This window comes from Elephas maximus, chromosome 4 (genome assembly GCF_024166365.1).
Source record: "Elephas maximus indicus isolate mEleMax1 chromosome 4, mEleMax1 primary haplotype, whole genome shotgun sequence".
In the NCBI taxonomy this organism is placed as follows: Eukaryota; Metazoa; Chordata; class Mammalia; order Proboscidea; family Elephantidae; genus Elephas; species Elephas maximus.
In genome coordinates, this window is record NC_064822.1 from 16,918,361 (window position 1) to 16,990,449 (window position 72,089).

The window sequence follows — 72,089 nt, forward strand, 5'->3', positions numbered from 1 at the left end:
TCAAAAATTAAATAAAGCTAAAAGATTGAAAACAGGGAACTAGAAATGTCAGTCTGTAATTGATGATTACTTCAAAACATAAAAGGCATAGATTTAGAACTTCCACATGGAGAGGAAGCCAAGGCAATATCAAGAAATAAATTACTGCTTTAAACTTAGGAAAATAAAGGTAAATTTCAGGGTAACCACAAAGAAAGTCAACAAACCTACTCATCAAAATATAGAAGAAAATCAGAAAGATTCAGCACACACAAAACCAAAAATGATGAAGGAACTGAAAAGACAAGCCACAATAAAAAAAAGAAAGAAAACTCACCACAGAAAATTAAGTGGAATAAAGAGACAGTCAACACCACACACACACACACACACACACACTCACACACAAATCATAAGAATATAGCAGCAATAAATGCATACCTATTGATAATCACATTGAATGTAAATGTCTTAAATGCATTAGTAAAGAGAAGAAGAATGGCAGAATGGATAAAAAAAAATGACACATCAATATGTTGACTGCCGTAGACACACCTTAGACACAAAGCTGTAAATAAACTAAAATTTAAAGGATAGAAAAAGATATATCAATCAAACAATAACCAAAAAAAGCAGGAGTAGCAATATTAATCTCTGATAAAATGGATTTTGACATTATATAGTGATTAAAGGGTCATTCCACCAAGAAGACGTAAACATAATAAATATATAAGCACCCAACAACACAGCTCCAAAGTACATAAAATATATTCTAGCAGCACTGAAAAGAGAAATAGGCACTTCCACAATAATACTAGGAAACTTTAACACACCACTCTCAATGAAGGACAGAACTAAAAAGAAATTCATAAAAGACACACACAACAAAAACAACAACAACAAAAATATATCCATTGCCATTGAGTCAATTCCAACTTTTAGAGAACCTAGAGTAGAACTGCCCCATAGAGTTTCCAAGGAACACCTGGTGGATCTGAACTGCCAACCTTTTGGTTAGCAGAATAGCTGTTAACCACTACACCACCAGGGCTTCCAACAAAGACACAGAAGACCTAGATACCACAATCAACTTGCACTCATAGACATATGCAGAGCACATCACTCAACAGCAGCAAAGTACACTTTCTTCTCCAATGCTCATGTAGCATTCCCCAAGATAGTCCACATTTTAAGCTGCAAAGCAAGCCTCAACCAATTAAAAAAATCAAAATAATACAAAGCATCTTCTCTGACCAATGCTGTAAAAGTAGAAATAAAACAGGAAGAGCAAGAAAAATAAATAAATGGAAACTAAATAACACCCTGCTTAAAAATTAAAGGCTAATAGAAAAAATTAAAAATGAAATAAAAAATTCCTGAATTAAATGAGAGTAAAAACACAACATACCAAAACCTTAAGGACACACAGGAAAAGCAGCCCTCAGAGTTCAATTTGTAGCAACAAACACATGCATTTAAAAAGAAGAAAGGACAAAAATCAAAACATTAACCCTACAACTTGAACAATTAGAAAGAGAGCAGAGAAAGAAGCCCATGGTCGCCAGAAAAAAGAAAATCATGGTAAAAAATTAGAGCAGAAATAAATGAAACAGAACAGAAAAACAATAGAAAGAATCGACAAGATTAAACTTTTGAAAGGATCAATAAAATTGACTAACCGCTGGCCAAATTGACAGAAGAAAATCAGAAGATGCCGGTAACTCGAATAGGCAATAAGATGGATGGTATTACAATAGAACTAGCTGAAATAAAAAGAATCACAGAAGAATACTACAAAAAATCGTGCTCCAACAAATTTTAAAACCTAGAGAAAATGGACAAATTTCCAGAAACACACCACCTACCTAAACTAACACAAAATGAGTTAGAAAATTTGAACTGACCCATAACAAAAGTAGGTACTGAAGAAGTCATTAAAAAACAAACAAGCAAAACTCAAAACCAAAAAATGCCCTGGTCCAAACAGATCCACTGGAGAATTCTACCAAACATTCAGAGAGGAGTTGACACTAATTCTACTTAAAATATTCCAGAACATAGAAAAGGAAGGAATACTCCCAAACTCATTCTATGAAGCCAGCATAACCCTAGTACTAAAGCCAGGCAAGGATACTACTAAAAAAGAAAACTAGAGACAAATAGCCTTCACGAATATAGTCGCAAATATTCTCAGCAAAATACCAGCCAATAGAACACAATAGCGTATCAAAAAAATAATACATCACAACTAAGTGGGAGTCATAAAGTTTGGTTCAACATTAGAAAATCAAGCAATGTAAACATTAGAAAATCAATCAACATAATCCACCACTTAAATAAAACAAAGGAAAAGAATCACATGATCACATCAATCCATGCAGAAAAGGCATTTGATAAAAGTCCAACACCTACTCCTGATAAAAACGCTCAGCAAAGAGGAATAGTAAGGGAATTCCTCAATATAATACAGGAAATTTATACAAAGTGAACAGCCAGCATTCTCTTCAGTGGAAAGAATTCCCCCTGAGAATGGGAACCAGACAAGGATCTCCTTTATCACCACTCTTTTTCAGCATTGTTTTGTAAGACCTAGTGAGAGCAATAAGCCAAGAAAAGGAAATAAACGTTATCCACATTGGTAAGGAAGAAGTAAAACTAACCCTATTTGCAGATGATATGATTCTGTACATAGAAAATCCTAAGGACTCCATGAGAAAGCTATCAGAACTAATCGAGTATTCAACAAAGTAGCAGGATAAAAGATTAATATACAAAAATCAGTTGAATTTCTCTACTTCAACAAGAACTGTGAAAATGAAATCAGAAAAGCAATATTATTTACAATAGCCACAGAAAGATACAGTAAAAAAAAAAAAAAAAAGGGAATAAATGGGATGTAAAAGACTTATACAAAGAAAATTACAAAGCAATATTGCAAGAAATCTCACGTGTCTGTCAGTTTGTCATACTGTGGGGGCTTGCATGTTGCTGTGATGGTGGAAGCTATGCCACCAGTATTCAGATACCAGCAGGGTCACACATGGAGGACAGGTTTCAGCTGAGCTTTCAGACTAAGACAGACTAGGAAGAAGGACCCAGCAGTCTACTTCTGAAAAGCATTAGCCAGTGAAAATCTTATGAATAGCAGCAGAGCATTGTCTGATATAGTGCTGGAAGATGAGCCCCCCAGGTTGGAAGGCACTCAAAGGATGACTGGGGAAGAGCTGCCTCCTCAAAGTAATGTCGACCTTAATGATGAGGATGGAGTAAAGCTTTCGCAACCTTCATTTGCAAATGTGGCACGACTCAAAATGAGAAGAGCTGCAAACATCCACGAATAATCAGAACCTGGAATGTACAAAGTATGAATCTAGGAAAATTGGAAATCATCAAAAATGAAATGGAACATCGATATCCTAGGCATTAGTGCACTGAAATGGACTGGTATTGGCCTTTTTTTAAAAAAAATTTTATCGTGCTTTAAGTGAAAGTTTACAAATCAAGTCGGTCTATTACACAACAACTTATATACACCTTGCTACATACCCCAATTTCTATCTTTTTTTTTTTTTTTAATGAAACAGCCCACTGCCTGCCTCTACTCTCTCTTTATGTGTCCATTTCAACAGCTTCTAACCCCCTCTACCCTCTCATCTCCCCTCCAGGCAGGCGATGCCAACATAGTCTCAAGTGTCCATCTGACCCAAGAAGCTCACTCCTCACCAGCATCCCTCTCCAACCTATTGTCTAGTCCAATCCCTGTCTGAAGAGTCAGCTTTGGGAATGGTTCCTGTTATGGGCCAACAGAAAGTCTGGGGGCCATGACCACCAGCGTCCTTCTAGTCTCAGTCAGACCATTAGTCTGATCTTTTTAAGAGAATTTGGGGTCTGGTTCCTCTGTTCTCCTGCTCTCTCAGGAGTTCTCTGTTGTGTTCCCTGTCAGGGAAGTCATCGGTTGTAGCGGTGTACCATCTAGTTCTTCTGAGCTCAGGCTGATGTAGTCTCTGGTTTATGTGGCCCTTTCTGTCTCTTGGGCTTCTAATTACTTTGTGTCCTTAGCGTTCTTCATTCTCCTTTGATCCAAGTGGGTTGAGATCAATTGATGCATATTAGATGGTGGCTTCCTAGAGTTTAAGACCCCTGATGCCACTCCTCAAAGTGGGGTGCAGAATGTTTTCTTAATGGATTTTATTATGCCAACTGACTTAGACATCCCCTGAAACCATGGTCCCCAAACACCCACCCCAGCTACTCTGGCCTTCGAAGCATTCAGTTCATTCAGGAAGCTTCTTTGCTTTTGGTTCAGTCCAGTTGTGCTGACCTCGCCCGTATTGTGTGTTGTCTTTCCCTTCACCTACAGTAGTTCTTATCTACTATCTAATTAGTGAATACGCCCTCCCACTTTTCCTCCCTCCCCCCTCTCATAACCATCAAAGAATATTTTCTTCTCTGTTTAAACTATTTCTCCAGTTCTTATAATAGTAGTCTTATACAATATTTGTAGTTTTGCAACTAATTTCAGTCAGCGTAATGCCTTCCAGATTCCTCCATGTTATGAAATATTTCACAGATTCATCACCATTCTTTACTGATGCAAATTTCCATTGTGTGAATGCACCATAATTTATTTATCCATTCATCCATTCATGGGCACATTGGTAGCTTCCATCTTTTTGCTATTGTCACCAGTGCTGCAATGAACATGGGTGTGCATATGTCTGTTCATGTAAAGGCTCTTATTTTTCTAGGATATATTCCAAGGAGTGGGATTGCTTAATAGTATGATAGTTCTTTTAGCTTTTTAAGAAAGCACTAAATCAATTTCCAAAGTGGTTGTAGCATTTTACATTCCCAAAAGCAGTGTATAATTGTTCCGATCCCTGCAGAGCCTCTCCAAAATTTATTATTTTGTGTTTTTTGGATTAATGCCAGCCTTGTTGGAGTGAGAAGAAATCTCATTTTATTTTTGATTTGCATTTCTCTAATGGCTAATGATTGTGAGCATTTCCATATGTATCTGTTAGCTACCTGAATGTCTTCTTTAGTGAAGTGTCTGTTCATATCTTTTGCCCATTTTTTAATTGGGTTATTTGCCTTTTTGTAGTTGAGTTTTTGCAGTATCATGTAGATTTTAGAGATCAGGCGCTGATCAGAAATGTCATAGCTAAAAACTTTTTCCCAGTCTGTAGGTAATCTTTTTACTCTTTTGGTGAAGTCTTTGGATGAGCATAGGTGTTTGATTTTTAGGAGCTCCCAGTTATCTAGTTTTTCTTCAGCATTGTTAGTAATGTTTTTTATAATGTTTATGCCATGTATTAGGGCTTCTAACATTGTCCCTATTTTTTCTTCCATGATTTTTATCGTTTTAGATTTTATATTTAGGTCTTTGATACATATTGAGTTCGTTTTTGTGCATGGTGTGAACTATGGGTCTTGTTTCTTTTTTTGCAGGTGGATATCCAGTTATGCCAGCACCATTTGTTAAAAAGAATATCTCTCCCCATTTTACTACTGTTTTGGGGCCTTTGCCAAATATGAACTGCTCATACGTGGATGGATTTAGGTCTAGATTATCAATTCTGTTCCATTGGTCTATGTAACTTTTGTTGTACCAGTACTAGGCTGTTTTGAACACTGTGGTGGTAAAATAGGTTCTAAAATCAGGTAGAATAAGACCTCCCACTTTCTTCTTCTCTTTTAGTAATGCTTTACTTATCTGGGGCCTCTTTCCCTTCCATATGAAGTAGGTGATTTGTTTCTCCATCTCTTTAAAAAATGTCTTCGGAATTTGGATCGGAATTGCATTAACTCTGTAGATCACTTTTGGTAGGCTAGACATGTTTATAATGTTAAGTCTTCCTATCCATGAGCAAGGTATGTTTTTCCACTTATGTAGGTCTCTTTTGGTTTCTTTTTCTTTGTATGTGTTTTATATCTCTGGTAAGATTTATTCCTAAGTATTTTATCTTCCTGGGGGCTACTGTAAATGGTATTGATTTTGTGATTTCCTCTTCAATGTACTTTTTGTTGGTGTAGAGGAATCCAACTGTTTTTTGCATATTTATCTTGTATCCTGATACTCTGCTGAACTCTTCTATTGGCTTCAGTAGTTTTCTTGAGGATTCCTTAGGGTTTTCTGTGGATAAGATCATATCACCTGCAAATAGAGATAATTTTACTTCTTCCTTGCCAATCTGGATGCGCTTTGTCTCTTTGTCTACCCTAATTGCTCTGGTTAGGACTCCAGCACAATGTTAAATAAGAGCGGTGATAAAGGGCATCCTTGTCTGGTTCTGGATCTCAAGGGAAATGATTTTAGGCTCTCTCCATTTAGGATGAGGTTGGCTATTGGGTTTGCATAAATTCCCTTTATTATGTTGAGGAATTTTCCTTCTATTCCTATATTGCTGAGAGTTTTTATCATGAATGAGTGTTGAACTTTGTCAAATGCCTTTTCGGTATCAGTTGATAAAATTATGTGATTCTTGTCTTCTGTTTTATTTATATGATTGATTACATTCATTGTTTTTCTAATGTTGAACCATCCCTGCGTACCTGGTATGAATCCCCCTTGGTCATGGCAAATTATTTTTTTGATATGTTGCTGAATTCTATTGGTTAAAATTTTGTAGAAGATTTTTACATCTGTATTTATGAGGGATATAGGTCAGTAATTTTCCCTTTTTTGTGGTGTCTTTTTTTTTTTTTTTTACCTGGTTTTGGTATCAGGGATATGCTGGCTTCATAGAATGAGTTTGGGAACATTCCGTCCTTTTCTATGCTCTGAAATACCTTTAGTAGTAGTGGTGTTAACTCTTCTCTGAAAGTTTAGGAGAACTCTGCAGTGAAGCCCTCCGGGCCACGGCTTTTTTGTTGTTGTTTTGGGGAGTTTTTTGATTACCTATTCAATCTCTTTTGTTATGGGTCTATTTAGTTGTTCTACGTCTGTTTGTGTTAGTTTTAGTAGGTAAAGTGTTTCTAGGAATTCATCTATTTCTTCTAGGTTTTCAAATTTGTTAGAGTACTATTTTTCGTAGTAATCTGATATGATTCTTTTAATTTCAGTTAGATCTGTTGTAATATCGCCCATCTCATTTCTTATTCCTGTTATCTGCTTCCTCTCCTGTTTGTCTTTTGTCAGTTTGGCCAATGGTGTATCAATTTTATTGATATTTTCAAAGAACCAGCTTTTGGTCTTGTTAATTCTTGCAATTGTTTTTTTTGTTGTTGTTGTTTTCTATTTCATTTAGTTCTGCTCTAATTTTTAGTATTTGTTTATTTCCGGTGCCTGAGGATTTCTTTTGTTGTCCTCTTTCTATTTGTTCAAGTTGTAGGGATAATTCTTTGATTTTGGCCCTTTCTTCTTTTTGGATGTGTGCATTTATTGATACAAATTAACCTCTGAGCACTCATTTGCTGTGTCTCCAAAGGTTCTGATACGAAGTGTTTTCATCCTCATTGGATTCTATGAGTTTCTTTATTCCATCCTTAATGTCTACTATAATCCAGTCTTTTTAGAGCAAAGTATTGGTCAGTTTCCAAGTGTTTGGTTTCTTTTCCCTGGTTTTTCTGTTATTGATTTCTACTTTTATGGCCTTATGGTCAGAGAAGATGCTTTGTAATATTTCAATGTTTTGGATTCTGCTAAGGCTTCCTTTATGACCTAATAGGTGGTCTATTTTAGTGAATGTTCCATGTGCACTAGAAGAGAAAATATACTTGGTTGCTGTTGAGTGGAGTGTTCTGTATATGTCTATGAGGTCAAGTTGGTTGATTGTGGCATTTAGATCTTTCGTGTCTTTATTGAGTTTCTTTCTGGATATCCTGTCCTTCACTGAAAGTGGTGCGTTGAAGTCTCCTACTATTATTGTGGAGCTATCTATCTCACTTTTCAATGCTGATAGAGTTTGTTTTATGTATTTTGCAGCCCTGTCATTGGGTGCATAAATATTTAATATGGTTATGTCTTCTTGGTATATTGCCCCTTTAATCATTATATAGTGTCCTTCTTTATCCTTTATGATGGATTTAACTTTAAAGTCTATTTTGTCAGAAGTTAATATTGCTACTCATGCTTTTTTTGATTGTCGTTTGCTTGATATATTTTTTTCCAGCCTTTGAATTTATTCTGTTTTTGTCTGTAAGTCTAAGTTGTGTCTTACAGGCAGCATATAGAGGGATCATGTTTTTTCATCCATTCTGCCACTCTCTGTCTCTTTATTGGTGCATTTAGTCCATTTACATTCAGGGTAATTATGGATAAGTATTAATCTAGTGCTATCATTTTGATGTCTTTTTTTGTGTGTTTTTGACAGTTTCTTTTTCCTCCTTAATTTTATGTGCTGAGTAGATTATATATTGTCCTTTCTTCATATTTGTTGTTGTTTTTTTTCTGGAGAGTCTCTATTTTTTTCTTATATTTTATTTTGATCTGTAGGATAGTTTGTCTCCTTTGTGGTTACCTTAATTTTTACCCCTTTTTTTCTTAATTTAAACCTAGCTTTTATTTCTTTGTATCACCTTATCTTCCTCTCTATATGGAAGATCTATGACTACATTTCTTACTCCCTCTTTATTGTTTTAATGTTGTCTTCTTTTACGTCATAACATCACTGTTACCCTGTTTTGAGTGTTTTTTTTTTTTAATCTTGATTTATTTTTTTTTGATTCCTGTGTCTGGGTTGACTTCTGATTGCTCTGCGCTGGGTTCCAGTTTTGGGTTGATACCTGATATTATTGGTCTTCTAACCAAAAAGTTTCCTTTAGCATTTCTTGTAGTTTTGGTTTGTTTTTAAGAATTCCCTAAACTTCTGTTTATCTGGCAATGTCCTAATTTCACCTACCTATGTGAGAGACAGTTCTGCTGGATATATGATTTTGGCAGGCAATTTTTTTCCTTCAATTTTTTATGTAAGTCATCCCATTGCCTTCCTGCCTGCATGGTTTCTACCGAGTAGTCAGAGCTTATTCTCATTGGCTCTCCTTTGTAGGTGACTTTTCATTTATCCCTAGCTGCTCTTAAAATTCTCTCTTTATCTTTGGTTTTGGAAAGTTTGATTATAATATGTCTTGGTGACTTTCTTTTAACACCTACCTTATATGGAGTTTGATGAACATCTTGGAAAGATATCTTCTCATCTTTCACGGTATCAGGGAAGTTTTCTGCCAACAAATCTTCAACAATTCTCTCTGTGTTTTCTGTTATCCCTCCCTGTTCTGGTACTCCAATCATTTGTAGGTTATTTCTCTTGATAGAGTCCTACATGATTCTTAAGTTTTCTTGATTTTTTAAAACTCTTTTATCTGATTTTTCTTCAAATATATTAGTGCCAAGTGCTTTATCTTCAAGTTCACAAATTTTGCCTTTCACTTGCTTAGTTCTCCTTCTTCTGTTGAGTTGTCTACTTCTGTAATTTGATTGTTAATCTTCTGAATTTCTGATTGCTGTCTGTCTGTGGGTTTTTCCAGCTTATTAATTTGTCGTTATGTTCCTGAATAATCTTTTTAATTTCTTCAACTGCTTTATCTGTGTGTTCCTTGGCTTTTTCTGCATGTTGTCTCATTTTCTTCCTGATATCTTGAAGGTTTCTGTATATTAAACTTTTGTATTCTGCCTCTGGTAGTTCCAAGAATGAACTTTCATCTAGAAGATCCCTGGATTCTTTGTTTTGAGGTCTTGTTGAGGTGATCATGGTCGTTTTTTTAATTTAACTTGATATTGACTGTTATCTCCAAGCCATCTATAAGTTATTGTACTAGTTTATTTTATATTTGTTTACTGTGTTGTAGCTTCTTGCTTTTTTTTTGTTTTTATATGCCCAAAAGGGTTGCTTGAGTGAGCTAGCTTGATTATTTTCACCTTTGGAGCTCTGACATTGTGTGCCCAGATGGCTAGAGCTGTTATCATGTATATCAGTCTTGAAGCCCATTCACTTTTCTTGTATGAATTAAGCTCAGGTGTCTAGGTAGCTGATCATCAAGTGTGTGGTACAGGCTCGGTCCTACGGTCTTAGAGAGGCAGGGGTGATTGGTGTAGGTACTGGTATCTGGTTGCAGCAGTGGGTCACACTCTTAACAAGGCAGGGGCTGAGAATCATCCCCAACTTGTCTCTGAGGAAAGCATGTCCCTGTTCCCAGATTGTACAGGTGGGTGGATTCTGCAGATGGATCATGTGCACCCAATGTTTTTGGTTGTAAGGACTGGGAGGTACCAGGTATCCTTGGACCCCTGTCATGGTGGCTGGGTGACCTGAATGAAGCTATCAGTCCTTAGGTCCCTGATGTGGGAAGGTGAGGACACTGTTTAATAGGCAAAGCAATGTAAAACATCAAACACCCACCATTTTGCTGCACAGCTGAAATGGTTGGAGTCTGCCAACAAGGGCCTATTCTCCCAAAATAGGCCCACAAGGGTCCATGCACTGAGGAAAGGTACTCAAAGTCCTTGGACCATTTATGCCTGTACAGGGGCTGCTTCTGTCCTGAGCTCCCCTGGTTAGTGGAGCTGGCAAATTATCTTTTCCCCCAATAGCAAATTTATTTGTTCTCCAAGGCTGGGAGGATGGCTTTAGGTGCTCAATAGGGCCTATCTCAGGCCCAGGGAAGTCAGCCACTGTAGCTGGCTTTGGAGCAGGGGGTGTGGTAAATATATGCAAGACTTTAGCTTTTGCTGAGAACACCGATCTTCTCTGGTTCCAGAGGAGTGAGTAGGGTGTGCGCCTGGCTGCTTTTCCCTGAGGAAACTGCAGTGCAACACTAGTACCTGCTGGCTGCCGCCACTCCTGGGAATGATCCTGAGAAAAAAGTCTCCCCACGATTTGGGTCTGGTAATTCCTCTCTGCTTCTGAAACATCTCTTCTTCCCCTGCCCCTCAGTTCATTTTCTTAGCATGCCTTTGATGTTCATGGTTCCTAGCTTGTCATAAATATACTCGTTTCACTTGTTTTTTCCAGTCTTTGCTGTAAAGAGGGCTCACCGGATGCATCTGTCTAGTCCACCCTCTTGGCTCTGCCTCAAAAGGATGTTAGCCATTTTGAATCAGACAATCATATAGTCTACTATGCTGGAAATGACAGCTTGAGGAGGAATGATGTTGCATTCATCATCAAAAAGAGCATTTCAAGGTCTATCCCAAAGTACAATGCTGTCACTGATAGGGTAATACCCATACGCCTACAAAGAACCAGTTAATACCACTATTATTCAAATATACGCACCAACCACTAGGGCCAAAGATGAAGAAATAGAAGACTTTTATCAGTTGCTGCAGTCTGAAATTGATCCAACATGCAATCAAGATGCATTGATAATTACTGGTGATTGGAATGTGAAAGTCGGAAACAAAGAAGAAGGATTGGTAGTTGGAAAATATGGCCTTGGTGATAGAAACAATGCCTGAGATGGAATGATAGAATTTTGCAAGGCTAACGACTTCTTCACTGCAAATACCTTCTTTCGCCAACATAAACGGTGACTATTTTTTTTTTTTTTTTTTATACACATGGGCCTCGCCAGATGAAAAACACAGAAATCAAAATGACTACATCTGTGGAAAAAGACAATGGAAAAGCTCGATATCATCAGTCAAAACAAGGCCAGGGGCCGGCTGTGGAACAGACCATCAATTGCTCATATGCAAGTTCAAGCTGAAACTGAAGAAAATCAGTGCAAGCCCAGAAGAGCCAAAATATAAACTTGAGTATATCCTACTTGAATTTAGAGACCCTCAGAAAAATAGGTTTGACATATTAAACACTGGTGACCAAACACCAGTCGAATTGTGGAACGACATTGAGGACATCATACATGAAGAAAGGTCATTGAAAAGGCAGGGAACAAAGAAAAGACCAAGATGGATGTCAGAAGAGACTCTGAAACTTGCTCTCGAACGTCGAGTAGCTAAAGTAAAAGGAAGAATTCATGAAGTAAAAGAACTGAAAAGAAGATTTCAAAGGGCCTCTCGAGAAGACAAAATAAAGTATTATAATGACATGTGCAAAGAGCTGGAGATGGAAAATCAAAAGGGAAGAACACACTCAGTGTTTCTCAAGAGATAGAACTGAAGAAAAAATTAAAGCCTCGAGTTGCAATAGTGGAGGATTCTATAGGGAAAATATTAAAGGATGTGGGACACATCAAAAGAAGATGGAAGGAATACACAGTCATTATACCAAAATGAATTAGTTGATGTTCAACCATTTCAAGAGGTAGCATATGATCAGGAACCCATGGTACTGAAGGAAGAAGTCCAAGCTGCTCTGAAGGCATTGGCGAAAAACAAGGCTTCAGGAATTGGAATATCAATGGAGATGTTTCAACAAACAGATGCAGCACTAGAGGTGCTCACTCATCTATGCCAAGAAATATGGAAGACAGCTTCCTGGCCAACCGACTGGAAGAGATCCATAATTATACCTTTTCCCAAGAAAGGTGATCCAACTGAATGTGGAAATTATAGAACAATATCATTAACAGAACAATATCCCAAGCAAAATTTTGCTGAATATCATTCAAAAACAGCTGCAGCAGTATATCGACAGGGAACTGCCAGAAATTCAGGCCGGTTTCCGAACAGGATGTGGAACCAAGGATATCATGGCTGATGTCAGATGGATCCTGGCTGAAAGCAGAGCATACCAGAAGGGTGTTTACCTGTGTTTTATTGAATATGCAAAGGAATTCAACTATGTAGATCATAACAAATTATGGATAATATTGGGAAGAATGGGAATTCCAGAACACTTAATTGTGCTCATGAGGAACATTTACATAGATCAAGAGGCAGCTGTTCAGACAGAACTAGGGGATACTGAGTGGTTTAAAGTCAGGAAAGGTGTGCATCAGGGTTGTATTCTTTCACCATAGCTATTCAATCTGTATGCTGAGCAAATAATCTGAGAAACTCGACCATATGAAGAAGAACAGGGCATCAGGATTGTAAGAAGACTCATTAACAACCTGCTTTACACAGATGACACAACCTTGCTTGCTGAAAGTGAAAAGGACTTAAAGCACTTACTAATGAAGATCAAAGACCACAGTCTTCAGTATGAATTACACCTCAACATAAAGAAAACAAAAATCCTCACAACTGGACCAATAAGCAACATCATGATAAATGGGGAAAAGATTGAAGTTGTCAAGGATTTCATTTTACTTGAGTCCACAATCAATAGCCATGGAAGCAGCAGTCAAAAAATCAGAAGACACCTTGCATTGGGTAAATCTGCTACAAAGGACCTCTTTAAAGTGTTGAAGAGCAGAGGGGTCACCTTGAAGACTAAGGTGCACCTGACCCAAGCCATGGTATTTTCAATCACATCATATGCATGTGAAAGCTGGACAATGAATAAGGAAGACCGAAGAAGAGTTGACGGCTTGGAATTGTGGTGTTGGCAAAGAATATTGAATACACTATGGACCGCCAAAGGAACGAACAAATCTGTCTTAGAAATACAACCAGAATGTTTCTCAGAAGCAAGGATGGAGAGGCTGTGTCTTATATACTTTGGATATGTAGTCAGGAGGGATCAGTCTGTGGAGGACATCATGCTTGGCAGAGTACAGGGTCAGTGAAAAAGAGGAAGACCCTCAACGAGGTGGCTTGACACAGTGGCTGCAGTAATGAGCTCAATCATAACAAGAATTGTAAAGATGGCACAGGACCGTTATGAAAAAAGAACAAAGTAGGAAACCTCACATTACCCGACCTCAGAAGGACAAATGATCCAATTTAAAAATTGGCAAAGGATATAACAGACATTTTTTTTTTTAGCAAAGAAGACATTCAGATTTCTAACAAACATATGAAGAAAGACATTTAGGCTGCTAATAAGCATATGAAGAAATACAATTGCAATTAGAGAAATGGAAATCAAAATTACAGTGAGATACCATCTTACCCCAACATAAATGTCATTAACCAAAAAAAAGAAAATGACAAATGTTGGCGAGGATGTGGGGAGATGGGAAGTCTTATACACAGCTGGTGGAATTGCAAAATGATACAAACCACTATGGAAAATGGTATGACACTTCCTCAAAAAACTAGAATAAAAATAGCATACGATACTGCAATCCCACTCCTAGTTATATACCCTAAATAAATAAGTGGTGACATGAATAGATATATGTGCACCCATGTTCATTGCAGCATTATTTACAATATCAAAAAGGTGGAAGCAACCTAAGCAACCATCAACAGATGAATGGATTATCACACTATGATATATGCGCGCAATGGAATACTACGCAACAATAAAGACTAATGACAATCCACGGCTAAACATCACCGATGAATATGGACGGTATTATGCTGAGTGAAATATGTCAATCACAGACAACTATTTTATAAAGTAACAACAAAAGTTTACCCACAGGAAAAAAAAAATAGACTCTGATGGTTACCAGAAATGGGAAGAAGAGGGAAGGAAAATAACCAAAGAAAAAGTAAACACTAGTTAATATTGGTGAAAGGAAATTCAATGCACAATATTAGAGAAGTTAGCACAATATAGCCTAGGCAAGAGATGACACTGAGAGGAAAATAGGAATAAAGGACAATTAATTTTTTATTTTTGATACCTGGTATACGGAGCCCTGATGGCTCAGCAGTTAAAGTGATTGACTGCTAACTGAAATGTTAGCAGTTCGAAACCACCAGTGGCTTCTTTGGAGAAAGATGTGGCAGTCTGCTTCTGTAGAGATTTACAGGCTCTGAAATCCTATGGGGTCACTATGTGTCAGAATCAACTCAATGGCAGTGGATTTGGGATATGATAACTGGGGTATGATAGCATAGACAATCCTGCAACAATAGAATCAACAAACAGTAATCAACAAATGGATACTTAGATAGATATGCCAAGAGGTGAGGCGGGGGGTAAGGGAACACACCCACTGGCAGATACAGGTTTGGATGTTCCTCATATATTAATGTAGACAATAGAGCACATAAGTGGCACAGTTGGGGAAACCTCTTAGACACATTCATATGGAATGAAGTTTCCAGGCATGAAGGCAAAGGACCATAGATTTGGGGGACCATTTATGTCATTTGACACAATATAGTTCTTAAAGACAATGTTCTACCTCCTACTTTGGTGAGTAGTGTCTGCGGTCTTAAAAGCTTGCGAGTGGTAACTGTCGGTCTCTTCTAGTTTGGAGCAAAGGAGAGGGAAAAAAACTAAAGACTCAAGGGAGCAATTAATCCAAAGGACTAATGATTCACATGAACCACAGTCTACATGACCCCGAAACTAGAAGAAATAGATGGTGCCAAGCTACCACTACCCACCAGTCTGACTGGGATTACAACAGAGTGGGAGAAAAATGTAGAACAAATGATCAAATTCACAAAAAAGACCAGGTTTGCTGGTCTGACAGAGACTATAGCCCCCGGTCACTCTTCTAATTCAGAACTGAAGCTACTCCCAAAGTTCACCTTTCAGCCAAATATTGGGCAGGCCTATAAAACAAACGGTAACGCTCCTGAGGAACGCACTTCTTAGATCAATCATGTATTCAAGATGAAATGAACAAAGACGAGAAGATGGGAGGGGACAGTAAAACTGGAGAAATGGACACAGGGAACGCGAGGGGGAAAGGGAAAGGGGAGAGCGCTGACATACTGTGGAATTGCAGCTAATGCCATGAAACAATTTGTGTATACATTTTTGAATGAGAAACTAATTTGCTCTGCAATCTTTCACCTAAATCACAAAATTGAAACAAACAAAGAATCTGGTGGGATGCTTTCTCAAGGAAGCTAATGCATTTGTTAATTATAACTGCATTCAGACACAATAACCGTCCTTCTCAAGAGCATTCCTATTTGCATGCAAGTTACATTACATAATGGCGATTTCCATTTTATTTGCAAGTCAAAATAATTGCTATTATTTGTTTGGATTAAAACATCACTATTTTAAAATCATAGGATCAAGATATATATTACTGGCATATATTTCTATGCTTTCGTCTGTTTAAACCCTACAATAACTTTCATTTTCCTTAGTTTTCATATGAACAAGTCTTTTTCAATCGATTTTTTAAAACTCAGAACAGAATAAAGTGCTAGATACCTGCTAATTTTCACTTTGACTCCAGATACCATTGCTTATTTAATTTTCGGGTTCTGCCCCTTTATCAACCACTACCTCCAACCCCTCAACAGTCAGTTCCAGTGGCCTGAAAAAAATCTAGTTTAGTACTCTCTAAATTCTCATGCCTGTAGTAGAATACATGTGTGACCTGTAGATTTCCCTTCCTGGTCTGAAATGGACTGAAATACCAGACCTGAAACATTTCCCAGCTTCTGAAAATGTTACCCGTACACAGCTTTCAGTTGGTTCCTCTCTGGAACTTCACCTCATCTGAAGAGAGCCATCTTGGCCAAACTGTGTCACCCTTCTCAAGGAAAGTCCATATCTAATGACTTATTCGTGTGGGTTAAAAAGCCCACGCCTTGTTGCCTCAAGGGAGCACGATTCAGAAAGTCCATGCTAGCTTCAGAATACCCTGTTGATTAGGGTGCAGCCTTTGTTGAGACTGCGCCTCAGTTCAGCTCCTCCCTTTGCCCAGTCCTGCTTCCTTCACTTCTCCACCAGTGTTGAAACTGAGGACATTTCCAGTAAACTTCCTAAATGTGAATCTCTGCCTCAGGATGTGCTTCCTAGGTAATTGATTTTGACAATGCCTGAAAATCCAGTGGGTGCTGGTGATAGAGTGGAAATTAATGCTGAAATAACAACTGTATGGGTCTCATTTTAAGATAAGGAAATAAAGATATTTAAAAAGCATTGCAGTCCCATTAGCATTTTTTATCTTTGAGAAAATTCTCACAAAAATAACAATTGATGAGAAATTACCATATAAGGCAGAAATAAAGACAATTCTCATAAAATAAAGGGCACACTGTTGGAAATAATTATATTAGGATTGAGATTCTTTAACAGATTGCTACATCATCATCTCGCCAAATGCCTGGTTAATTCTACTGTATATAAAAAACTGTGAATGGCAAGGTGTCATTAAATTTCTCAGAGCCAGGCCATTACAAATATTGCAGTTTCAGCCTTGTCCAGTATTGTCCTGTTTTGCAGAGATAGAATTTTCACTTTGTAACTAAGCTATCAAAAGCCCATTTGGATTTTTCTCTGTTCACATTGCTTCGAGGTTTATTTGTTCATTGTTTTGTTTTGTTTCTTCAAACTCTGTAGCTAGATTTTTGTTCTCCATTCTTCATTTCATTAAATAATGGTTCTTATTAAAAATGTCCACAGCATTTTTATCAAATTCTGTATTGATTGCTTTTGATTAAGAACAGGAAAAATATAATGTCATGCACTCTTGCATATGATTAAAACTCAAGGGAAAAGAGTTTTACTGAAAACAGTTAACCTGCTCGGCTACTAAACGAAATAATGATGGTTCAAGTCCAACTGGAGTGAGGTGTCTCTGAAGAAAGGCCTAACAATATACATCTGAAAAATTAGTCATTGAAAACCCTATGGAGTCTAGTTCTACCCTGACACACACAGAGTTGCCATGAGTCAAAATTGACTTGACAGAAACTGGTTTTTTTAATGTGAGTTATGGATCCAGAACCATGCTGGAGCCTCTTTCGAACCTTGAGTTTTTGGAAAATTACTGGACGATATGGTTGCACGATGAGTGAGAATGTAAAAGTGACTTACAGCTGTATTGATAAGAGTTTAAACTCTTGGGGCTCAGGCAGTTTTCTTGAGGTCCACTTTAGAGGCGACATGACACTATGCCCAAGGAGCCAATTGAACCTGAGTGATAAAGTAGGAGGTCTGCACTCTCAATGACAGTGTTATGAATTCCAAAAGGACACCCTTGGGTGGTGTAATATGTCTGTAATTTATGTCTTTTAACTTCCCATAATGTGCATGTTTTGGACACAACCTGTCCTCACCCAAACTGAAAAGAAAAAACTTCCAAAGACAAAATGTCTACAAATTTTTAATAAATGTAGGCCAAGTTAATATTTTATTCTATTGTCAAGATTTTTTATTTGCATTCTATATGTTTGTGTCTAGAAGTAAACTTCTTTATAAAAATTCATGCGTGTTTATACTGTTTTACAACTCTAATTAGAAATCCAATCACTGTCTAACTTTTTTAGCAAGTGAAAGGTGATGACTTATAGAGAATAGAACCCTGCTGATTCTCTGTAATCTTTATGTTTATCTTAAATTTGTGAAGTTAAAGTCCTTCAACAACACTTAATAATCTTTGAAATTTTTGAAAGTGTTATATAAATATAATTATATGTTATGACTTGTAACTATAGCAATGAATAGTTTAAAAATCTACTAATATATTCTCTTTATATTGGTAAACCTCTTTTTCCTGTTCTTAAAAGGTCTTGCAGTCCTGCATGAGAATAATGCTTGGTAAGCTAACTTGTAGAAATTTCTAATACCAAGCACTCTTCTTGGCAACATACAATATCCTAAAGTTTCTGATATGCCTTGCTATTCAGAAACATGTTTAAAATAACTATAGTGTATTCTGGACTGGTGGCACAATGGTTAAAGTCTCGATTGCTACCAGAAAGGTTGGTGGTTTGAACTCACCCAGCAGCTTCTTGGGAGAAAAACCTGGTAATCTGCTCCCTTAACAATTACAGCCTAGTAAACCCTATGGGGTAATTCTGTTCTGTTACATGGGTCACTATAAGTAAAAAACAGACTCAGTGGCACCTAACAAAAACATCCCAGATATATTTTATTGTTGTCATATGGTTAGGTGCCGTCAAGTCAGTTCTGGCTCGTAGTGACCCTATGTACAACAAAAGGAAACAATGCCAGGCCATGCACCATCCCTACAATTGTTGTTATGCAGCCTTTGTGCCAATCCATCTCATTGAGGGTCTTCTTCTTTTTCACTGACCCTCTACTAACCCAAGCATGATGACTTTCTCCAAAGACGGGTCCCTCATGAGATTGCGACTACAGGGTCCCTAATGAATCGGAAACCTCCTGATATCCAAAAATATATGAGAAGCTTTGCCATCCTCCCTTCTAAGGAGCATTCTAGCTATACTTCTTCAAAGAGAGATTTGTCTTTTCTTCTGGCAGTTCATGGTATATTCAATATTCTTTGCCAACAGCACAATTCAAGTGAATTAATTCTTCTTTCGTCTTCCTTATTCATTGCCCAGCTTTCACATGCATATGAGGTGATTGAAAATACCACAGCTTGGGTCAGTTGCACCTTAGTCCTCAAGGTGGCATCCTTGCTTCCTAACACTTTAAAGAGGTCTTTTGCAGCAGATTCACCTGATGCAGTGAGTCCTTCGATTTCTTGACTGCTGCTTCCATGGGCGTTGATTATGGATCCAAGTAAAATGAAAACCTTGACAACCTCAATCTTTTCTCCGTTTATTGTGATGTTGATCATTGGACCAGTTGTGACAATTTTTGTTTTCTTCATATTGAGGTATAATCCATACTGAAGGTTATAGCCTTTGGCCTTCATCAGTAAGTGCTTCAAGTCTTCTTCACATTCAGCAAGTAAGACTGTATCTTCTGCATATCATAGGTTGCTAGTCTTCCTCTAATCATGATGCCACATTCTTATTTTATTACATGACTATATGTTTAGTATTCTATAAACATATTTTGAGAGACGGTGGAAAAGGAGTAGCACAATTACTCCAGCATTTTATGAAATGCTCAAGTGGCTTGTTGTTGTGTGCCATCGAGTCAATTCTTACTTATAGTAACTTATTTGACAGAGGTGAACTTCTCCACTGGGTTTCCCAGGCTGTAATTTTTACTGGAGCAGGTCACCAGGTCTTTTCTCCAGCAGATCTGCTAGTGGGTTCTAACTGGTGACCTTTCAGTTAGCAGTAGAGCACTTTAAATATTGTGCCACCAGAGCTCTTTATGGCTTGATAAACCTCCCTTAGTCTATCTAGATCCATTAGTAAAAACTTGCCTGTCTCTTAGGACAAACTGACTCATGTTCCAACTGTTGTTAATGGTTAAATTTAACAAAAGAAACAAGATGGTATATGAGTGAAATATTGATCCACAGCTTCCAGAGAGGATGCTTAATGATGGTGTGTGGAGAGTGTCAGAAAAATCCACGTTTGTGCCCAATTAGGAAAAGTATTTAAGGTTTGACTCCAATGCGGAAGTACTATTACAATAACAGGAAACAAAATGTAATCTTTCACAATACCGTAGAATATGTAGAAGGCAAAGACTCAGAATGTTCATCATGGGGACAGGTAATAAGAAAATACAAATGGTTTAAGTCCAGGAGACACACAGCAATGCTGTAGAATTTTTATAAAGAAGTTTACTTCTTACTTGTAGAATGCCCACTTCAATTTGGAAGGAAGGTATCATACTGAAAAGACTTCATCACAAAGGAAATAAAGAATGGCTTTACATTGCAGCCCCAGACCCATCCAATATGCCAAACTTCAAATTTTGACTGAATTTTTTTTTATTATAGATAAACTCTAAAATTGAAATATGAGTGTAAAGATAAATGCTGTTCAAAAGCTATTGCCATTTTGGTGCCAATTACTGAGTCCTCAGAGCAGCTAAAATCTTAATCAAGGGACTAATAACAGGCACAAAGAATTTTAACAGAATTTGAATGAAGTGAACTAAGAGAAATCATTATTAACCTCTATGGCACTGATTTTCTCAAACTACCTTATTGTTATCGCATAAATGTCTGCAGTTCCCTTTTAACATTTGTTTCACCAAGAATATTAGTAAAACACAAAAGCAAATGCTATGAGTGGCCAGCATTTGCTTTACCCTGTAGCTGCTTCTCACTTCAGCTCTATTTAGAGTAAGCTTTTTTTAATGGAGTACATCAAGGTCTTACGCCTCTGTAGATGGTAAATAAAAAAAATAGTATATAAAGTTTTTCGGTTAAAGCTGAAATTAATTAAAGCTCTATATTAGTTTGGTTATTAGTTACTGCAATTATCAAAGCTCCAATAATGACTTTAAATTGCTCCTATCAGGTTGTTAGGAGCCCTGCTGGCCCAGTGGTAAAGTGCTTGCCAGCTAACTGAAAGGTCTGCAGCTGCTCCTCTGTAGAAAGATGTGGCAGTCTTAAAGATTACAGCGCTGGAAACGCTGTGGGGGCAGTTCTGCTCTGTCCTAAAAGGTCACTGTGAGTTGGAATCATCTTGATGACAATCAGCGTGGTTTTGGGATGCTCATAGTAAAAATTTCTATATCCAATACGTTCCAAACAATTTTCATGTGCTTAAAATTAAATTATTTATAGAACTATTTTTGCTTAGAGTGTTTACTTTAATTTTTAGAATTCTGTTTATGGGAAATTCTACATGTGCAAATGCCATCAGGAAAAAGAGCTACATTTTTAAAGTAAAATATATCTGATTTTTTTAATATATTTTAGAAATTTAGAATTTTAAATTATCTCTCTGTGTGTATGTGTATGTGCGTATGTATACATACATGTGATTGCTTATAACCCTGTTGAAATTGTACAGATAAAAATATTCTTTTGTTAAACTTTGTTTAAGTCAGTTACCTCTTTCTCTTGAATGCATGACTTAACTGATGATGAAATACAGTTGTTATTGTCATTGTTGTTGTTAGGTGCCATCGAGCTGGCTCCAACTCATAGCAACCCTATGCACAACAGAACAAAATACTGCCCTGGTCTGTGCCATGCTCACAATCATTGCTATGTTTGAGTCCATTTTGCAGCAACTGTGTTGATTCCATCTTGTTGAGGGTGTTACCCTTTTTGCTGGCATTCTACTTTACCAAGCATGATATCCTACTCCAGGGACTGATCCCTCCTGATTGTATGTCCAGATACATGAGGAGAGGTCTTGTCATCCTGGCATCTAAAGAAAATTCTGACTGTACTTCTTCAAAGGCAAACCTGCTCATTTTTTGGGCAGTTCATGGTATATCCAATATTCTTTGCCAACATCATAATCCAAAGGCATCAATTCTTCTTCAGTCTTCCTTATTCACATGCATACAAGGTGACTGAAAATACTATGGCTTGGGTCAGGTACACCTTAGTCCTTGAAGTGACATTTTGCTTTTCAACAGTTTAGGGAGGTCTTTTGCAGCAGATTTGCCAAATGTGTTAAGTCATTTGATTTTGTGACTGCTGCTTGTGGATCGAAGTAAAATGAAATCCTTAACAACTTGAATCTTTTCTCTCTTTATCTTGAGGTTATTTATTGGTCCATTTGTGAGGGTTTTTGTTTTTCTTTATTGAGGTGCAATCCATACGGAAAGCTGTAGGCTTAGATCATCAGAAAGTGCTTCAGGTTTCCTTCACTTTCAACAAGCAAGGTTGTGTCATCTGCATATCATAGGTTGTTAATGAGTCTCCCTCCAATCCTGATGCCCCATTCTTCTTAATTTAGCCCAGCTTCTCAGATTATTTGCTCAGCATACAGATTGAATAAATATGGAGAAAGGCTACAACCCTGACACACACCTTTGCTAAATTTAAATCACGCAGTATCCCCTTGCTCTGTTCAAACAACTGCCTCTTGGTTTATGTATAGGTTCCTCATGGGTACTGGAATTCTCATTCTTCAAAGTATTACCTATAATTTGTTTTGATCCACAAAGTTGGATGCCTTTGTATAGTCAATAAAATACAGGTAAACACCTTTCTGGCATTTTCTGCTTTCAGCCAAGATACATCTGACAGGTGCAATGATACCCCTCATTCCATGTCCTGTTCTGAATCTGGCTTGAACTACTAATAGTTTTCTGTCGATGTACTGCTCCAACAATTTTTAAATGACCTTCAGCAAAATTTTACTTGTGTGTGATATTAATGATATTGTTTGATAGCTTTCACATTCTGTTGGATTATCTTCTTTGGAAAGGGCACAAATATGGATCTCTTTTAGCCAGTTGGCCAGGAAGCCATCTTCCAATTTCCTTGACATAGATGAGTGACTACCTCCAGCACTGTATCCATTTGTTGAAACATCTCAGTTGGTATTCCTTCAATTCCTGCAGACTTATTTTTCTCCATTGTCTTCAGAGTAGCTTGGATTTGGTTCCTGAAGTAAGATCATTTTTTGATGATATGCTACCTCCTGAGATGGTTGAACATCAACCAATTCTTTTTGGTACAGTCATTCTGTGTATCTCTTCCATTTTCTTTTGATGCTTCCTGCATCATTTAGTATTTTCCCCACAGAATCCTTCAATATTGCAACTCAAGACTTAGATTTTTTCTTCTGTTTTTTCAGCTTAAGGGATGCTGAGTGTATTCTTCCCTTAAGGTTTTCTGATTTCAGATCTTTGCACATTTTATTACAAAACTTTGTTTTGTCTTCTCTGGCCGCCCTTTGAAATCTTCTCTTCAGCTTTTATTTCATCAATTCTTCCAGGTGCACTAGCTACTGTACATTCAAGAGCAAGTTTCAGAGTCTCTTCTAACATCTATTTTGGTCTTTTCTTTCCTGTCTTTTTAATGAAATTTTGCTTTCTTCATGTATGATGTCCTTGATGTCATTCCACAACTCATCTGGTCTTTGATCATTAGTGTTCAGTGTCTCAAATTTCTTGAGATGGTCTCTAAATTCAGGTGGGATACACTCAAGTTCAGATTTTGACTCTCGTGGACATGCTCTAATTTTCTTCAGCTTCAACTTGAACTTACATATGAGCAATTGATGGTCTGCTTCCCATTTGTCCCCTACCCTTGTTGTGACTGATGATATTGAGCTTTTCCATCAATACTTTCCATAGATGTAGTTGATTTGATTCCTATTTTTCCATTCGGTTAGGCTCATGTGTATAGCCACCATTTATGATTTTGAAAAAAGGTATTTGCAATGAAGAAGTCACTGGCCTTGCAAGATTCTATCATGTGATCTCCACTGTCATTTCTATCACCAAGTCCATATTTTCTAACTTTTTAATCCTTCTTAGTTCCCAGTTTTTGCATTCCAAGCATTAGTAATTATCAATGCATCTTGATAGCTTGATCATTTTCAGACTGTGAAGTTGGTAAAAATCCTCAATTTCCTCACCTTTGGCATTAGTGGTTGATGTATAAATTTGAACAATAGTTGTATTAACTGATCTTCCTTGTAGGTATATAGATACTATCTTATCACTGATAGCATAGTACTTCAGAATAGGTCTTGAAATGTTCTTTTTGATGATGAACGTGAAACCAGTCCTCTTCAATATGCCATTCCCTGCAAAGTAAGCCTTATGATTGTCTGATATAAAATGGCCAATACCAGTCAATTTCTGCTCACTGATGCCTAAGATATTAGTCTTTATGCAGTCCATTTCATTTTTGACAATTTCCAATTTTCCTACATTCACACTTCTTACATCCCATGTTCCTATTTTCAATGGATGATTGCAGCTGTTTCTTCTCATTTTGAGTTGTGCCACAACAGCATAGGAAAGTCCCTAAATTTTTACTCCATCCATGTCATTAAGGTGGACTCTCTTTGAGGAGACAACTCTTCCTCAGTCGTATTTTGAGTGTCTTCCAACCTGAGGGGCTCATCTTCTGGCACTATACCAGACAATGCTCAGCTGCTATTCATAAGGCTTCCACTGGTCAATTTTTGTCAGAAGTAGACCACCAAGCCCTTCTTCCCAGTCTGTTTTAGTCTAGAACCTCCACTGAAATGTGTCTACCATGAGTGACACTGGTGGTATTTGAAATACAGGTGGCATAGCTTCCAGCATCACAGCAACACACAAGCCACCCCAGTATGACAAACTGACAGATGCCTACGGTCAAATACAGTACTCAACTTTATAGAGCGACAAACCAATCCTTCACTACTAAAACTTATCATGTGATTTAGTGAAATGCTTTCCAACCTGTCATAATGAAATGTTTTTTAATTAGCACTGAAAATAAGATATGAAAGAGAACATTCCAAAGTGCACTTCTGTTAGCAAAGGTTTACATGGATATTGCCATTAATAACAGTTTGCATAGTGCACTAAGATTTGTTTCTTCTTTTACAGTGATTTGAAAGACTATTTTGCTTGGTTTCCAGTGAAATAAATGATACAGTTTTTTTCAAATATATTTTATGGTCCCTTCTACTCAGTTTGTTCTTGATACAAATACCAGGCACTAAGGATAGAAATAAATTTTCATATTTTTTTAATTGTCTAAAAAATGCATCACTGAATTTTGTGATATAAAATATCACTAAAACCTTGACATGTTTGTCATCATTATTTGAGACTGGGTATCATCTCATATCTCTTCTATTTCCAATATTCCAGCTTTTTGTAGAGAATTAAAAAAATTATAATGTACTACTGATCATTTAGAGCATTCAGTCTTATTTAGTGAATATATATATTTTTTCCTTAAAACCCCCCAAACGCCTATTTATTCCCCATTCATAACTCTCTACAGCACTTAGCAGAGTTGTGCAAGATTCCAGCCACACCTGCCATGCTCAATCCTCTTCATCTATTGATTACTGCTTGAACATGGCTGCACAACGGTCATTATTACTAACAGGAAAAAAAAGTTCTCTGTTTTCATCTTTACATAGCAAGGGCAGTTTACCAAGATGGCACTAGTATGAAAGTATAGTCAGACCCTAGAGAATAGATCCAGGCAACTTGAAGTGTGACCATGTAAGAAATTATGCTGGGCTGGATATAAGAGATTTAGGCGTCCTGAAACCTGGCCAGACATCACCTTGATGGGAGCAAGATCATTACCCTTTACACAAGCACATATTCTGTGAGGATCTAAGGAGACTCAAGAATGTTCACCAGGCATCCTTCAGGTATGCTTTTTAAGACTATAGTTTTGTGTCTTAGGGTAAACTTCTTCTTTGATAAGATTCATTCATAAGAGTCCTTAATCCAATCTAATAGACTACTACAAAAGTGTATCATATTTATTAGCTGCTCAATAAATATTTGATGAGTAAAAGAAACATCCAAAAATTGTCTTGAAGCTTATGCTGAACTCAAGTTTAGCTGGGTGTGTGACAGATTTAATATCTTACAATGCGATACCCTCAAGGAGTTAATAATGTATTTAGAAAGATGATTATAATACATGACACAAATGTGAATAGAAGACAGCATGTAATTTAGTGCTAAATTGTGTGGAACATAGTCTACGTACTGTCAGAGTTAGAAGATAAATTAGTAAGAGCTGAAATAGGAAAGACAGTGTGTGGAAGAAATTGACCTATGTCTTTAAAAAGTAAGCTTTGGATGGATACAGTCAAAATCAGGTACTCTGGAAACTGTAATGAAGAGATAGACAAGAGAAATTCACCCATTCAACAAATTGATGAAGGGGTTATTCTGTTAAAAGTGCTGGCTCAGCCTCCAAGGAAATTTCAAAGATAAAGCAAGGGTCCTAAAAATAACTATCATGTATTTGGCTAATAAAGTTGATACCAGGTATTCTCCTAAGTGGTTCATTAGCATTACCTTTTTTCATTCTCACACAACCATTGGAAGAAGGTACTATTATTATTCCATTTTAAAGACAGGACTGAGGTATAAAGAGATTGAGTAAACCATTCAGCTAATAAATGGCAACAATGGGACTTGAACCTATAAGTAATGTACACAATACAAAAGGTGAGTAGTGTCATAGTGTCAAATCAGAGATACAGAAAAATAAGGTTGGTAATAAGGAGGAAGAAGAGATTGATCCTAATGACATTATAGGGGAGGTTTCATGGAACAGGTAGATTTAAACAGGTTCTTATTAGATACTATGATGTTTTATGAATAAAATAGAGTATCACTAAAAAAAATAGAGGAAATCATTTAAGCAAATACTCATACAAAGATAAGTACAGGATGAGATAATATTACATAATAAATCTAAATAAGAAATGATATCTTGACATTAAATTACTCTTTGAATGACTGCATGTGTGCTTGTTTATTTTATAATTTCAAAAAAAATTGATTTTACAGTTTGAGTGGGAAACTTCAAAATTACAAATATAATAACCATCTACTAGAATTCAAATATGTCAAAGGCACAGTGAAGTATATAAAACCTCTCTAAGCCACCTAATAGGCAAGTAACTGACAGGTGCGGTAAGTGTTGATTGCTAGTAACTCACAACTAAAAAACCAGTTATTGTCCAGTTGTTTCTGACTCAAGACAACCCATGTGTGTTTTGTATTAGAAATGACCAACATGGGGCTTTGAAGTGTGTAGAGAAAAGATAGAAAACCATTTAAGACACTTAGATAAAATGCAAACATCTGTACATTGCCCAGAGGTCTGTCAGCGATCCAACACCCAGCATCTCTCCTCATCATATCTCCGAAGCCTGGTGTGCCCCCTTTCAGTTTCTGGAAAAAATTAATCTTATTTTTTCTTGACTGCATTAGACTCACTATTCCCAATACCTGGAACTCTAACCCCAACCCAACCCAATTGAAAATATTTATACTTTCGTGGGGTGTGTGTGTGTGGATGTGCACATGCGTGTGTTTAATGTCTATTTCCTTCTTACAAGAAAGCAAGGTTCATTCTCTACGCAGTGTCTACCACTTTTTAGATGTAAGGAAATAAGAATGGAAAGAAGTAGGAAGGAAGCTGAGAAGGAAGGGAGAGGTGGGCCAGAAGGAGAAATGATGGAGAAAGGAAGGAAGGAAATAAACAGCCTAATTTATTTGGAAGGATAATCAGAAAGCAATATAAGACAAGGATAAGATGTGCAAGAGATTTAAGGAAAGAGGACAGGCTAGAGGCTCACCTTAAAATTTAGGAACAAAAGGATGAAGATCCAGATGTGTTGATATTGGAATGGAGCGTCATGGACACACTACAGAGACGTTAGCATCTGTGTTATTCACATTAGCTGGTTATACCATATCAAAGATTCAGTGCATGTGACCTGAGAGCCCATCAGTTGGTTGCTTTGCAACTGTATAACTGCAAATGAGATTGAGAGCATTTACTACATAGGCAATGAAAGGTCCTGGGTTGGAGGAAAGAAAATAAAGTTTTGTTGTTGTTGACTGTTCGTTTCTTTTTCTTTTCTTTTTTTTTTTTTGAGGACATACAAGCAAAGAGATTCTGTCTTCACTTGGAGAAGTTGTGTTGATCTTCAGTCTAAAAAAGGTTGGGAGTGTTAATGTGTTGGAGTGTGATTTGGGTTGGTTTTCATTTGTCTTTGTTGTGATTACTGAGAGATGCTAATGGTGTTTAAGGCAAGAAACCAGTGATTTAAAATCCCTGCAATATGAAATAAATTTTTTTAAAGTAACTGAAATCTAAATATTATTTTTCTCTGTCTTTGGGAGTTCTTTCAATATACTCTGTAAAGTTTGTGAACAGACAAAATGCTTCATTCCACTGTTACAGAAACAACAGTGGTAACTATTAGTTGATCCCTATGCTATGAGTCGGAATCGATTCGACGGCAGTGGGTTAAGTGGTACGGTTTAGTGGGGAAACCTGGTGGCAAAGTGGTTAAGAGCTTAACTGCTAACCAAAAGGTCAGCAGTTTGAATCCACCAGCCACTCCTCGAAAAACCTGTGGAGCAGTTCCACTCTGACCTGTTCGGTCGGTATGAGTTGGACTTGATAACAAGTTTGGTTTTGGTTTTTATATAGGTTAATGGAGGAGCCCAGGTGATGCAGTGGTTAAAGTGCTCAGCTGCCAACTGAAAGGGCAATGGCTGAAACCCACCAGCTGTTCTGTGGGAGAAAGACGTGGCAGTCTACTTTTGTAAAGATTACGGTCTTGGAAACCCTATGAGGCAGTTCTACTCTGTCTTATAGGGTCGCTATGAGTCAGAATTGACTCGATAGCAGTGGGTTTGATTTTGCTAGAGTTAAATTTCATTTTTTAGTTATAGTTAAGTGAAATTTTCTATTTAAATTTCAAAATCATACATCTTATGCAACAGACAGATGAACAAGGAGTAATTTAAGATATCTTAAATATACCTGTTTAGGTTTTTGTTCAGCTGTTCATGAGAACCATTAAAGATAATGAGTACTAAAGCAGGAATTCTGAAATGGGATAATGATGTTTCATTTGCTTCTTAACAGTTTTGCCACTTATTTATTGTTTTTTTTTTACTTTATCTAAAGTTAATCATGTTATAATATCGATAAATAATTTTTTAAATTTTAAATTCAACTGTTTTTTATTGTTTCCTGAAAATTGTATTTTTAAATATTATTTATTTATTTTTGATGAAACTGGAAATTATTCTTGATGAATTATGTTAGTCCACATATGCCTTTTGGGTGGAATCAAGATGCAATAGATTAACATATCACGGATTAGCTCATAAGAAATGTTCAATGCATATGAACTGAGAGCTCCATTTCTCTTCACATTATTATAATTTCAAATTAAGATTCACTCAGGCACAGCTGACCATATTTGGAAACAACTTTTATTAAAAAAATATAGTTTTGAATATTTCCATTCACAGCCTTTGAATTAGTTTCATTGATTACAAGAAGTTATGGCCTTGTATTAGTATTACCTCTTTTCTTCATACATCCTTTAAGCTAAACATTTCTTTACATATATATATATACACCAGTAAGTATGTGTATATATGTATCTATATCCATGTATGTTGTTGTTGTTGTTAAGTGCCATCTAGTTGGTTCCAAATTATAGCAACCCTATGTACAACAGAACAAAACACTGCCTGGTCCAGCGTCATCCTCACAATTGTTGTTATGCTAGAGCCCATTGTTGCAGCCACTGTGTCAATCCATCTCGTTAAGAGTCTTCCTCTTTTCCACTGACCCTCTACCAAGCATGTTGTCCTTCTCCAGGGGTTGGTCCCTCCTGAGAATGTGTCCAAAGTACGTGAGATGAAGTGTTGCCATACTTGCATTTAGAGAGCATTCTGTCTGTACTGCTTCCGAGACAGATCTGTTCGTTCTTTTGGCAGTCCATGGTACATTCAATGTTCTTCACCAAAACCATAATTCAAAGGCATAAATTCTCCTTCAATCTTTCATATTCATTGTCTAGCTTTCATATGCATATGAAGGTGATTGAAAATACCATGGACTGAGTAAGGCATACCTTAGTCCATAAAGTGTCATTTTTGCTTTTTAACACTTTAAAGAGGTCTTTTGCCGCAAATTTGCCCAATGCAATGTGTCATTTAATTTTTTGACTGATGCTTTCATGGGCATTGATTGTGGATCCAAGTAAAATGAAATCCTTGACAAGTTCAGTCTTTTCTCCATTTATTAGGATGTTGCTTATTCATCTAGTTGTTAGGATTTTTATTTTTTCCTTATGTTAAGATGTACTTCATACTGAAGGCTGTAGTCTTTGATTTTCATCAATAAGTGTTTCAAGTTCCCTTCACTTTTAACAAGCAAAGTTGTGTCATCTGCGTATCATATGCTGTTAATGAGTCTTCCTCCAATCTTAATGCTGCTTTCTTCATCATAACCCAACTTCTTGGGATATTTGCTCAGCATACAGATGGAATAAGTGTGGTAAAAGGATACAACCTCCACACACACCTTTCCTGATTTTAAACCACACAGTATATTCTTGCTCTTTTTGGACAACTGCCTCTAGGTCTATGAACAGGTTTCCCATGAGCACAATTAAGTGCTCTGGAATTCCCATTCTTCACAATTTTATCCATAATTTGTTATTATGTGGAATACTGTTGCATAGTCAATAAAACACAGGTAAGCCTCTTTCCTGTATTCTCTGCTTTCAGCCAAGGTCCATCTGACATCAGCAACAATATCCCTCATTACATGGCCTCTTCTGAATCTGACTTAAACTTCTGACCGTTCCTTGTCCATAAAATGATGCAATCACCTTTAAATTATCTTCAGCAAAATTTTGCTTGCATGTAGTATTAATGATATTGTCTGATAATTTCTGCTTTCTATTTTTTTTTTTTTTTAATTGGATTACCTTTCTTTGGATAAGGACAAATGTGTATTTCTTCCAGTTGGTTGGCCAGGTAGCTGTTTTCCAGTTTTCTGGAAATGGACAAATGAGTGCTTCTAGTGCTGCATCCATTTGTTGAAACATATCAATTTGTGTTCCATCAGTTGCTAGATCCATGTTTTTTGTCAATGCCTTCAGTGCAGCTTGGATTTCTTCCTTCAGTACCATCAGCTCTTGATCATTTTCTATCTCCTGAAAAGGTTGAACATCGACCAGTTCTTTTTGGTACAGTGACTCTGTGAATTCCTTCTGCTTTCTTTTCATGCGTCCTGGTTCATTTAATATTTTCCCCATAGAATCCTTCAACATTGCAACTTCAGGGTTGAATTTTCTCTTCATTTCTTTCAGCTTGAAGAGTGCCGAGTGTGTTTTTCCCTTTTAGTTTTCTAACTCTAAGTCTTTACACATTTCATTATAATATTCTGTTTTGTCTTCTCGAGCCACCCATTGAAATCTTCTGTTCAGCTCTTTTACGTCATCATTTCCTCCTTTTATTTTAGCTACTCGACATTCAAGAGCAAATTTCAGAGTCTGTTCTAATATCCATTTTGGTCTTTTCTTTCTTTCCTGTTTTTTTTAATGGCCTCTTGCCTTCTTCATGTATGATGTTTTTGATGTCATTCCACAATTATTCTGGTTTTCAGTCATTAGTGTTCAATGAGTCAAATCTCTTCTTGAGATGATCTCTGAATTTAAAAAAAAAACTTAGGTAGGATATATTCAAGGTCATACCTTGGCTTTCATGGAATTGTTCTAATTTTTTTCAGCTTCAACTTGAACTTGCATACAAGCAATTGGTTGCTCCACAGTCTGCCCCTTGCCTTGTTCTGATGATATTGAGCTTTTTCATAGTCTTTTTCTACAGATGTATTATATGGATATATATGCATATATGTATTGTTTTTATATATATGTACATATATACGTGTGTGTGTGTATATTTTATATATATATATATATATATATATATATATATACAGTAAACACATCGCCATCAAGTTGATTTCAGCTCATAGTGACCCTACAGGACAGAGTAGCACTGCCCCATAGAGTTTCCAAAGAGTGCCTGGTGGATTTAAACTGCCAACCTTTTGGTTAGTAACTGTAACACTTAACCACTATGCCACCAGGATTTATACATACATACATACATATATATACATATGGTCAGAATTGACTTGATGGCAATGGTTTTCATATATATTTGTTGTTGCTGTTAGGTGCTGTCAAGTTAGTCCCGACTCATAACAACCCTATGTATAACAGAACAAAACACTGCCTTGTCCTGTGCCTTCCTCACAATCACTGCTATATTTGAGCCCATTGTTGCAGCCACTATGTTAATTTACCTTGACAAAGTTATTCCTCTTTTCCACCAACCCTCTACCTTACCAAATATGATGTCCTTCTCCAGGGATTGATCCCTCCTCATAACATATCCAATGTACGTGCTACAAAGTCTCACCATCTTCACTTCCAGGGAGCACTCTGGCTGTACTTCTTTCAAGACAGACTTGTTCATTCTTCTTGCAGTCCATGGTATATTCAATATTCTTTGCCAACACCATAATTCAAAGGCAATAATTCTTCTTTGGTCTTCCTTATTAATTGTCCAAATTTCACATGCATATAAGGCAACTGAAAATATCATGGATTGGATCAGGCACAGCTTAGTCCTCAGAGTGACATCTTTGCTTTTTTACACACTCAAATATATATTTATTTCTTCTTTACATTTTCCTCTTCCTTGCTAAAGTCACATCTTTGTTGACAGATTTATTTTTCTCAGCTACTTTTTTGGTTCATCCCTGTCTCTCACCTCCCCCCCCCCTTTCTTTTGAACATCTGGTTCCCTGTGCCATCTTTGCTTCTTCTTGACAAATTGTGAAGCATTGCACAGCTGGGGAACTGCTTCCCTGGTCCATGATGATATCCTGATAGGATTCTTGGGGGCTTTTTGTTTGTTTGTTTTACTTTTCTTTTTCCTTTTTTTTTCATCTCTTGGTTTCTCATCTCTCTGCTCCAAAGGCAGGCTTCTTCAGCACTTTTTTTTTTTTTTGGCTTCTGTTCCTCTCTCTTCTTTCTCTTCTTTCCCATACCCAACTTAGCTCTACATATCACAACCACCCCCCCTCCTGCATATCTGCACCCTGTACTGAACATCACACCCCTGAGCAGCACGGGCATGACCTACTGAAACCTGCCCTGCACTGACTCCCAGCCCTCTCTGTCAGCCCCAGTAAGTGCCACACACACACACACAAAAAAAAACCCAGCCCCTCCCCTTCAGCTGGACAAGCCTTGCTGCACCATAGCTGAGCCATGGGCCCCACCCATTGGACAAGGAGGTGAAAAGTATCACGACCATAGACAAGCAAACAACAAAGAACACGCAGCTCGCCTTCTCAAACATAACCTAATAAAACAATTAAGCAGGATGAAACAAACAAATCCACAATCAATAAAAAAGAAAGTAATTACTGAATGTCCAGAAAACAGAGGACAATATCAAAACATAAAAGACAAGGACAGGGTAGCTACAGTAGGCATCCAAAATAAAACACCAGATGACTTTCCAGTAGATGAAAACGCACTACCTGATAGAAAATTCAAATCTCTATTATTCATAGCTATCCTTGGCTGGGCTTGGCTTGATCCAAGAGCTGGAGAAAAAGCAGGAAAAAAATGAGGAAAAAATACACAAATTCATGAAAAGGCAGACAAAATCATGGAAAATACAGACAAAACAATGGAAGAATTCAGGGAAATAATACAGGAAAAAAATGTCAAAATAAATTCACAAGTAGAAATCATGCCAAAACAGCAATTAAAAATCCAAAAGATAACAAGACTTCAGAAATAGTGTCATAGAAGATCTGAGAAGTGGGTTTGAAACAACAGAAGGCAGGATCAGTGAAATTGAAGACAAACACTTAAGCACCATTTTGTTTGAGGAAAAATAATAAAAAAAGAAAGAGGAAAATGAAGAAACACTGAGAATTATGTGGGATACAGTCAAAAACAAAAATTTGCAAGTGATCAGAGATGGAGAACAGGGGAAGAAAATGCAAAACACAGAGAGGATCACTGAAGAATAGCTGAAAGAAAATTTCATTAATATCATGAAAGAGGAAAAGCTGGCCATCCAAGAAGCTGAATGAATCCTATATAGGATAAAGAAAATCACCAAGGCATATCATAATCACACTCACTCAAACCAAAGACAAAGAAAGAATCCTGAGAGCTACTGGAAAAAAACAAAGTCTCATACAAGGGGAAACAGTTAAGACTAAGTTCTGATTACTCTGCAGGAACCATGCAGGCAAGAAGGCAATGGGATGACATATATAAAACCTTCAGAAAAAAAAAAAATTGCCAACCAAGAATAATAAATTTTGCAAAACTCTCATTCAAATATGATGGTGAAATTAGGACATTTCCAGATGAACAGGAATTAAGGGAATATGTAAAAACCAAACCAAATTTACAAGAATTATTAAAGGGAGTCCTTTGGTTTGAGAATAAACAACATCAGAGAACAGCCTGGAACCAGGGCACAAATTGCACTAGCCAGGTGCCAACTTAGGAAATGAACTCTCAAGGGCTATTCAAAGCCAAAAGATTTACAACAGAGAATCAAAGAGGATAATCTGTAAATGACAGCAATGTCAAAACAATAAAAGATGGAATAAAAATTGTAGGTATAGAACTTCCTAATGGAGAGGAAGACAAGGGAATACAAAGTAATAAAAAACTGTTTCAAGCCTAGGAAGATAAGGGTAAATTTCACGATAACCACAAAGAAATTTAACAAACCTACTCATCAAAATAAAGAAGAAAAACATAATTTCAGTAAAAACAAAATCTACAAAAACAAAGGAAATGAAAAAGAAAAACACAAAATGAATTAAGCAGAGGAGAGTAAGAGGAACAAGAAAACAACACTACGAAAAAGACCACTACAAAATATCATCAATAAACTCACAGCTATCAATAATCGCACTGAATTTAAACGGCCTAAATGCACCTTTAAAGAGACAGAGAGTGACAGAATGGATTAAAAAAAAACAGGATCCATCAATACACTGTCTATAAGAGACAAAGACATAAATTTATTAAAAATTCTCATCAAAATTCCAGCCAATAGAATTCAGCATCATATCAAAAAAATAATACACCACTACCTTGTAGGGTTCATACCACGTATGCAGGGATGGTTCAACATTAGAAAATCAATCAACATAATCCTCCACATAAATAAAACAAAAGGAAACAATCACATGATCATCTGAGTTGACTGATACAGAAAAGGCTTTCAACAAAGTCCAACACGCATTCCAGATAAAAACTCTCAATAAATTAGGTATAGAAGGGAAATTCCTCAATATAATAAAGGGCATCTATGGTCTTTATTATGGCCAACATCATTCTTAACAGAGACAGGCTGAAAACATTCCCCTTGAGAACAAGAACAAGACAAGGATGGCCTTTAACACCAGTCGTACTTAACATTGTGCTGGAAGTCCTAGCTAGAGCAATAAAGCATCAAAAAGAATTAAAGTGCATCCAAATTAGTAACGAAGAAGTAAAACTGTCCCTCTTTGCTGATGATATGGTATTATATACAGAAAACCCAAAAGACTGCGTGAGAAACCTACTGGAAAGACTCTGCAAATTAGCAGGATACAAGATGAACATAAAAAAATCATTAGATTTCTATATACCAATAAAGAGAATGATAAAAAAAAAAATCAGAAAAACCATACCATTTATAATAGCTCCTAAAAAACCAAAATACTGAGGAATAAAACTAACCAGGGATGTAAAAGACCTATACAAAGAAAACTACAAAACAATACTGTAAGAAACCAAAAGAGATCTACATAAATGGAAAAACATACCATGCTCATGGATAGGTAGACACAACATTGTGAAAATGACAATTCTACCCAAGGCAATTTGCAAATTCAATGCAATCCCTATCCAAATACCAATGACATTCTTTATATGGAAAGGGAGGAGACCCCAGGGAAGTAAAACGCTATTGAAGAAGAAGAAAGTAGAACTCACAGTACATGACCTCAGAACCTACTATACAGTTACAGTAGTCAAAATAGCCTCGTACTGGTACAAGGACAGATACATTGATCAATGGAACAGAACTGAGAACCCAGATGTAAATCCATTCACCTCCTGTCATCTGATCTTCTACAATGGCCGAAACTCCATCAAATGGGGAAAAGATAGTCTTTTTAATAAATTGTGTTGGCAAAACTGGATGTCCATTTGCAAACAAATGAAACAGGACCCATACCTCACACCATACACAAAAACTAATTCAAAATAGATCAAAGACATAAATATAAAACCAAAAACTGCAAAGATCATAGAAGAAAAATTAGAATCAATGATAGAAGCCCTGATACACAGCATTAACAGGATACAAACGATAACTAAAAAATATAGAAACTCCAGAAGATGAGCTAGATAACTGGGATCCTCTAAAAACTGAAAACTTACACTCACCAAAAGAGTAAAAACTACAGACTGGGGAAAAAAAAAGTTTAGCTCTTACAAATCCAACAAAGGCCTGATCTCTAAAATCTACAGGAAAATCAACACCTCTACAACAAAAAGCCAAATAATCCAATTAAAAAATGGGCAAAGGAAATGAAAAGACACCTCACCAAAGAAGACATTCAAGCAGCTAACAGACACATGAGGAAACTCTCGTGATCACTAGCCATTATAGAAATACAAACCAAAATCACAACAAGATATCATCTCACCCCAGCATTACTAGCACAAATTAAAAAAAAAAAATAACAAATGTTGGAGAGGCTGCTAGGAGACTGGAACTCTTATGCACTGCTGGTAGGAGTTCCAAATGGTACAATCATTTTGGAAAATGATATGGCATTTATTTAGACAGATAGAAATAGAAATACCATATGATTCAGCAATCCCACTCCTAGAAATATATTGTAGAGAAATAAGAGCCATCACACAAATAGACATATATGCACCCATGTTCATTACAGCATTGTTCACAATAGTAAAAAATAGAAACAACCTAGATGCCCATCAATAGATGAATGGATAAGCAATCTCTGGTACCTACACACAATGAAGTACTACACAAAGATAAAGAACAATGGTGAATCTGCAAAACATCTCATGATGTGGATGCACCTAAAGGGTGTTATGCTGAGTGAAATAAGTCAATCACTAAAGGACAAATATTGTATGAGACCACTACTATAAAGACTCATGAAAAGGTTTACACACAAAAAGAAACAGTCCTTGATGGTTACGAGGGAGGAGAGGGTGGGGATGGAAAAACACTAAATAGGCAATAGATAAGTGGTAACTTTGGTGAAGGGTAAGACAGTACACAGTACTAGGGAAGCCAGCACAACTTTTCCAAGGCAAAGCCATGCAAGTTCCGTAGACACATCCAAACTTCCCGAAGGACTGAATTATTGGGCTGAGGGCTGTGGAGATCATGGTCTCGGGAACATCTAGCTCAATTGACATAACATAGCTTTTAAAGAAAATGTTCTACATTCTACTTTGATGAGTAGTGTCTGGGGTCGTAAAAGCCTGTGAGCAGCCATCTAAGATACTCCACTGGTCTCACCCGTTCAGGTTCAAGGGAGAGTGAAGACATAAAAAAGACATAAGGGAAGGGTTAATCCAAAGAACTAATGGACCACAACCACCACAGCTTCTACCAGACTGAGTCTAGTACAACTAGATGGTGCCCTACTACCACCACTGACTGCTCTAACAGAGATCACAATAGAGGGGTCCCAGACAGAGCTGAAAAAAAATGTAGAACAAAATTCTAACTCACAAAGACCAGACTTACTGGCCTGACAGAGACTAAAGAAACCCCGAGACTATGGCTCCTGGACACCCTTTAGCTCAGTAATGAAGTCACTCCTGAGGTTTACCCTTTAGCCAAGAATTAGAACCCATTGCTGTTGAGTAGATTCCAACTCAACGGATCCTAAAGGACAGAGTAAAACTACTCCATAAAGTTTATAAGGAGAGTCTAGTGGATTCGAACTGCCAACCTTTTAGTTAGCAGCTGTAGCACTCAACCAACATGCAAGCCAAAGATTAGACATGCCCATAAACAAAATGACACTAAAGGGGCTCATCAGCCCAGGGGCAAGGACTAGAAGGCAGGAGGGGACAGGAAAGCTGGTATTAGGGAACCCAAGGTCAAGAAGAGAGTGTGTTGACATGCCATGGGGTTGTTAACCAAGGTCATAAAACAGTATGTGTAGTAACTCTTTAATGAGAAGATCATTTTTTTTTCTGTAAACCTTCATCTAAAGTAAAATTTTTTTTAAAAAGTAGGCAGAAAAAAAATCAAATTCTATAACAAACATTTTTGTTGGTCTTTGGAGAGCAGTAATTGTAAAAAAATGTTATTTCCAAATTACTCATCCCTCAGACTAAAAAAGCAATTTACATTTGAATGTTTTTACAGGGATATTGGCAGTAACGAGATATTCCTATTCACACGTACTCACATATACAAAGTTTAACAAATGGCGCAGAGCAGTAAGTTCAGCTGGCGTTAATGCTCTTTCACTGGCTGCTTAAGTTGAGCATATTTTTTAAAATAATTCTCTTGGCATGTCAAGTAAGTGTTGTCTCTCAGATTCATCATTTAGGGTTGTGTTTCAATTCATGAATCTCTGGTTCTGAAGATGCTGAAGATATCATTTACTTTAAAAAATGTTTGCTATTATGATTCCATTTTATTTTTCAGTGTTTTTTAGTAATGTAGCTCTAAATATTAATGTGGTAAACTGACTATGACTAATATTATAATTGCTTAATTGCCTTTTGTTTCTTTGACAACTCCCCACCCCCCCGCCCCAGGAGTTAGAAACTCCCTTTAAGGAGGATGGCGGTAGGAGCTGTTTTTTGCATAGATGGTTGTTTTTAAATACATTTATCACTAGGTCAAAATCCCTGGGTATTGCAGACAGTTAACACGCTCTCTTTTAACTGGAAGAAAGGAGGTTCGAGCCCCCCCAGGTGCCCCTTAGAAGAAAAACCTGGTGATCTGCTCCTGAAAAATCAGCCATTGAAAATCCTGTCACACATGGGGTCACCAGGAATAGGAGTCAACAGAAACTGATTACTGACATCACTATTTCACCCCTAAACTCTCGATAAAAAGTCTGTAAATCACCTTGCTATATATTCAAACACTTGAGGTAATCTACAATTTTTTTTTTTTCTTGAAAACATTCCTCCAGGAGGAGTCTACCAAAGCTGATATCTTAGTTACGATTAAGGCTGGTTGCAAAGTTATCATTATCATGGGAATGTCCTTTGTGTTTCTGTTACCTGGATCTAAGATATTTATCTTTATTTATTCCTTGTTTCCTGAAATATCTTGAGATATGATATACCCATTATCAAACTCATTGCCCTTGAGCTGATTCCAACTCATCGCGACCCTATAAGACTGAGTAGGACTGCCCCACAGGGTTTCCAAGGAGGGCCTGGTAGATTTAAACTGCCGGCCTTTTGGTTAGCAGCCGTACCTCTTAACCACTATGCCACCAGGGTTTCCAAGACATGATATATGAAAGTTAAATTAATTTTAGACCTGGAATTTAGGAGATGTCTGTATTTTATTATCACACTTAATGGTAGTTTGGCTGGATAAAGGATTTTTATTGAAGAGAATTTCCCTCAGAATCTTGAGAGCATTAGAACCTCTATCTTGCAATATTGCTGAAGGCAGTTTTGATTCAGTTCTGATCCATGCCCTTCAGATATGTCCAAGTTAACCATTGCCGTGTGGTACATTACCCAAATTAGAAAAGCATCAATATCACCCCAAACTTTATAAAGCATCAGTATGGAGGTGGGGCCAAGATGACAGAATAGACAGACACTTCCAGCAAGCCCTCTCACAACAAAGACCCAAAAAACAAGTGCAATGAGTATATTTACAACAAACTATGAGCCCTGAACATCTAAGACAAGATTAGAAAACAAACTGAGGGGCAGGAGAGGAAGAGACAGTTCAGAAGCGGAGAGGAGTTACCAAACCTGAATTGCCAGGAGCCCTAAGGCACCACTCCTGGAAGCAGCTGTGGTGACCTGAGACTAGCGTTCAGCTGCAGTTTCCTCAGGGAGAAGCAGCCAGCCACACATCCCACTCACACCTCCGGAACCAAAGAATAATCATGCTGTCTGCAAAAGCTAAGTACTTGAGTATATTTTACCACGCCCCTTGCCCCCAAGCTGGCTTCAGTGGCTGTTGATTTCCCTGGGCCTGAGATAGGGGCTGTGAACACCTAGAGCCATCCTCCAGGCCCTGGACAAGGAATAAATTCAAAGCTGTGGGAAAATAATTTGCCAGCTCCACTAACTGGGAGAGCTCAGGACAGAAGTGGCTCTTGTCCAGGAATAAACAGTCCATTGAAGTTGAATACCTTCTGCCTCTGCATGGACCTGTATAGGCCTATTTTAGGAGAATAGGCCCTTGTTCGAATGCCTTTGTATAGTCAATAAAACACAGGTAAACATCCTTCCGGTATTCTCTGCTTTCAGCCAGGTCCATCTGACATCAGCAATGACATCCCTGGTTCCATGTCCTCTTCTGAAACCAGCCTGAATTCCTGGAAGTTCCCTGTCAATATACTGCTGCAGCCATTTTTGAATGATCTTCAGCAAAATTTTGCTTGCGTGTGATATTAATGATATTGTTCTATAATTTCCACATTCGGTCGGATCACCTTTCTTGGGAATAGGCATAATTATGGATCTCTTCCAGTCAGTTGGCCAGGAAGCTATCTTCCATATTTCTGGGCATAGATGAGTGAGCACCTCCAGCACTGCATCTGTTTGTTGAAACATCTCAACCCATATTCTATCAATTCCTGGAGCCTTGTTTTTTGCCAATGCCTTCAGAGCAGCTTGGACTTCTTCCTTCAGTACTATCGATTCCTGATCATGTGCTGCCTCTTGAAATGGTTGAATATTGACTAATTTTTTGGTATAATGACTCTGTGTATTCCTTCCTTCTTCTTTTGATGCTTCCTGCATCGTTTAATATTTTCCCCATGGAATCCTTCACTACTGTAACTTGGGGCTTGAATTTTTTCTTCAGTTCTTTCAGCTTGAGAAACACTGAGTGTGTTCTTTCCTTTTGGTTTTCCATCTCCAGCTCTTTGCATATGTCATTATAATACTTTACTTTGTCTTCTTGAGAGACCCTTTGAAATCTTATGTTCAGTTCTTTTACTTCATCAATTCTTCCTTTTCCTTTAGCCGCTCGACATTTGAGAGCAAGTTTCAGAGTCTCCTCTTACATCCATCTTGGTCTTTTCTTTCTTTTCTGTCTTTTCAGTGACCTCTTGCTTTCTTCATGGATGAAGTCCTTGATGTCATTCCACAACTCGTCTGGTCTTTGGTCACCATCGTTCAATGCATCACATCTATTCTTGAGATGGTCTCTAAATTCAGGTGGGATATACTCAAGTTCATATTTTGGCTCTCGTGGACTTGCTCTGATTTTCTTCAGTTTCAGTTTGAACTTGCATATGAGCAATTGCTGATGTCAGATGGATCCCGGCTGAAAGCAGAGAATACCAGAAAGATGTTTACCTGTGTTTTATTAACTATGCAAAGGCATTTGACTGTGTGGATCATAACAAACTATGGATAACATCGTGAAGAATGGGAATTCCAGAACACTTAATTGTGCTCATCAGGAACCTTTATATAGATCAAGAGGCAGTTGTTCGGACAGAACAAGGGGATACTGATTGGTTTAAAATAAGGAAAGGTGTGCATCAGGGTTGTATTCTTTCACCGTACCTATTTAATCTGTATGCTGAGCAAATAATACAAGAAGCTGGACTATATGAAGAAGAACGGGGCATCAGGATTGGAGGAAGACTCAGTAACAACCTTGCTTGTTGAAAGTGAAGAGAACTTTGCAGATGACACAACCTTGCTTGTTGAAAGTGAAGAGAACTTTAAGCACTTACTAATGAGGATCAAAGAACACAGCCTTCAGTATGGATTACACCTCAACATAAAGAAAACAAAAATCTCCACAACTGGACCAATGAGAAACATCATGATAAATGGAGAAAAGATTGAAGTTGTCAAAGATTTCATTTTACTTGGATCCACAATCAACAGCCATGGAAGCAGCAGTCAAGAAATCAAAAGACGCATTGCATTGGGTAAATCTGGTGCAAAGGACCTCTTCAAAGTGTTGAAGAGCAAAGATGTCACGCTGAAGACTAAGGTGCACCTGACCCAAGCCATGGTATTTTCAATCACATCATATGCATGTGAAAGCTGGACAATGAATAGGGAAGACCGAAGAAGAGTTGATGCCTTTGAATTGTGGTTTTGGCAAAGAATATTGAGTATACCATGGACTACCAAAAGAACAAACAAATCTGTCTTGGAAGAAGTGCAGCCAGAATGCTCCTTAGAGGCAAGGATGGCAAGACTTCACCTTACATACTTTGGACATGTTGTCAGGAGGGATCAGCCCCTGGAAAAGGACATCACATTTTCAGAATACAGGGTCAGCGGAAAAAAGGAAGACCCTCAACGAGGTGGCTTGACACAGTGGCTGCAACAATGAGCTCAAGCATAAAAATGATTGTAAGCATGGTGCAGGACCAGGCAGTGTCTCGTGCTGTTGTGCATAGGATCTCTATGAGTCAGAACTGACTCGATGGCACCTAACAACAACAGGCCCTTTTTGTCAGACTACAACTGTTTCAGCTGTGTGACAGATAGGTGGGTGTTTGATGTTTGACATCACTTTGACTATTAAACAAGGTCCTCACCTACACACATCAGAGGCCTAAGGACTGGTGGCTCTACTCTGGTCACCCACCCAGCCACGACAGGGGTCCAAGGACAACTGGTACCTCCCAGTCCTTACAACCAAAAACATTGGGTGCCTGTGGTCTGTCTGCAGAGCACACCCACCTGTATGCTCTAGGGAACAGGGACATGCTTTTTTCAGTGACACCTGGGGGACTATTCTCAGCCCCCTGCCTTGTTCAGAGCATGACCCTCTGTTACCGCCAGATACCAGAACCTACAACAATCACCCCTGCCCCTCTAAGATTGTAGGAGAGAGACCGTACCACGCGCTTGATAATCAGCTATCTGGACACCTGAGCTGAATTCATACAAGAAAAGTGAACAGTCTTCTACCCGATATGCATGTTAACAGCTTTAGGCACATGGGGACAGGATGACAGAGCTCCAAAGGCGAAAATAATCAGGCTAGCTCACTCAAGCAACCCATTTGGGCATATCAAAACAAAACAACACAAGAAGATATGAAACAATAAGCAAACAAAATAAACTAATAAAATAACTTATAAATGGCTCAGAGACAACAGTCAACATCAAGTCGACAGACCATGATCACTTCAACAAGCTCTCAAAACAAAGAATCAAGGGATCTTCTAGATGAAAGTGCCTTTCTGGAATTACTGAAAGCAGAATACAAAGGATTAAGTACAGAACTCTTTAAGACATCAGGAAGGAAATCAGGCAATACACAGAACAAGACAAGGAACACACAGATAAAGCAGTTGAAGAAATTAAAAAGGTTATTCAGGAACAAAATGAAAAATTTGATAAGCTGGAGCAAGCCATAGACAGACAGCAATCGGAAACTCAGAAGATTAATAATAAAATTACAGAATTAGACAACTCAATAGAAAGTCAGAGAAGCAGAATTGAGCAAGTGGAAGGCAGAATTTGTGAACTTGAAGATAAAGCACTTGGGACCAATATATTTGAAGAAAAATCAGAAAAAAGAATTTAAAAAAATGAAGAAAGCTTAAGAATTATGTGGGACTCTATCAAGAGAAATAATCTATGAGTGATTGGAATATCAGAACAGGGAGGGATAACAGAAAATACAGAGAGAATTGTTGAAGATTTGTTGGCAGGAAAATCCCTGATATTGTGAAAGATGAGAAGATATTTATCCAAGGTGCTCATCTAACTCCACACAAGGTAGATTTTAAAAGAAAGTCACCAAGACATATTATAATCAAACTTGACAAAACCAAACGTAAAGAGAGAATTTTAAGAGAGGCTAGGGTGAAACGAAAAGTCACCTACAGAAGACAGTCAATAAAAATAAGCTCGTACTACTCGGCAGAAACCATGCAGGCAAGAAGGCAATGGGATGACTTATATAAAAAATTGAAGGAAAAAAATTGCCAGCCAAGAATCATGTGTCCAGCAAAACTATCTCTCAAATATGAAGGTGAAATTAGGATATTTCCAGATAAACAGAAGTTCAGGGAATTTGTAAAAAGCAAACCAAAACTACAAGAAATAGTAAAGGGAGTTCTTTGGCTAGAAAATCAATAATATCAGGTATCAACTCAACACTGGGCAGACCAATCAGAAGTCAACCCAGACAGGGAAATCAAAAAGATAAATCAAGATTAAAAAAAAAAAAAATGCTTAAAATAGGGTAAGAGTGACATTATTATGTAAAAGAAGACAACATTAAAACAATAAAGAGGGACTAAGAAATGTAGTCATAGATCTTTCGTATAGAGGAAGACAAGTCGATACAAAGACATAAAAGTTAGGTTTAAATTTAGAAAAATAGGGGTAAATAATAAGGTAACTATCCTACACATTGAAATAAAATACAAGAAAAAAAATAGAGACTCAGCAGAAACAAAATCAAGAACAATGAATATGAGGAAAAGACAATATATAATCTACTCTGCACAAAAAATTAAGTGGGGAAAAGGAAACTGTCAACAACACCCAAAGAAAAACCTCAAAATGATAGCAAGAAATTCATACCTATCCATAATTTCCCTGAATGGAAATGAACTAAAAGCACCAATAAAGAGACAGAGAGTGGTAGAATGGATTAAAAAACATGATCCATCTATATGCTGCCTAGAAGAGGCACACAGACAAATTAAGACTCAAAGGATGGAAAAAATATATCAAGCAAACAACAATCAAAAAAGAGCAGGAGTGCCAATATTAATTACTGACAAAATAGACTTTAAAGTTAAATCTGCCATAAAGGATAAGGAAGACACTATATAATGATAAAAGGGACAGTATACTAGGAGGATATAGCCATATTAAATATTTATGCACCCAGTGACAGGGCTGCAAGATACATAAAACAAACTCTATGAGCATTGAAAAGTGAGATAGACAGCTCCACAATAATAATAGGAGACTTCTGGGACATCCAGAACAAAGATTAATAAAGATACAGAATATCTAAATGCACCAATAAAACAACTTGGTCTCATAGACATATTCAGAACATGCCAGCCAACAGCAGCCAAGTATACTTTCTTTTACACTGCACATGGAACATTCTCTGTAATAGACCACATATTAGGTCATAAAGCAAGCCTTAGCAGAATCTGAAACATTGAAATATTACAAAGCAACTTCTCTGACCATAAGGCCATAAAAGTAGAAATCAATAACAGAAAAAGCAGGGAAAAGAAACTAAACACCTGGAAACTGAAAAATACTCTGCTTTAAAAAGACTGAATTAGAGAAGACATTAAGGATGGAATAAAGAAATTCATAGAATCCAATGAGAATGAAAACACTTCCTATCAGAACCTTTGGGACACAGTGAAAGCAGTGCTCAGAGGTCAATTTATATCAATAAATGCACACATACAAAAAGAAGAAAGGGCCAAAATCAAAGAATTATCCCTAGAACTTGAACAAATAGAAACAGAGCAACAAAAGAAACCCTCGGGCACCAGAAGAAAACAAATACTAAAAATTAGAGCAGAACTAAATGAAATAGCAAAAGGGAAAACAATTGAAAGAATTAAGAAGACCAAAAGCTAGTTCTCGGAAAAAAAATCAACAAAATTGATAAACCACTGGCCAAACTGACAAAAGAGAAACAGGAAAGGAAGCAAACAACCCAAATAAGAAATGAGATGGACAATATTACAACAGACCTATTTGAATTTAAAAGAATCATATCAGATAATACAAAAAATTTTACTCTAACAAACTAGAAAAACCTAGAAGAAATGGATGAATTCTTGAAATACACTACCTACCTAAACTAACACAGACAGAGGTAGAGCAACTAAATAGACCCATAACAAAAGAAGAGATTGAAAAGGTAACCAAAAAACTGCCAAAAAAAAAAAAAAAAAACCCTGGCCCAGGTAGCTTCACTGCAGAGTTCTACCAAACTTTCAGAGAAGAGTTAACCCCACTACTACTGAAGGTATTTCAGAGCCTAGAAAAAGACGGAATACACCCTAACTCATTCTATGAAGCCAGCATATCTCTGATACCAAAACCAGGGAAATGCACCACAAAAAAAAAGAAAATTACAGCCCTATATCCCTAATGAACTTAGAAGCAAAAATCCTCAACAAAATTCTAGCAAATAGAATTCAACCACAGAGTCAAAAAGTAATTCACCATGACCAAGTGGGATTCATACCAGGTATGCAGGAATGGTTCAACATTAGAAAAACAATTAATGTATAAAACAAAAGACAAGAACCACATGATTTTATCAACTGATGCAGAAAAGCCATTTGACAAAGTTCAACACCCATTCTTGATAAAAGCGCTCAGCAAAATACGAATAGAAGGAAAGTTCCTCAGCATAAATAAAGTACATTTATGCAAAGCCAGTAGCCAACATCATCCTAAATGTAGAAAGCCTGAAAGCATTCCCCTTGAGACTGGGAACCAGACAAGGATGCCCTTTATCACCGCTGTCATTCAACATTGTGCTAGACATCCTAGCCAGAGCGATTAGGCTAGATAGAGAAATAAAGAGCATTGAGATTGGCAAGAAAGAAGTAAGAGTACCTCCATTTGCAAATGACATGATCTTATACACAGAAAACCCTAAGGAATCCTGAAGAAAACTACTGAAACTAATAGAAGAGTTCAGTAGAGTATCGGGATACAAGATAAACATACAAAAATCAGTTGGATTCCTCTACACTAACAAAAAGAATATCGAAGAGAAAATAACCAAATCGATACCATTTATAGTAGCCGCCAAGAAGATAAAATACTTAGGAATAAATCTCAACAGAGACGTAAAAGGCTTATACAAAGAAAACTACGATACAGTTCCGCAAGAAACCGAAAGAGACCTACGTAAGTGGAAAAACATACCTTACTCATGGACAGGAAGTCTTAACAATGCAAAAATGTCCATTCTACCTAAAGCAATCTGTAGATTTAATGCAATTCCAATATAAATTCTAAGGACATTTTTTAATGAGATGGAGAAACAAATCACCAACTTTAAATGGAAGGGAAAGAGGCCCCGGATAAGGAAAGGATTACTGAAAAAGAAGAACAAAGTGGGAGGCCTCACTCTACCTGATTTTTGAACCTATTATATTGCCACAGTGGTCAAAAGAGCCTGGTACTGCTACAACAGATACATAGACCAATGGAACAGAACTGAGAATCCACAAATAAATCTATCCACATATGAGCAGTTGACATTTGACAAAGGCCCCAAAACAGTTAAATGGGATAAAGACACCCTTTTTAACAAATGGTGCTGGCATAACTGGATATCCATCTGCAAAAAAATAAAACAAGACCCATACCTCACACCATGCACAAAAATGAACTCAAAATGAATCAAAGATCTAAATATAAAATCTAAAATGATAAAGATCATGGAAGAAAAAATAAGGACAATGTTAGGAGCCCTAATACGTGGCATAAACAGTTTACAAAACATTACTAACAATGCAGAAGAAAAACTAGATAACTGGGAGCTCCCAAAAATCAAATACCTATGCTCATCCAAAGACTTCACCAAAAGAGTAAAAAGATTACCTACAGACTGGGAAAAAGTTTTTAGCTATGACATTTCCGATCAGCACCTGATGTCTAAAATCTACGTGATACTGGAAAAACTCAACTATAAAAAGACAAATAACCCAATTAAAAAAATGGGCAAAAGATACGAACAGACACTTCACTAAAGAAGACATTCAGTAGCTAACAGATACATGAAGAAATGCACACGATCGTTGGCCATTAGAGAAATGCAAATCAAAACTACAATGAGATTCCATCTCACTCCAACAAGGCTGGCATTAATCCAAAAAACACAAAATAATCAATGTTGGAGAGGTTGTGGAGAGGCTGGAACACTTATATGCTGCTGGTGGGAATGTTAAATGATACAACCACTTTGGAAAATGATTTGGTGCTTCCTTAAAAGGCTAGAAATAAAACTACTATATGATCCAGCAATCCCACTCCTTGGAATAGATCCTAGAGAAAAAAGAGCCTTTACCTGAACAGATATATGCACACCCTTCTTCACTGCAGCACTGTTTACAATAGCAAAAAGGTGGAAGCAACCAAGGTGCCCATCAACAGATGAATGGATAAATAAATTATGGTATATTCACAGAATGCAATACTACAAATCAATAAAGAACAATGATGAACCTGTGAAACATTTCATAATATGGAGGAATCTGGATGACATTATTCTGAGTGAAATCAGTCAGTTGCAAGGGGACAAATATTGTATAAGACCACTATTATAAGAACTCGAGAAACAGTTTAAACAGAGAAGAAAATATTCTTTGATGGTTAAGAGAGGGGGGAGGGAGGGAGGGTGAAAGAGGGGTATTCACTAATTAGATAGTAGGTAAGAACTAGTTAAAAAAAAACAAAAACCAAACACAGTGCTGTCGAGTCAATTCCGACTTATAGCGACCCTATAGGACAGAGTAGAAGTGCCCCAAGGAGTTTCCAAGAAGTGCCTGGCAGATTTGAACTGCCGAACCTTTGGTTAGCAGCCATAGCACTTAACCACTACGCCACCAGAGTTACCAAGAACTACTTTAGGTGAAGGGAAAGACAACACACAAAACACAAACTTCAGCACAACTAGACTAAACCAAAAGCAAAGCAGTTTCCAGAATAAACTGAATGCTTTGAAGGCCAGCATAGCATGGGTGGGGTTTTGGGGGCCATGGTTTCAGGGGACATCTAAGTCAATTAGCATAATTAAATCTATTAAGAAGACATTCTGCATCCCACTTTGGAGAGCGGTGTCTGGGGTCTTAAACGCTAGCAAGCGGTCATCTAAAATGCATCAATTGGTCTCAACCCACCTGGACCAAAGGAGATGAAGACCACCAAGGACACAAGGTAATTATGAGCCCAAGATACAGAAAGGGCCAAATAAACCAGAAGCTACATCAGCCTGAGACCAGAAGAACTAAATGGTGCCCAGCTACAACCGATGACTGCCCTGACAGGGAACACAACAGAAAATCCCTGAGGGAGCAGGAGAGCAGTGGGATGCAAACCCCAAATTCTTGGAAAAAGACCAGACTTAATGGTTTGAATGAGACTAGAAGGACCCTGGTGGTTATGGCCCCCAGACCTTCTCAGCCTGACAGGAACCATTTCCAAAGCCAACTCTTCAGACAGGGATTGGACTGGCAATGTGACAGAAGAAGATGCTGTTGAAGAATGAGCTTCTTGAATCAAGTAGACACATGAGACTATGTTGGCATCTCCTATCTAGAGGGGAGATGAGAGGGTAGAGGGGGTTAGAAGCTGGCGAAATGGACACAAAAAGAGAGAGTGGAGGGAAGGAGCGGGGTGTCTTATTAGGAGGAGAGCAACTAGGAGAATATATCAAGGTGTATGTAAATTTTCATATGAGAGACTTACTTGATTTGTAAACCTTCACTTAAAGCAGAATAACAATTAAAAAAGATAAAATTAAAAAAAAACTTAAAAAAATCAGTATGGTTTTATGGCATTTATGGGGCACCATCAATAAATTTTTTAATATGTAAAAGTAAGACTTTATCATGGAAAAAATTTTGTTTTGATAAAATTTTAAATGATTTAAATTCTGTGGTATAGTGTTGGTGGAGCGATGTGTTAGTGTTTTCTTTTTTTGTTGTTTGTTTTCCCTTCAAGGTGTGAGATTTCATCTTCAGTATTCCCGATTCTGTTTTTACATATATATATGTGTGTGTGTATATATATATATATATATGTGTGTGTGTGTATGTATGTGTGTGTCTGTTGTCACGGAGTTGATTGTGACTAATAGCAAACCTATAGGACAGAGTAGAACTGCCCCATAGAGTTTCCAAGGAGCACCTCGTGAATATTGAACTGCTAACCTTTTGGTTAGCAGCCAAGCTCTCAACCACTGCGCCACCAGGGCTCCATATATATATACGTATGTATGTATATACACTGACACATACATATACATATAGTCTGCTTCCATAAAGATTACAGCCTTGGAAACCCTATGGGGAAGCTCTGCTTGTCCTATAGGGTCACTATGAGTTGGAATCCACTTGACAGCAAAGAGTACCCTCTCCTCAGAGAGTTTGTTTTCTTACTGTTCAACATCCTGGTGACTCTCAGAATCACAGCAAGTTCTCCTCATTCCCTTCAGGTTCCCAGGTCACCCATATTTTCATAACAGTCTATAAGCAGTAGAGGTAAAAGGACAATCAGCTCAGACCAATTCCACTCATTCCTGCACTATGTTTTAGGGAGTTATGTTTTCTTTTGCTCAATTGTTAAAATTGCACTTAACTCAAGGATTCATTGCAAAACATCTAACCCTTAGATCTTCCTGACAGAAAAATTTCTGAAGGAAAACATGAGAAACTAGATTTCCATAATCGTATGAATTTGTGAAGACTGAACAGTAACATATGTGAGCCAGATTATGTTGTCAAAGGCATTAAAAACATGAATGATATTATTTTATGCCTTTTATTAGCCTTAATTTGCTAAATAACTCCTTATACATTATATTGTTTCTAAATTAACTGTAGAGAAAGAATAGCTAATGAGAATGTACTTTCAGGAGGAGTTCTTGAGTGATACAAACAGTTAACGTGCTCTGCTGTTAACCAAAAGGTTGGATGGAGGTTTGAGTCCACCCAGAGGACCCTTGGAAAAAGCCCTGGACATCTAATTCCCAAAAATCAGCCGTTGATTACTGTCAAGACCTATGGAGTCTTCTTTGTCTATACTAATTACTAAAATACTAGTATACCAAAAAACCAAACCCAGTGCCGTCGAGTTGATTCCTACTCATAGCTACCCTATAGAACAGAGTAGAACTGTATATAATAACAATTTTACTGATTTAATTATTTACCATTTAAATATTTCTTAATTATGTAACAATTTTATGAAGACTCTCTTCACTTTATAGTTGAAGGAACTGAGATGCAAAGATTTTTATCAATTTCCCCAGCTTACATATCTAATAAGTGACAGTTGAACACAACTGTAGTAAGTGGAATTCCAGTGTTTGTTTCCTATATCTTTATTGCTAATATAAAATCATGCATTCAAAGGACAATTCATAGAGCTTCAATTGAAAAGAAAAATTACTGTAAATTTGCAATTGTTACTAAAAACAGGGAAACATTAGTAAGATTTTTTTCCCCCCACTCCATTAAATTCACATTAGAAACATTGTCAGTCCTGGAGGAGTTCATAAATTCATTCATTTATAGCAATTCTGATTTTTATTTTGACCACTGCTTCTCCAAATAAAGTTCGCTGTCATTTGAGAATTATTTGCTGGCATCATTAACTGATAATAAAAATAGACTTTAAAAAAACTTCAAATTTGAAAATAAATTAGGAGACAAAAAAAAAAAAAAAAAACAACTGACTTTCTATTCCATAACTGAGAAGTTTCCTGACTTTATTTTTCTACAATTATTTGCTGGATAGGAATTCTCTCCGATTAGGTACCATTTTAAAATAATAAAGAAATTATGTAATATTTTATTTGTAATAATTAGTTAATCTAAGAAGGAGCCCTAGTGGTGCAGTGGCTAACTGGTAACTGAAAATCGGTGGCTCGAATCCACTCGCCAGGTTGGCAATTCTAACCCACCAGCTACTCCTCAAGAGACAGATGTGGCAGTTGGTTTCTCTACAGATTTGCAGCCTTGGAAACACTATGGGACAGTTCTACCTGTCCTACAGGTTACTATGAGTTGCAATTGACTCAACAGCAATGAACGTATTTACTCTAAGACTAAAAAAAAAAAAAAAAAAGACTAGAACGGATAAATAGGATGGTTGGTGTAGCATCTCCTAAAAATAAAATGATTAACTTTAGCAAAATATAACTTATGACACCTCTTCTCTTTCTAAAATAAAATCTATTTTATAGAAATTAATGATAATTGTTTTATTATTATTATATAATAATTATTATTAAATAATAAAGATGTGGATGATAATAATTTATGTTCCTAATGATGATACGAAGTTCTGGAAAGTGTTTGAAATATATTGGGAAACATCAATAGTTGAGTTTGTTATAGAGGGGCAGTAAAGCTTAGAAATTAGTTTAAAGGCTCGTGTTCAAATCTGTATTCTTCCACTTCTGATATCATCTTCATCATCTTATCTTCGATAAACCTATTTTTTTATTTGTAAAATTAAAATAACATGTAAGCCTTTTGTGAAACTTAAATATTTTAAAGACTGTAAGTCCTTAGCACAATGCCAGGACACATACATAAAACTCAGCATATGCTAAGAATTAAATATTTATGAATACAGAGCATATGTGTCTTCCTATAGTTGCTCAGTGTTCTCCTTTTCACCTCAATAAGCTAGAAAATCAGAAGGGCCATCTAACCCCCAGACATGTACTTTAAATTTTACTTCTTTAAACAAAAGCATTTCTTTAAATAATGAATATTAAGTGCTGGATAAAGTAACATCTAATTGCTTTAAATTTTTAGCCAGGTGTATAGGGTCGCTCTGAGTCAGAATTGACTCAAGGGCACTGGGCTGGGTATTGATTTTTTTTGGTATTGATGTTGTGTCACCTTAAGGACTGAGGCCTGTCTGACCCAAGCCATGGTGTTTTCAATTGCCTCATATGCATGCAAAAGTTAGAAAATGATTAAGGAAGACCAAAGATGAATTTACATCTTTGAATTATGGTGTTGGCAGAGAAAATTGAATATACCATGGACTGCCCAAAGAATGAATAAATTTGTCTTGGAAGAAGTACAGCCAGAATACTCCTTAGAAGTAAGGATGATGAGACTTTGTCTCAGGTACTTTGGACATTTTATCAGGAGGGACAAGTCCCTGGAGAACATTGTGCTTGGTAATGTAGAGGGTCAGCAATAAAGAGGAAGGCCCTCAAGGAGATGAATTGACACAGTGGCTGCAATAGTGGGCTCAAGCATAACGATTGTGGGGATGTCACAGGACCGTGCAGTGTTTTGTTCTGCTGTCGCTATGACTTGGAACCGACTCTATGGCACCTAACAACAACAACAGCATTGATGGAGTTTAGAGTTGGTCTCACAGTATACCCACCCTCAAAATATTTTGTAAAAATGTAGTGCAAAGGATTTATTCCTCACATATAATTTGATTTAAGTCTCCAACTTCTTTGCCTAATAGTAGTTATTCAACCTATAGTTAATATCTCTGAAACAATTACCATGTCTGTAAGTTAAGGTAACATAACACTACCCTATCTGCCTCAGAAGGATATGGTGAGGATAAATTGAGATAATACAATCTAGATTAATCCAAGATTAAAAATATTGTAATTTTATCCTTGCATTCCTCCATGCATCTGTCAGTTCATTGTACTGTGGGGGCTTGTTTGTTGCTGTGATCCTGGAAGCTATGCTGCCAGAATTCAAATGGTGGACAGGTTTCAGCTGAGCTTCCAGACTAACACAAACTAGGAAGGACATGGTAGTCTACTTCTAAAAAGAATCAGCCACTGAATACTTTATGAATAGCAGTGGAATATTGTCTGATATAGTGCCGGAGGATGAGCCCCCCAGGTTGGAAAGCACTCAAAATACCACTGGAGAAGAGCTGCCTCCTCAAAGTAGAGTCAACCTTAACCACAAGGATGGAGTCAATTTTTGGGGACCTTCATTTGCTGATGTGGCACGACTCAAAATGAGAAGAAACAGCTGTGAATATCCATTAATAATTGGAACTTGGAATGTACCAAGTATGAATCCAGGCAAATTGGAAATCTTCCAAAATGAAATAGCACACACATAAAAAAAAAAAATCCTAGGCATTAAAAATTGACAGGTATTGACCATTTTGAATTGAAAAATCATATGATTCATTACGCAGGGAATGATACCTTGAAGAGGAATGGTGTTACATTCATTGTCAAAAAGAACATTTTAAGACCTGTCCTGAAGTACAACGCTGTCAGTGATGGGATAATATCTATACGCCTACAAGGAAGACCAGTTAATACAACCATTATTCAAATGTATGCACACCAACCGCTAAGGCCAAAGATGAATAAATTGAAGATTTTTACCAACTTCTATGTCTCACATACTTTGGACATGTTATCAGGAAGGATCAGTCCTTGGAGAAGGACATCATGCTTGGTAAAGTAGAGGGTCAGTGAAAAAAAGAAAGACGCTCAACAAGATGGACTGACGTACTGGCTGCAACAATAGGCTGAAGAATAGAAACAATTGAGAGGATGGCCTAGGACCGCAGGACTGGGCAGTGTTTTGTTCTGTTGTACATAGTGTCACTATGAGTCGGAACTGACTCGATGGCACCTAACAACAACAATAAGCAGTCTAAAATTGATCAAACATGCAATCAGGATGTATCGATAATTACTGGTGATTGGAATGCAAAAGTTGGAAACAAAGAAGAATCAGTAGTTGGATAATACGGCCTTGGTGATAGAAATGATGTCAGAGGCTGAATGACAGAATTTTGCAAGACCAATGACTTCTTCAGAGCAAATACCTTTTTTCAACAACATAAATGGCAACTATACACAGGAATGTCCCCAGATGGAATACACAGGAATCAAATCTACTACATCTGTAGAAAGCGCTCAACATCATCATTTAGAACAATGCCAGGCAGGGGCTGACTGTGGAACAAACCAATTGCGCATATGCATGATTGAGTTAAAGCTAAAGAAAATTAGAACAAATCCATTAGAGCCAAAGTACAAGCTTGAATATATCTCACCTGAATTTAGATTTGACACATTGAACACTAATCAGTGAAGACCAGACAAGTTGTGGAATGACATCAAGGGCATCATACATGTAAAAAGCAAGAGGTTACTAAAAAGACAAGAAAGAGAGAAAAGACTGAAATGGATGTCAAAAGAGACTCTGAAACTTGCTCTTACACATTGAGTATTGAAGCAAGAGGGAAAAATGAGGAAGTAAAAGAAATGAACAAAAGATTTTAAAAGGTGGCTGGAGAAGACTAAGTAAAATATTATAATGAAATGTACAAACACCTAGAGTTAGAAAACCAAAACAGAAGAAAATGCTTGGCATTTCTGAAGCTAAAAAACTAAAGAAAAAAGCCAAGCCTCGAGTTGCAATACTGAAGGATTCTATGGGGAAAATATTAAACGACACAGGAAGCTTCAAAAGAAGATGGAAGGAATACACAGAGTCTCTTTACCAAATGGAACTCATCAAAGTTCAGCCAGTACAGGAGGTGGTATATGATCAGGAATCGATGGTAGAGGTCCACGCTGCACTTAAGGCATTGGCAAAAATCAAGGCTCCAGGAATTGACGGAGTACCTTTTGAGATGTTTCAACAAATGGATGCAGTGCTGTAAGTGCTCACTTGCATGCCAAGAAAGTTGGAAGACAGCTACCTGACCAACCAACTGGAAGAGATCCATGTTTACGCCTATACCAAAGACCGTTGATCCAACTAAATGTGGAAATTATCAAACAATATCATTAATGCAAGTAAAATTTTACTGAAGATCATCAAAAAGTGGCTTCAGCAGTACATAGACAGAGAACTGCAGAAATTCAAGCCAGATTCAGAAGAGGACATGGAAGGACGGATATCATTGCTAAAGTCAGATGGATCCTGGTTGAAAGCAGAGAATACCAGAAAGTTTATCTGTGTTTTACTGACTATGCAAAGGCATTTGACTGTGTGGATCATAATGAATTATGAATAATGTTGCAAAGGCTGGGAATTCCAGAACACTTAATTGGGCTCATGAGGAACTTGTATACAGACTAAGAGGCAGTCATTGGAAAAGAACGAGGGGGTACTGCGTGGTTTAAGGTCAGGAAAGGTGTGGGTCAGGGTTGTATCCTTTCATCATACTTATTCAATCTGTATGCTGAGCAAATAATCTGAGGAGATGGACTATATGAAGAAAAATGGGGCATCAGGATTGGAGGAGGACTTATTAACAACATGTGTTATGCAGTTGACACAACCTTGCTTGCTGAAAGTGAAGAGGACTTGAAGCACTTACTGATGAAGATGAGACTACAGCCTTCAGTATGGATTACACACCTCAACATAAAACAAAAACCCTCACAACTAGACCAATAAGCAACATCATGATACACGGAGCAAAAATTGATGTTGTCAAGGATTTCATTTTACTTGGACCCACAATCAACACCCATGGAAGAAAGTCATGAAATCAAATGACGCATTGCATTGGGCAAATCTGCTGCAAAAGACTTCTTTAAACTAGTAAAAAGCAAAGATGTCGCCTTGAAGATTAAGGTGGGCCTTTCCCAAGAAATGGTATTTTCAGTTGCCTCATATGCATGTGAAAGATGGATGATGAATAAGGAAGACAAAAGAATTGATGCCTTTGAATTATGCTGTTGGCAAAGAATATTGAATACACCATGGACTGCTAAAAAATGACCAAATCTGTGTGGGAAGAAGTACAGCCAGAATGCTCATTAGAAGCAAGGATAGTAAGACTTCATCTCACGTACTTTGAACATGTTATCAGAAGGGACCTGGAGAAGAACATTATGCTTGGTAAAGTAGAAGGACATCATGTTTGGTCAAGTAGAGGGTCAGCTAAAAAGAGGAAGAACCTCAATAAGATGGATTGGCACAGGGGTTACAACAATGGGCTCAAGCACAGCAGTGACTGTGAGGATGGTACAGGACTGGGCAGTGTTTTGTTCTGCTGTACATAGGGTCTCTGTGAATGGGAACTGACTCAATGACACCTAACAGCAACAATCCTTGCATTTGTGCTCAGATTGGCTACTCACCCAAAATAACAGCAGAGAATTGGTTGTTGTAATTGTGCCCTTCTTCTTGTAGTATAAAGAGGCTTTAAAATCAAAGACAAGTGCATGGATTTCTATTTGCATTCATTCACTCTTTAATTTAATAGGTACTTTTTAATATTTTCATACTACTGGTGCGGCATCTCCATACTGATAGTACCAACAACTTTTTCAAGCTGCTTGGACAATCTCTGAAACAATCACTGATGACAGCAGTAATTCTGTTTGGTATTTAGATATTTCTTCAAAAAGGTGAAATCCAGGCTTTTCGTAAAGTTCAGTAAGTTCATAAACTGGGAATTTACTGGACACCAAAATTCACAGCACCATTAGTGGGCATTTCCTGGATAGCATCTATGATGGTTAATGTTCTGTGTCAACTTGGCTAGGCTGGGGTGCCCAGTTGTTTGGTCAAACACTGGTCCATTTGGGGCTAGTAAGGTATTCACATGTGATTAATGCTTAAATAATTTGGCCTTAAATAAAGTAGATTACCCTCCACAGTGTGGGTGGGCCTCATCCAATAAGTGAAATGCCTTAAGAGCAAACTCCGAGGTTCCTAAAGAGAGAAGGATTTTGCCTCAAGACTGTAGATAGAAATCCTATTGGAATTACCAGTCTGTCTTCTAACCTATGGATTTTGGACTTGCCAGGCCTCATAATCTCTCTCTCTCTCTTTATACATACAAAGAAATATATATATCATGTGGCAAAATGTATAAAACCAAAACCAAACCTATTGCCATCAAACTGATTCCAACTCATGGTGTTACAGAGCACTGCCCCATAGGGTTTTCTTAACTGTAATCAGTATGGCAGCAGACTACAAGGTTTTTTTCCCCTAGTGCCCCTGGGTGGGTTAGAACTGCCAATTTTTAGCACAAACAATTTGTGTCACCCATAGGTAAATCAAAAAGTAAACATGTATTTGCAGGTTAGTGAAGAATGCTACATCTGGCCAGACAAGCTGTTCTGGGACAAGCTAAGAAGTCAGTGCCTACATCCCCCATTGTCCCAGCATCTCTTCAGCAGTGCTTCCATTTATTCCTTTGTGTTTAATATCCATATGAAGGACCACATCTTGATGCATAATCATTATCTCAGGTATCCTTCATGCTTGCATACTGTACTGCTCTAAGCCTTTTACATATAGCCTTTACCTTTATCCTATATGACTAGGCAAATTCAGCTAGACTGAATAGCTAGTAGGTGTGGGAGGCAAGATTCAAACCCAAGTAATGTGGTTTCAGACTTTGTTTCTTAACCATCTTCCTTAGAAATGAAGAATCATTAAAATGGAGGATTTGAAATGTCATTGAAATACAGTGATCATATAGTTATCTATTGCTGTGGAACATACCACAAACTTACAGTTTTAATGCAACACATATTCATTGTCTCAGAAACCCAAGCACAGCTGAGCTGGTTCCTGTGTCAGCATCTCTCACGAGATGAAAAGAAATGATAAACCAGGGTGGAGGTCTCAGCTGAAGACTCAAGTGGGGAAGGATTTAACTACATGCTCACATGGTTTTTGGCGTGGTTCAATTTCTTTCAGGCTTTTAGACTGAGGGCCTCAGTTCCTAGCTGGCTGTTGGCCAGAGGTCTCCCTCAGTTCTTTGCCATGTTGACCTCTCCAACATAGTCACTTGCTTTATCAAAGCATGTAGGCTAAGAGGCAGTAGAGAGGGTTGGCTAGCTACACAGAAGTTGCAATCCTAGGCAACCTGATCAGGAAATGATGTCCATCACCTGTGCCATGTTTGATTGGTAAGAAGCAAATCAAAAGTCATATTCAAGGGGAGGGGATTACACCACGGCGTGAATATCAGGAGAAAGTATTACTAGGGTCCATCTTAGAGTCTGTCTTTCACAGTGACCAAACTTCTTGTTTTGCAGATGAGCACACTGGGGACTAATAAGTGAAACTTATGAGCACATTTTTAGTTAATCCCAAATATTAGAACAAAGACCCATGACTTCTATTCATTTTAGTGCTTTTTTGAGAAATAATTTAATGTGTTACTCCTTCCAGTCTACCAAATCCTTATTGGGATCAAATTTTTATGTCAAAACAATAAAGCTAAGGGGGTAAAAATAAGTGTTTAAAAATAACGGATTGGAGAGGTCTTTTTATTTAGAGCATTGAGGGGTTTCTCAGACTCCTGAGTTCAGACAGCACTGATATTCAATTCAGCCACCATGTTTTTCCTCCCATTGCAGCCATTTCCATAGTTGATCATCTTCAAAGGGAATTATGGTATCTCTTTCTTTGCCATGCAAAATCATCTTAGTTTAACTGAGGTACACCTTACAGTCCCTTACCAAAAAGAGACAAAAAAAAATAGCCACGTAATATTATATAACCTCCCCTCTATTTTTTTTCTACACATGAGCAAGTATAAATACACATTTTATAGTCACACTGCCCCCAATTTTTAGCTACCAAAAAATGAAGTCATGACTTTAGGAAATACTGCTATGTATGTTGACTTCTTGTGATATAATTATTTTAACCCAGTATCACTCTCTCAGTTACGTACATGGAAACATTTATACCAAGATTAGATGGGTTTATTTCAACATTAAAAAATTAATATTACAACCAATTTGTTAAGGATATGGAAGTCTAATTGTGCTCTGAAATATTTAACTAGAGGGAAAAAATGTACGAATTTACCATGAAGATGGAAAATAGCTATCAGGAGAAAACCTTTCGGAGACTCGAGACTTCTTTCTGTCCAGAGCAGAAGGGTCATGCTCATTTTCATTAGTGATTTTGTTATTTGAAAAGGAAAAAAAAAAGAAAAAAAAAAACAATTGTACAGACTTTCTAGGCTTAAAATAGGGCTTGTGGGGAGTATTAATGGATTAATGTGCCCTCCCGGCTTAGAAGAGCACAATCATCAATCCCGTTAAAGAGAGAAATGAGAACAATTGTCCTCTACGCTTGATAAACTAATCTGCTTCTTTTAACCTAATCCTCTGGGGCTCAGATTAAAACAAATATGACCCAATAGGCTTGGTTCAATTTATTTTCACCTCTTAAGAACTGTTCCACCTGGTATGTATCTGCTAGAAAAATTCCACTGATACATTTTAACCACCTTCTTTCACAATAAGTATCATAAAGTGCATGGTATAAAGATGCAAATATTTAAAAGGAAAGAGAATGTTTAAAAGCTCAGTGAATCAGGGTGATAAAGAGAAGGTCCACTTCAAAATGCATTCTAGATATTTCAGACATTTTTCTCACTAGTAAGTGGTAGGATATTAGATTGCTTTCTAGAGAGCAAATTTCACTTTACACTTACTTCCCTTTTGCTTCACATTTATATTTACAAGATGAGGGAGCGCACTCGTGAGCACTGAAGCATTACTGAAAAGTTGAACCTGATACCTTCCCTATATCACGGTTTAATAAACCGATGAACTGATTATTAAATTCACTTTCCATATGTAAGAGGAAACTGAAAAGATTGAGCACAGCAGATAGCCTGGCTTGATTTTATTGTGGCACGTATTTAGAAATTCTTACAATAATGGCATTTGAAACTGCATCATTACCAAATCAATCAATAATTTTCCTACTGACATTTATATTACTAATATTCAAAGCAATTAAGAGACATGGAGTCTCTTGAACTACAAAAAAATGCCAAGAATACACATAATACATTATTTCGCATAGTGAGTTATAGTAATTCTATTAATACACACAGAAAGTGAAATACAACCACTTTCCACTTTTGATCCCCAAAATATAGGATATATTATGGGGCCAATATCTTCAGATAAAGGTTCTTGAGAAAGGAAGAAACGAACAAAAACCACTACTATGATTCTACCTGATTTAGAAAATAAATTGTGCTTTATTTTAACATAATTATTGTTACATTTGCCCTCGCAATCACACCTGGAACCAGTACAAAGAAATTATATGTTAAGTGTATTAATTTATTAAGCCTTTAATGAACACCTAGTATTTGCCAATTGCTGCTTTGGTAATAGGTTTAAAAGTTAGGAAGAAAAAATGTAGACTCTGATTTCATCTAGCATGTGAATACCGATTGCCGTTGAGTCGATTTCAACTCACAGCCAGCCTACAGAAAAGAGTAGAACTGCCCTGTAGGGTTTCCAAGGAGCAGCTGGTAGATTCAAACTGTCAACCTTTTTAGCAGCTGTAGGGTTTGGTTTTGTTTTGTTTAGCTCTTAACCACTGTGCCACCAGGGCTCCATAGCAAAATAGAGACACTGAAAAACAAATAAGCATATGAAAATAAACAACACAGCCCATATGCACAGTTATATTTTTAAAGGTGCATATATAGAGAGAGATTTAAAGTGGAATGAATACATTATATCAGATGTGTTATGCGTATACAAACATAAATTTAAAAAACATTAAAATACTTCTGTCTCTGAATAAGTTTCACTCTGCCATTTTAGGACCAGTATCGGCTGCTAACTGAAAGGTAAGGGGTTCAAACCCACCAGCAGCTATGCAGGAGAAAATACCTGGAGATCGCTCCTGCAAAGATTACAGACTAGGAAACCCTAGAGGGGCAGTTCTAGTCTGTCATGTAGGGTTGCTCTGAGTCGGAATCAACTCGACAGCACACAACATCTTCTAAGACGTTACTAATCTGAGTCGGAATCAACTCGACAGCATACAACAACATCTTCTAAGATGTTACCAACTCCCTTATGCATCTCCCTTCTTTCTTATAGTTATCAGCAGTCCTTATTTTGCTTTGTTCCTTTTCCTCTTCACAACAGTCGCCATCTACTCAATCTTTCAGTATTCATCTCCTTAGGGCTTACTTGGCAGTAGGTTGCTATGTCTTAACTCTTTCTCTTCCTAGAAATAAACACTTAACAAGCAGAGGATAACAATGATAACAACATCCAACAACAGCAATAACAATGAATACGGTGAACATTTATGGCACTTTTGTGGTTTAAAACCTTTAATTCCCCAATGGCACATATAACAACCATGAGATTTTTTAACCACTGGGGTTTATTGGGAAGCTGTTGTACCACTGACAGTGTGTGCTGCCATAAGACAGGGGCCTTTAAGACTGTATGAAACTGAAGAATAGTTGTGTGCTGAATATGACTGCTTTTACAGTGTGTTGTATGAGGTGTTTCAGTTTCGGAAGGAAAAACAGAAATTTTGGAAAGTTTTGTTTTTTACATGTATGTACCAATAGATCCCAGTGGGAACTCCGAGGTATAATTTGTGCCATATCACTAAACACTTAAGGTAAGGAGAGGGCAAGAAAAAAAAAAAAATCCATGTTACCTACCAAAAATTCAGACACACTCAATGATTCAGCATGCTTCCATTAATGAAAACATGTGGCACCAACAAAAAATTCTAGCAGAAAACAATAGGGCCACCAAAGGATTAAATGTACTGCAGATCTTACTCCCAAAGAACCTTAATTTGGCTTGTTGTCCAGGCTTATTTGGTTCATGTTTAAAGATTAGTCCACTAAATGAGAAACTTGACCATTGAGTTACACTTATAAGAATTTATTATAACACAATTATAGATGTATGCAATGACTGTTGTATGTATATGAATATTGTTGTTGTAAGGTGACACCCAGTCAGTTCCGACTCATAGTGACCCTATGTACAACAGAACTAAACACCACCTGGTCCTGCACCATCCTGACAATCATTGCTATGCTTGAGCCCATTGTCGCAGCCATTGTGTCAGTCCATCTAGTCAAGGGTCTTCCTCTATTTCTGTGACCCTCTATTTCGCCAAGCATGAATTCTGTCTTAGTTATCTAGTACTGCTATAACAGAAATGACACAAGTGGATGGCTTTAGCAAAGAGAAATTTATTTCTTCATAGTAAAGTAGGCTAAAAGTCCAAATAAAGGATGGCAGGTCTAGGGGAAGGCTTTCTCTTTCTGTTGGTCTTCTCACCAATCTTTCCCAGGAATAGAAGCTTCTCTGCCCAGAGATCCTGTAGTCCAGAGGACTTTCTCTGCTGCCAGCAGTGCTTACTTGGTGGTATGAGAGCTCCAACTCTCTGCTCGCTTCCCTTTCCTTTTATCTCTTGTAAGATAAGAGATGGTACAGGCCACACTCCTGGGAAACTTCCTTTACATTGGATCAGGAATATGACCTTAGTAAGGTTGTTACAATCCTCTTTAACATAAAATTACAATCACAAAATGGGGGACAAATTAATACACACATTTTTGGAGGGACGTAATTCAATCCATGGCATTCTACCCTTTGCCCACCCAAAATCACATCCTTGTAACATGCAAAATATATTTATCCCATCATATCACAGCAAAAGTCTTAACTCCAAGTCCAAAATCCAAAAATTCCTCTCCATCTGTGAAATATAGACTACAAGTTGACTGCTTCCAAAGGTGCAATGGCAGAACAGGCACAAGCTAGACATTTCTTTTACAAACGAGAGAAACTGGAGAAAAAGAAGGGATAATACACACCAAGAAGTCAGCAGAATATATTACATTAACACTCAAGGCTTTGAAAATAATCCTCTGTTCTCTGAGACAATTTACACAAAGGTCCTACCCGCCATACTCTAGTTAATGGGCACACTCTCCAAATTCTGTCTGAATGGAAGCCCCTTGGCCCTGGGCTTCAGCATCGCCTGCTAGGCCCACTGGGACAGCAACTGTACTCCCTCAGCTTTAGATGCGCTATTCTCTTAGTCCATCTGAGTGGTGACTCCACCCTCAGAAACACCAGAGGCCATAGCTCCACCTTTTGAAGTCCCAGAGGTCACGGTCATATGGCATGGCAGCTCGGCTTATTGTGTCCCTTGTCTCTTCAGCTTCTGTTTCCTGGTTTCTTGGCCTCTCGGCTCTTTGGGCCTCATGCCTGCATCTGCCCTGTTGGCACAAGTGTTCCAAAGCTCTGTGGCTTTGTTCAATAAGTGCCTGGAGGCATCCGACTCTGCCAGGAAGCCTCTGCCCACAGGCACTCACCTCTCTTGCTCTGTGAGTTGGCTCCAGCACTGTCTGGTGCTAGCCTTCTGGTTTTGCTGCTGCTGCTTCTCTGCCACTGCAGGTTCTCTGTTGCTGCCACTCCTCTATCCCTTAGCAGTTTCAATACTGCTTCTATATTTTAGGTATCCTTTAGAGCAGCACCCCACTCTCTCGGTACCAAATTCTGTCTTAGTTATCCAGTGCTACTGTAACAGAAATACCACAAATGGATGGCTTTAACAAAGAAGTTTATTTTCTCACAGTGAAGTAGGTTAAAAGTCCAAATAAAGGGGGTCAGCTCCAGAGAAGGCTTTGTCTGTCAACCAAGGCTCCATACCTAATGACCTATAAACCCCCAAGAAGGAGATTAGCTAAATTAATTAAGGTACAAACAGAATATGGAATGCTTCTTTGCCCATAATATTGTGGTGGAAGATTATATCTAAAACAACACCCATTGCCATTGAGTCAATTCTGAACCATACCTTCCCTATAGGACAGAGTAGAACTATCCCATAGAGTTTCCAAGGAGTGCCAGATGGATTCAAATGGCTGATCTTTTGGTTAGCAGCTGTAGCTTTTAACCACTTCACCACCAAAGTGAGTTTGAAACTGCTCATCATAGAAGATTATGTGAAAATAGCAATTATAAAACTGTGTGTTTCAATTTATTATAGTATTTAAAGTAAGTACACCAGTACTGATAGTGCTTATACCTGGGTTTTGTTAAGCTGATTAATTAGAATTTCTCCTTTTAATTTTTCTGCATTTTCCTATTTAGGAATAAATCTAACCAGAGGCATACAAGACCTATACAAAGCAAACTAAAAAACACTGCTGCAAGAAACCAAGAGATCTACATAAGTGGAAAAACATACCTTGCTCATGGATAGGAAGACTCAACATTGTAAAAATGTCTATTCTACCAAAAGCCATCTATAGATATAATGCAATTCTGATCCAAATTCCAACGACATATTTTAATGAGATGGAGGAACAAATCACCAACTTCATATGGAAAGGAAAGAGGCTCCAGATAAGTAAAGCACTATTGAAAAAGAACAAAGTGAGAGGCCTCACATTACCTGATTTTAGAACCTATTATACTGGCACAGTAGTCAAAACAGCCTGGTACTTGTACAACAACAGATACATAGCCCAATGGAACAGAATCGAGACTCCAGAAATAAATCCACCCACATATGAGCAGCTGATATTTGACAAATGCCCAAAGTCAGTCAAATGGGGAAAAGACAGTCTCTTTAACAAATGCTGCTGGCATATACATCTGCAAAAAAAAAAAAAAAAAATGAAACAAAGGCCATACCTCACACCACGCACAAAAACGAACTCAAAATGGATCAAAGGCCTAAATACAAAATCTAAAACAATAAATATCTTGGAAGACAAAATAGGGACAATGCTACAATCCTGAATACATGGCATAAACAGTATACAAAACATTACTAACAATGCACAAACACCCAAAGAGAAACTAGATAACTGGGAGCTCCTAAAAATCAAAAACCTGTGCTCATCCAAAGACTTCATCAAAAGCGTAAAAAGATTACCTACAGACTAGGAAAAAGTTTTTAGCTATGACAATTCCAATTAGCGTCCGATCTCTAAAATCTACATGATACTGCAAAAACTCAACAACAAAAGGACAAATAACCCAATTAAAAAATGAGCATAAAAAAGGATATGAATAGGCACTTCACTAAAGAAGACATTCAGATAGCTAACAGATACATGAGGAAATGCTCACAATCATTAGCCATTAGAGAAATGCAAATCAAAACTACAATGAGATTCCATCTCACTCCAACAAGGCTGGCATTAATCCAAAAACACAAAATAATCAATGGTGGAGAGGTTGCGGAGAGACTGGAACACTTATACACTGCTGATGGGAATATAAAATGGTACAACCACTTTGGAAATCAATTTGGCACTTCCTTAAAGAGCTAGAAAGAGAAGTATCATATGACCCAGAAATCCCATTCCTTGGAATAGATCCTAGAGAAGTAAGAGCTTTATAAAAACAGATATATGCACACCCATGTTTATTGCAGCACTGTTTACAATAGCAAAAAGATGGAAGCAACCAAGGTGCCCATAAACAGATGAATGGGTAAATAAATTATGGTAAACTGACACAATGGAATACTAAGCATTGATAAAGAAAAATGATGACTACGTGAAACATTTCATAACAAGGAGGAATCTGGAAAGCATTATGCTGAGTGAAATCAGTCAGTTGCAAAGGGACAAATATTGTGCAAGACCACTATTATAAGAACTCAAGAAATAGTTTAAACAGGGAAGAAAATATTCTTTGAAGGTTGCAAGAGTGGGGAGGGAGAGAGGGAGGGGATATTCACTAATTAGATAGTGGACAAGAACTATTTTAGGTGAAGGGAAAGACAACACAATACAGGAAAGGTCAGCACAACTGGACTAAACCAAAAGCAAGGAAGTTTCCTGAATAAACTGAACGCTTCAAAGGCCAGGGGCAAGGGTTTGGGGACCATGGTTTCAGGGGTCATCTAGGTCAATTGGCATAATACAATCTATTAAGAAAGCATTCTGCTTCCCACTTTGGAGAGTGGAGTCTGGGGTCTTAAATGCTAGCAAGAGGCCACCTAAGTTGCATCAATTGGTCTCAACCCACCTGGAGCAAAGGAGAATGAAGAATACCAAAGACATAAGGTAATTATGAGCCCAAGAGATATAAAGGGCCACATAAAACAGAGACTTCCTCAGCTTGAGACCAGAAGAACTAGATGGTGCCCAGCTACAACTGATGACTACCCTGACAGGGAACAAAACAGAGAACCCCTGAGGGAATAGGAGAGCAGTGGGATGCAGACTCTGAATTCTCATAAAAAGACCAGACTTAATGGTTTGACTGAGACTAGAAGGACCCCAGAGGTCATGGCCCCCAGACCTTCTGTTACCCCAAGAGAAGAACCATTCCCAAGGACAACTCTTCAGACAGGGATTGGACTGGACTATAAGACAGAAAATGATACTGGTGAGGAGAGAGCTTCTTGGCTCAAGTAGACACATGAGACTGTGTAGGCAGCTCCTGTCTGGAGGGGAGATGTGAAGGCCAAGGGGGACAGGAGCTGCCTGAATGGACACAGAAATACAGGATGGAGAGGAGTGTGCTGTCTCATTAGGGGGAGAGGAACTAGGAATATACAGCAAGGTGTATGTAAATTTTTATATGGAAGACTGACTTGAAGTGTAAGCTTTCATGTAAAGCACAATAAAAATTACAATTAAAAATATTTCTGCATTTTCCTAGTAATATACAATTAAATACACCAAACATTATTTTTGCCTCATCATCCTGTCCTACATATATCTAATATAACCTAATGTCCTATTGCAGTGCTTGGCTTTCTTTCCCAGGCAACTGAGAAAACTTCTTAGCTGATTCATAGAATTTATAACAAAAAGATGGTAGAAGGAGTAGAGATGAATTGCGTTTTTCACTATGACACTTTTCCATTAAGAAAAAAAATTTCATGGAGGATCTGAAAAAGCAAAATTAAAAGAACATTAAAAGAAGAAAGGTTTCACGATTATGTAAAAGTGAGTTTCCCTTTCATCTGACTTATTTTAGACATACCTTGAGATTTTCAGCTAAAGATTTCTGCGTATCAGCTCTACATTTAGTTTAACCATGTAATTATAAAATATATTTTAGTATAGAGAGTGTTCACTCTGATTTTCCGTGCTTTGTAATATGGTAGATTTTAAACCGCATGTTGTAAATGCTATTTTTTTTTTTTAACTGGCTTTACTTTGAGCTAGGGTTATGAGCTAGCTTTATGATCCAAAAGAATGTGGAAATCATTAAACAATATCATTAATGTCCCACGCAAGTAAAATTTTGCCCTGAAGATCATTCAATTATGGTTGCAGCAGTCCATGGACAGGGAACTGCCAGAAATTCAAGCCAGATTTAGAAGAGGACGTGCAACAAAGGATATCATTGATGTTAGGTGAAAAAGATCTCTTTACAGTGTTAAAAAACAAAGTGACTTTGAGCACATGCCTAACTGAAGTCACAGTATTTTCAATTGCCACATACGCAGATAAAAGCTGGACAATGAATAAGGAAGACCGAAGAAGAACTGGTGTCTTTGAGTTATGCTGTTTGTCAAAAATATTGAATATACCATGATGCGCCAGAAGAATGAACAAATCTGTCTTGGAAGATGTCGGCCAGAATGCTTCTTGGAAGCAAGAATAGGGAGACGTGGTCTCAAGTACTGTGGACATATTATCAGGAGGGACCGGTCCTTGGAGAAGGGCATCATGTTTCATAAGGTAGAGGGTCAGTCGAAAAGAGGAAGACCCTCGACAAGATCGATTGACACAGTGGCTGCACCAATGGGCTTAAATGATTGTGAGGATGGTGCAGGACTCTGCAGTCTTTCCTTCTGCTTTACGTAGGGTCACTATGAGTAGGAGCTGACTCGATAGCAACTAACAAAAATATGCTTATGATTAGTAGAACAGAGTAGCATATCTTATTGGAAATTAGCTGACTAATGGCTGTATGTTTGTTCTAAATTAAACCCCAAAGTAAATGAAAACAGCCAATATAGGAGATCAGACCAGACCAATGGCCCATCCACCTAAACTGCTTTCTCAAACTGGACGCACTTATTTCTTAGTTACTTATCTTTGGAAAGGGAGCATGAGAAGCCAACCTAAAAAAAAAAAAAAAGGGGGGGGCCAGTTGACTGACTCTACATCTACAATTTTACTTGATATCAGAGAAATTTTTATTTAAAAAAAATATAAGAAATACATAATGGCACTTCTGTTGTGCATGCATCGTGTGTGTGGATCTGTGTTATTTTTTTTTTCCTTTTTACTCAAATATTTTGTAATATAAACAATGTTATATCTCTTTAGTTCTTCTATATCAACCCATCTGCTTCGTTCTTTTTGGCAACTGCAGAGTATTCCATTATATGAAGGCCCCTTATTTGTATAACCAGCCCACTGTTGAAGGACATTTAGTTGTTCTCAATACCCCAAGGAATACCTTTGTTTCTGTTTTCCCAGCAACAAGGCTCCTCCTGTCTCAGGGCCTTTTTCCCAGTTGCTTTCTCCTACCTGTAATCTCTCCCCAGACCTTACACCTGGCTGGCTTTTGTGTTAATTGAGTCATCTTGATCTGCCCTCAAGTTTGTATTCTCAGAGGTCTTCATGGACCCCCCCAGTCATTCAGTTTCCAGTCCCCTGTTTCTTTTCTTCACAGCAATTTTCTTCATTAGAAATTGTAATATTCATGTGTTTACCATCTGTTCCAATTGGAATATGAACTTTGTTTCCCTTGTTCAGTGTTCAATTAACCTTTTCCTTTTTTATTTTTTTTAATTCATGAAAAGACCTAGGAAAGTGGAGTTTAGAGGCAGGTGGTGGTGTTCTGGACTGGCACCGTGCAGGTGAGGGCATTGGATGCGCACACCAACTGCAGCTTTCTTCTCGGCTTGCAATTAAAGTATTATATATTAGAATATATATTATGCACTTATTCTCAACCTTAGTTTCAAGAGGAAGCAAAATTTAGCAATAACAATAATATCATCTAATAATTATTGAGTGCTCACTAAGACCAGGCACTGATTACGAAATCCTCACAGCAACCCTTTGACAAGCACCTACTTTATTTTCCCCTATGGTGGATTGCATTTCTCAATACAATAGGCCATATTTCCTCAGTCTGCATGCTGTTGTGTAATGTGGCCCTTCCAAACCCATATCAAGATGTAGAACTTAGTTCTTTATCTTCTTGAGTTTGTGTAAGTCCTGGAGTGGTTTGAAGTTTCTGCTTCCTGCTAAGGGGGAAACTGAAGGACTGGAGATAAGGATGGGAAAATCAACTACTTTTCACTACATAAAAAATAATAAAACTAAGCATATTGTTGGCAAAGTATGTTACATACAAAAGTTCAATGATTTTTTTTTTTTTTTTTAATGATGAGCTACTATGTGGTATATCCCTAGCTATAGGGGCATAAGCTGATATTCTTCAGGCTCACTGAAACATTGTAAAGTGACAATGTTTAGGCAGCTAATGGATGACTTGGGAATAAATAAAGATTTTTCTCCATCCTCCCAGTAATTCTCTCAATAGTGTAGCAAGGACAGATACATGTCATCGCAGTGACTTTCTTCCTGGTACCTCAGTTTCTCTACCTATTATAAACTACAGTATTATGTCTGTTTTATCTTTCTTCTTATACAGGGAAGGAAATACAAATATAGTCTGAATTCAAGTATAACAAATACATACGAGGAATCAAAGAATAATTATTTTAAGTAACCTCTTATAGTACATGTTATCTATATGTTGGTAAAATGTACTCTAAACTGAGTTCATTTTACCACCCAATTGGCACCAGTTGAAATATTTTTTCCAGATGATTGTAAACTCTTCTGTGGAAAAATATGCCTATGAGGTACTCTCCTGGGAGTTAGGCCCCTAACTGGCCTCTAAATAATGGTATAACCTTGGTCAAATGTAGATTATACATGGCTTAATCTCCCTGTCAGACTAAAAATCTTGAATTCATTATTCTTTCATCCTCTATGCCTTTGTATCATGAAGATATCTTCAATAGCATGAGTAAAAATGTTCGTCAATAGACCGATTTATGTGATTTTCCATAGACATCATGTATATCTAATGATCAACTACCACTTCCAGTAGAAGGGCTTACACCAATTCCAGCTGAATTTCAGAAAATTGGCAGAAATATAAAAATGATGGGGAACCATTAGGCTTATTTCATCAATCAGCTAGCAATAAATGAGACATGGTTTAAGTGTGACCAGAAAGTATATTGTTTCTGCAATAGCTGAATCTCTCTGCATTGTGCTAGAGACTACATGCAAAGTAAAGGCTAAATGGAAAAATCATTCCGGACCAAGATTTTACTCCTTAAACTGCATGAAAAAATAACCATTGAGGTATTGAATTATGATTTTATAATCATAATTCTTTTGAAAAATGAGATATACCTACAGAAGTTATTGTGTGGGCAGCAATGGCAAGTGGGAATGGAAACATCTTCAAAAATGTTTTATTGTGGGCAAAAACTATTCTGTGTCTACCCTCCCTTTAATCAACACATGAAGGGTTTGGAAGGAGTATCAACACAAAAATGTTGAAAAATGGTACTTTCACTTGTTTAAAGAAGGCATTTAAATAATTTACTGTAATATAATAAATGTACCAATTTCTGAAAATCAGAGGTTATTTCTCAAGATACTAAAATATGTCCTTACATTAAGAGTAAACCATAAAGCTATTGAACAAGCGCTAGTGACCTGAATAAAGCAGAGCAGTAGGACCCAGAGCCTGGATGTTACTTTTCCTCAGCACCTTCCAGGCCTCCAGGCCCAACTAGTGTGTACATTTGTCCTGTAAAACTAAAATGCTGCATATCTCCATTCAGCCATGTAAGGAAGTAAGAATATCAGGATAGAAGAGTTTCCTCTGAAATTATTACTGTGACTGTGAGTTGCTGCTTGACCATAAAGCAATTTACATTAGAGAGAGAGAGAGAGAAGTATGTTTAAATTCATAAGACTCAGGTTTGAGTTTCAACGTTGTGTCTTATTAGAACTATGACCTTGGGCGAGTCATTATTTTGATATCAGAAGAATTGGTCACAAAATGGGAGAGTTGGAATAGATGATTCCTAACCTTATTTTTAACTCAAAAATGTGTTTCGGGGATTCCTTCTTCAATATTAGATTCTATCCTTTGTTCATTTGTTTGTTTTTGCAGATGATCTTCCTTAAATAGAAACAATTACTTTTAGCTATTCCTTGAAGGAAGTCCCCCTAGGTGGTGCAAATAGTTAATGCTCTCAGCTGCCAACCGAAAGTTTGGAGATTTGACTCCACCCATAGGTGCCACAGAGGAAAGGCCTGATTATCTACTTCCAAAAAATCAGCTATTGAAAACTCTATGGTGTGCACT